The sequence below is a fragment of the Pseudophryne corroboree genome, chromosome 3 (assembly GCF_028390025.1).
Source record: "Pseudophryne corroboree isolate aPseCor3 chromosome 3, aPseCor3.hap2, whole genome shotgun sequence".
NCBI classification, from domain to species: Eukaryota; Metazoa; Chordata; class Amphibia; order Anura; family Myobatrachidae; genus Pseudophryne; species Pseudophryne corroboree.
In genome coordinates this window covers 138813719-138885807 of record NC_086446.1, presented here as the reverse complement: position 1 = coordinate 138885807, position 72089 = coordinate 138813719, and positions in this window count along the sequence as shown.

Genomic DNA, 72089 nt, shown 5'->3' with positions numbered 1-72089 from the left:
TAATGATGGGATAAAAAAGTAGGTAAAAAATTTTTTTTTTGATATGCAGTAAAAAAAAAAAGATTTTAAAAACATAAACAGGTAAAAATAGAGTATATAATTTAGCTAGAATCCAAAATCATGTAAAATCAGTAAAAACAATTTCATACTGATAAAAAATATTTCAGGATGATAAAAATAAGAATTTACTTACCGATAATTCTATTTCTCGTAGTCCGTAGTGGATGCTGGGGACTCCGTCAGGACCATGGGGGATTAGCGGCTCCGCAGGAGACAGGGCACAAAAGTAAAAGCTTTAGGACTAGGTGGTGTGCACTGGCTCCTCCCCCATGACCCTCCTCCAAGCCTCAGTTAGGATACTGTGCCCGGACGAGCGTACACAATAAGGAAGGATTTTGAATCCCGGGTAAGACTCATACCAGCCACACCAATCACACTGTACAACTTGTGATCTGAACCCAATTAACAGCATGATAACAGAGGAGCCTCTGAAAAGATGGCTCACAACAATAATAACCCGATTTTTGTAACAATAACTATGTACAAGTATTGCAGACAATCCGCACTTGGGATGGGCGCCCAGCATCCACTACGGACTACGAGAAATAGAATTATCGGTAAGTAAATTCTTATTTTCTCTGACGTCCTAAGTGGATGCTGGGGACTCCGTCAGGACCATGGGGATTATACCAAAGCTCCCAAACGGGCGGGAGAGTGCGGATGACTCTGCAGCACCGAATGAGAGAACTCCAGGTCCTCCTCAGCCAGGGTATCAAATTTGTAGAATTTTGCAAACGTGTTTGCCCCTGACCAAGTAGCAGCTCGGCAAAGTTGTAAAGCCGAGACCCCTCGGGCAGCCGCCCAAGATGAGCCCACCTTCCTTGTGGAATGGGCATTTACAGATTTTGGCTGTGGCAGGCCTGCCACAGAATGTGCAAGCTGAATTTTACTACAAATCCAACGAGCAATCGTCTGCTTAGAAGCAGGAGCACCCAGCTTGTTGGGTGCATACAGGCTAAACAGCGAGTCAGTTTTACTGACTCCAGCCGTCCTGGAAATATATATTTTCAGGGCCCTGACAACGTCTAGCAACTTGGAGTCCTCCAAGTCCCTAGTAGCCGCAGGCACCACAATAGGTTGGTTCAGGTGAAACGCTGACACCACCTTAGGGAGAAACTGGGGACGAGTCCGCAGTTCTGCCCTGTCCGAATGGAAAATCAGATATGGGCTTTTGTGAGACAAAGCCGCCAATTCTGACACTCGCCTGGCCGAGGCCAGGGCCAACAGCATGGTCACTTTCCATGTGAGATATTTCAAATCCACAGATTTGAGCGGTTCAAACCAATGTGATTTGAGGAATCCCAGAACTACGTTGAGATCCCACGGTGCCACTGGAGGCACAAAAGGGGGTTGTATATGCAGTACTCCCTTGACGAATGTCTGGACTTCAGGAACTGAAGCCAATTCTTTCTGGAAGAAAATCGACAGGGCCGAAATTTGAACCTTAATGGACCCCAATTTGAGGCCCATAGACACTCCTGTTTGCAGGAAATGCAGGAATCGACCGAGTTGAAATTCCTCCGTGGGGGCCTTCCTGGCCTCACACCACGCAACATATTTTCGCCAAATGCGGTGATAATGTTGTGCGGTCACCTCCTTCCTGGCTTTGACCAGGGTAGGTATGACCTCTTCCGGAATGCCTTTTTCCCTTAGGATCCGGCGTTCAACCGCCATGCCGTCAAACGCAGCCGCGGTAAGTCTTGGAACAGACAGGGTCCTTGCTGAAGCAAGTCCCTTCTTAACGGCAGAGGCCATGGGTCCTCTGTGAGCATCTCTTGAAGTTCCGGGTACCAAGTCCTCCTTGGCCAATCCGGAGCCACGAGTATAGTTCTTACTCCTCTCCGTCTTAAAATTCTCAGTACCTTGGGTATGAGAGGAAGAGGAGGGAACACATACACTGACTGGTACACCCACGGTGTTACCAGAGCGTCCACAGCTATTGCCTGAGGGTCCCTTGACCTGGCGCAATACCTGTCCAGTTTTTTGTTGAGGCGGGACGCCATCATGTCCACCTTTTGGTTTTTCCCAATGGTTCACAATCATGTGGAAGACTTCCGTGTGAAGTCCCCACTCTCCCGGGTGGAGGTCGTGCCTGCTGAGGAAGTCTGCTTCCCAGTTGTCCACTCCCGGAATGAACACTGCTGACAGTGCTATCACATGATTTTCCGCCCAGCGAAGAATCCTTGCAGCTTCTGCCATTGCCCTCCTGCTTCTTGTGCCGCCCTGTCTGTTTACGTGGGCGACTGCCGTGATGTTGTCCGACTGGATCAGCACCGGCTGACCTTGAAGCAGAGGTCTTGCTAGGCATAGAGCATTGTAAATTGCCCTTAGCTCCAGTATATTTATGTGGAGAGAAGTCTCTAGACTTGACCACGTTCCCTGGAAATTTCTTCCCTGTGTGACTGCTCCCCAGCCTCTCAGGCTGGCATCCGTGGTCACCAGGATCCAATCCTGAATGCCGAATCTGCGGCCCACTAGTAGATGAGCACTCTGCAGCCACCACAGAAGAGACACCCTTGTCCTCGGAGACAGGGTTATCCGCTGATGCATCTGAAGATGCGATCCGGACCATTTGTCCAGCAGATCCCACTGAAAAGTTCTTGCGTGAAATCTGCCGAATGGAATCGCTTCGTAAGAAGCCACCATTTTTCCCAGGACCCTTGTGCAATGATGCACTGACACTTTTCCTGGTTTTAGGAGGTTCCTGACTAGGTCGGATAACTCCCTGGCTTTCTCCTCTGGGAGAAACACCTTTTTCTGGACTGTGTCCAGAATCATCCCTAGGAACAGCAGACGTGTCGTCGGGATCAGCTGCGATTTTGGAATATTTAGAATCCACCCGTGCTGTTGTAGCAGTACCCGAGATAGTGCTACTCTGACCTCCAACTGTTCCCTGGACTTTGCCCTTATCAGGAGATCGTCCAAGTAAGGGATAATTAAGACGCCTTTTCTTCGAAGAAGAATCATCATTTCGGCCATTACCTTGGTAAAGACCCGGGGTGCCGTGGACAATCCAAACGGCAGCGTCTGAAACTGATAATGACAGTTCTGTACTACGAACCTGAGGTACCCTTGGTGAGAAGGGCAATTTGGGACATGAAGGTAAGCATCCTTGATGTCCAGGGACACCATATAGTCCCCTTCTTCCAGGTTCGCTATCACTGCTCTGAGTGACTCCATCTTGAATTTGAACCTTTGTATGTAAGTGTTCAAAGATTTCAGATTTAGAATAGGTCTCACCGAGCCGTCTGGCTTCGGTACCACAAATAGTGTGGAATAATACCCCTTTCCCTGTTGTAGGAGGGGTACTTTGATTATCACCTGCTGGGAATACAGCTTGTGAATTGCTTCCAATACTGCCTCCCTGTCGGAGGGAGACGTTGGTAAAGCAGACTTCAGGAACCTGCGAGGGGGAGACGTCTCGAATTCCAATCTGTACCCCTGGGATACTACCTGTAGGATCCAGGGGTCCACTTGCGAGTGAGCCCACTGCGCGCTGAAACTCTTGAGACGACCCCCCACCGCACCTGAGTCCGCTTGTAAGGCCCCAGCGTCATGCTGAGGACTTGGCAGAAGCGGTGGAGGGCTTCTGTTCCTGGGAAGAGGCTGTCTGCTGCAGTCTTTTTCCCTTTCCTCTACCCCGGGGCAGATATGACTGGCCTTTTGCCCGCTTGCCCTTATGGGGACGAAAGGACTGAGGCTGAAAAGACGGTGTCTTTTTCTGCTGAGAGGTGAGTTGGGGTAAAAAGGTGGATTTTCCAGCTGTTGCCGTGGCCACCAGGTCCGAAAGACCGACCCCAAATAACTCCTCCCCTTTATACGGCAATACTTCCATATGCCGTTTGGAATCCGCATCACCTGACCACTGTCGTGTCCATAAACATCTTCTGGTAGAAATGGACATCGCACTTACTCTTGATGCCAGGGTGCAAATATCCCTCTGTGCATCACGCATATATAGAAACGCATCTTTTAAACGCTCTATAGTCAATAAAATACTGTCCCTGTCCAGGGTATCAATATTTTCAGTCAGGGACTCCGACCACGCCACCCCAGCGCTGCACATCCAGGCTGAGGCAATTGCTGGTCGCAGTATAACACCAGTATGTGTGTATATACTTTTTAGGACATTTTCCAGCTTCCTATCAACTGGCTCCTTGAGGGCGGCCGTATCAGGAGACGGTAACGCCACTTGTTTTGATAAGCGTGTGAGTGCCTTATCCACCCTAGGGGGTGTTTCCCAACGCGCCCTAACTTCTGGCGGGAAAGGGTATAATGCCAATAATTTCTTAGATATCAGCAATTTTTTATCGGGGGAGACCCACGCATCATCACACACTTCATTTAATTCTTCTGATTCAGGAAAAACTACGGGTAGTTTTTTCACACCCCACATAATACCCTTTTTTGTGGTACTTGTAGTATCAGAAATATGCAAAGCCTCCTTCATTGCCGTGATCATGTAACGTGTGGCCCTACTGGAAAATACGTTTGTTTCTTCACCGTCGACACTGGAGTCAGTGTCCGTGTCTGTGTCGACCGACTGAGGTAATGGGCGCTTTAGAGCCCCTGACGGTGTTTGAGACGCCTGGACAGGCACTAACTGACTTGCCGGCTGTCTCATGTCGTCAACAGTTTTTTGTAAAGTGCTGACACTATCACGTAATTCCTTAAATAAGACCATCCAGTCAGGTGTCTACTCCCTAGGGGGTGACATCACTACTACAGGCAATTGCTCCGCCTCCACACCATTTTCCTCCTCATACATGTCGACACACGCGTACCGACACACAGGACACACACAGGGAATGCTCTGATAGAGGACAGGACCCCACTAGCCCTTTGGGGAGACAGAGGGAGAGTTTGCCAGCACACACCAGAGCGCTATATATGTATAGGGACAACCTTATAAATAAGTGTCTCTCCCTTATAGCTGCTATATATGTTTTTATATGCCAAATTAGTGCCCCCCCCCCCTCTCTTTTTTACCCTGTTTCTGTAGTGCAGGACTGCAGGGGAGAGTCAGGGAGACGTCCTTCCAGCGGAGCTGTGAGGGAAAATGGCGCTTGTGTGCTGAGGAGATAGGCTCCGCCCCCTTCACGGCGGCCTTTCTCCCGCTTTTTATGAGGTAAAATGGCAGGGGTTAAATACATCCATATAGCCCAGGAGCTATATGTGATGAATTTTTTACCATAAATAGTGTTTTCATTGCGTCTCAGGGCGCCCCCCCCCCCAGCGCCCTGCACCCTCAGTGACCGGAGTGTGAAGTGTGCTGAGAGCAATGGCGCACAGCTGCAGTGCTGTGCGCTACCTTTCTTGAAGACAAGATGCCTTCTGCCGCCGATTTCTGGACCTCTTCACTCTTCTGGCTCTGTAAGGGGGCCGGCGGCGCGGCTCCGGGACCCATCCATGGCTGGGCCTGTGATCGTCCCTCTGGAGCTAATGTTCAGTAGCCAAGAAGCCCAATCCACTCTGCACGCAGGTGAGTTCGCTTCTTCTCCCCTTAGTCCCTCGATGCAGTGAGCCTGTTGCCAGCAGGACTCACTGAAAATAAAAAAACCTAAGTCTATACTTTTATTCTAAGCAGCTCAGGAGAGCTACCTAGATTGCACCCTTCTCGGCCGGGCACAAAAACCTAACTGAGGCTTGGAGGAGGGTCATAGGGGGAGGAGCCAGTGCACACCACCTAGTCCTAAAGCTTTTACTTTTGTGCCCTGTCTCCTGCGGAGCCGCTAATCCCCCATGGTCCTGACGGAGTCCCCAGCATCCACTTAGGACGTCAGAGAAAATGATGCTTATCTTTTTGAAGATGGAGAGTCAGTGGAGGTACAGCCAACGCGTTTCGTCCTTAGACTTCATCACCCCTTGATGAAGTCTAAGGACGAAACGCGTTGGGTGTACCTCCACTGACTCTCCATCTTCAAAAAGATAAGCATCATTTTTATCATCCTGAAATATTTTTTATCAGTATGAAATTGTTTTTACTGATTTTACATGATTTTGGATTCTAGCTAAATTATATACTCTATTTTTACCTGTTTATGTTTTTAAAATCTTTTTTTTTTTACTGCATATCAAAAAAAAATTTTTTACCTACTTTTTTATCCCATCATTATGTTATAAATTGCATAAATAAATATATTGTTACCCTTTTTCTAAAACCGTATCCTGCTATATTCTTCATAGTTACTTTAATTTGATAGACACTGTAAGTCGCTGGTACCCCTATTCCCCTTTTTTTCATATATATATATATATATATATATATATATATATATATATATATATATATGCACACACACTCATGTATATACATGCATATACATGTATACACAAATACACGTATGTACATGTTTATGTATGTATAATACACTGATAGAGTACATTATATTTATGAATTAATTGCTTCCCGATTCTGCAGCATCATCATCAGCACCACCAGTGTTACTCACAGTCACTTCACACTGACTGCTGCACAACACATCACTTAATTTCCGGGCCGCCCGCCACCTGGTGAAGAGACATGGGAGATGAAGGACCAGCAGTGCCACGTTGAGCGGAAGTATTGTGAATTAGTTACCCACACACTCCTTGTGACACCTGCTCCCCGTCTGCCCTCCCACCCGCCGCCTGCCGTCCGGAACCCGCACTGACAAGTAAGTCTCAGCAGAATGTGTCTGCCAGCAGCTCCCAGTCCCTCCTAGAGGAACACTGCCAGTGGTGTGGCGGCCGCGGCACACTAGGACTGAGAGACCGCAGCAGGAGGAAAGCACAGGTGGGCGGGAGGAGAGCATGGGCGGACATCACCACGTCACATTGCAAGGTGACGCCAGTCCCCCCAGTGAGGCCGCCGACGAATGCACTCAGCATAGTATTAGCAGCAGGCAGAGGGGGGGCGGGTGCAGCGGTGGTGGGAGGTACGGAAATGAGCTGCAGGCTAGGCTCCACCGATCACACACTCAGCGATCACTGTGCTACAGCAAGCGTGGCGTGCAGCGGTGCTGGACATTAGGGAGTGCCTGTGCGCACCAGGCACCCCCTGTACGCACGCCTATGCGCTACCACCCCCCATATGCCACACTACATCACTATGCTACAGCCCTCCCATATGCTGCACTTCATAATTACACTATACCCCCCATACAACATACTACATCACCACACTACACTACTCACAATAAAATTAAAACATCCCAGTTCCTAATTCTTAATGAGCTCACGTGAGTTCTCTCCCCAACGGAGCTCCAGACCAAGTAACAATGAAGACACCAGCAGCGTGTAGGGGGCAGGCCTGGTCCACTTGTCAGGAGAGAGCAGTCACAGGAGGGTAAGAAGGGGGCGGGGCCTAGTCCTACAGACGGGAGAGAGCACAGACAGGAGAGAGCAAGGGACAGGGGTAGAAGGGGACGGCTGATGTGAAGAAGGGGGCGGGGCCTATTCTTACAGGCTTTCAAAATTCGACTTTAAAATTCGACATTTGACAAATTCGACTTTTCTGCAATGGTACAAATGCGGCAATTCGACAAAAGTATATTCAATTGAAGTTTGTAAATTCGACAACAGTGCTTTTAAACAGTAAATTCGTCATTTTCAATCCGCAACACTTTGCTGGCGGAATCTAATTAAAAAAATTTAAAAACATGTTTTTTTTTGCTGTTTTTTTTTTTTTGGTAATAGCATATCTATTTATATTAGAAGGGATTAGGTACTTGGTTTGTCTTTTTTGGAGGCACAAGTATTATTTATATATTTTTTAAAATATTATTTATTTTTTAAATGGAATGTGAAAAATCCAGAAAAAAAATTGCGTGGGTCCCCCCTCCAAAGCATAACCAGCCTCGGGCTCTTCGAGCCGGTCCTGGTTCTAAAAATCCGGGGGGAAAACGGACAGGGGATCCCCCGTATTTTTAAAACCAGCACCGGGCTCTGCGCCTGGTGCTGGTGCAAAAAATACGGGGGACAAAAAGAGTAGGGATCCCCCGTATTTTTTACACCAGCATCGGGCTCCACTAGCTGGACAGATAATGCCACAGCCGGGGGTCACTTTTATACAGTGCCCTGCGGCCGTGGCATTAAATATCCAACTAGTCACCCCTGGCCGGGGTACCCTGGGGGAGTGGGGACCCCTTCAATCAAGGGGTCCCCCCCCAGCCACCCAAGGGCCAGGGGTGAAGCCCGAGGCTGTCCCCCCCCATCCAAGGGCTGCGGATGGGAGGCTGATAGCCTTGAGAAAATTTAAAGAATATTGTTTTTTCTAGTAGTACTACAAGTCCCAGCAAGCCTCCCCCGCAAGCTGGTACTTGGAGAACCACAAGTACCAGCATGCAGGAGAAAAACGGGCCCGCTGGTACCTGTAGTTCTACTGGGGAAAAAAATAAGAATTTACTTACCGATAATTCTATTTCTCGTAGTCCGTAGTGGATGCTGGGGACTCCGTCAGGACCATGGGGTTTAGCGGCTCCGCAGGAGACAGGGCACAATAATAAAAGCTTTAGGATCAGGTGGTGTGCACTGGCTGCTCCCCCTATGACCCTCCTCAAAGCCTCAGTTAGGATACTGTGCCCGGACGAGCGTGCATAATAAGGAAGGATATTGAATCCCGGGTAAGACTCATACCAGCCACACCAATCACACCGTACAACCTGTGATCTGAACCCAGTTAACAGTATGATAACAACGAAGGAGCCTCTGAAAAGATGGCTCACAACAAGAATAACCCGATTTTTGTAACAATAACTATGTACAAGTATTGCAGACAATCCGCACTTGGGATGGGCGCCCAGCATCCACTACGGACTACGAGAAATAGAATTATCGGTAAGTAAATTCTTATTTTCTCTAACGTCCTAAGTGGATGCTGGGGACTCCGTCAGGACCATGGGGATTATACCAAAGCTCCCAAACGGGCGGGAGAGTGCGGATGACTCTGCAGCACCGAATGAGAGAACTCCAGGTCCTCCTCAGTCAGGGTGTGCCCCTGACCAAGTAGCAGCTCGGCAAAGTTGTAAAGCCGAGACCCCTCGGGCAGCCGCCCAAGATGAGCCCACTTCCTTGTGGAATGGGCTTTTACTGATTTTGGCTGTGGCAAGCCTGCCACAGAATGTGCAAGCTGAATTGTACTACAAATCCAGCGAGCAATCGTCTGCTTAGAAGCAGGAACACCCATCTTGTTGGGTGCACACAGGCTAAACAGCGAGTCAGATTTTCTGACTCCAGTCGTCCTGGAAACATATATTTTCAGGGCCCTGACAACGTCAAGTAACTTGGAGTCCTCCAAGTCCCTAGTAGCCGCAGGTACCACAATAGGTTGGTTCATGTGAAAAACAGAAAACACCTTAAGGAGAAATTGAGGACGAGTCCTCAATTCTGCCCTGTCAGAATGAAAAATTAAGTAAGGGCTTTTATATGATAAAGCCGCCCATTCTGACACACGCCTGGCTGAAGCCAGGGCTAATAGAATCTTCACCTTCCATGTGAAATATTTTAATTCCACAGTGGTGAGTGGATCAAACCAATGTGACTTTAGGAAACTCAAAACAACATTGAGATCCCAAGGTGCCACTGGGGGCACAAAAGGAGGCTGTATATGCAGTACCCCTTTTACAAACGTCTGAACTTCAGGCACTGAAGCCAGTTCTTTCTGGAAGAAATTCGACAGGGTCGAAATTTGAACCTTAATGGACCCTAATTTTAGGCCCATAGACAGTCCTGTTTTCAGGAAATGTAGGAAACGACCCAGTTGGAATTCCTCTGTAGGGACCTTCTTGGCCTCACACCACGCAACATATTTTCGCCAAATGCGGTGAAAATGTTTTGCGGTTACATCCTTCCTGGCTTCGACCAGGGTAGGGATGACTTCATCTGGAATGCCCTTTCAGGATCCGGCGTTCAACTGCCATGCCGTCAAACGCAGCCGCGGTAAGTCTTGGAACAGACAAGGCCCCTGCTGGAGCAGGTCCTCTCTTAAAGGTAGAGTCCACGGTTCTTCCGTGAGCATCTCTTGAAGTTCTGGGTACCAAGTCCTTCTTGACCCATCCGGAACCACTAGTATCGTTCTTACTCATCTCCTTCTTATGATTCTCAGTACTTTTGGTATGAGATGCATAGGAGGGAACACATACCCTGACTGGTACACCCACAGTGTTACCAGAGCGTCCACCGCTATTGCCTGAGGGTCCCTTGACCTGGCGCAATATCTGTCTAGTTTTTTGTTCAGGCGGGACGCCATCATGTCCACCTTTGGTTTTTCCCAACGGTTTACAATCATGTGGAAGACTTCCCGCTGAAGTCCCCACTCTCCCGGGTGGAGGTTATGCCTGCTGAGGAAGTCTGCTTCCCAGTTTTCCACTCCCGGAATTAACACTGCTGAGAGTGTTATCACATGATTTTTCGCCCAGCGAAGAATCCGTGCAGTTTCTGCCATTTCCCTCCTGCTTCATGTGCCGCCCTGTCTGTTTACGTGGGCGACTGCCGTGATGTTGTCCCACTGGATCAATACCGGCTGACCTTGAAGCAGAGGTCTTGCTAAGCTTAGAGCCTTGTAAATTGCCCTTAGCTCCAGTATATTTATGTGGAGAGAAGTCTCCAGACTTGATCACACTCCCTGGGAATTTTTTCCTTGTGTGACTGCTACCCAGCCACTCAGGCTGGCATCCGTGGTCACCAGGACCCAGTCCTGAATGTCGAATCTGCGGCCCTTTCATAGATGAGCACTCTGCAGCCACCGCAGAAGAAAACACCCTTGTCCTTGGAGACAGGGTTATCCGCTGATGCATCTGAAGATGCGATCCGGACTATTTTCCCAGCAGATTCCACTGAAAGGTTCTTGCTTGAAATCTACCGAATGGGATCGCTTTGTAAGAAACCACCATTTTTCACAGGACCCTTGTGCAATGATGCACTGATACTTTTCCTGGTTTTAGGAGGTTCCTGACTAGCTCGGATAACTCCCTGTCTTCTCCGGGAGAAAACATCCTTTTCTGGACTGTGTCCAGAATCATTCCTAGGAACATTAGACGTGTCGTCGGAAAAAGCTGCGATTTTGGAATATTTAGAATCCACTCGTGCTGTCGTAGAACTACTTGAGATAGTGCTACTCCGACCGCCAACTGTTCTCTGGACCTTGCCCTTATCAGGAAAGCGTCCATATTTCTTTTAGGAAGAATCATCATTTCGGCCATTACCATGGTAAAGACCCGGGGTGCCGTGGACAATCCAAACGGCAGCGTCTGAACTGATAGTAACAGTTCTGTACCACGAACCTGAGATACCCTTGGTGAGAAGGGCAAAATTTGGACATGTAGGTAAGCGTCCCTGATATCCAGTGACACCATATCGTCCTGGTTCGCTATCACTGCTCTGAGTGACTCCATCTTGATTTGAACCCTTGTATGTAATTGTTCAAATCTTTTAGATCTCACCGAGCCGTTTGGCTTCAGTACCACAATATAGTGTGGAATAATACCCCTTCCCTTGTTGTAGGAGGGGTACTTTGATTATCACCTGCTGGGAATACAGCCTGTGAATTTTTTCCCAATACTGCCTCCCTGTCGGAGGGAGACGTTGGTAAAGCAGACTTCAGGAACTTGTGAGGGGAAGACGTCTCGAATTTCCAATGTACACCTGGGATACTACGTGTAGGATCCAGGAGTCCACTTGCGAGTGAGCCCACTGCGTGCTGAAACTCTTGAGATGACCCCCCACCGCACCTGAGTCCGCTTGTATGGCCCCAGCGTCATGCTGCGGACTTGGCAGAAGCTGTGGAGGACTTCTGTTCCTGGGAATGGGCTGCCTGCTGCAGTCTTCTTCCCTTTCCTCTAACCCTGGGCAGATATGACTGGCCTTTTGCCCGCCTGCCTTTATGGGTACAAAAGGACTGAGACTGAAAAGACTGTGTCCTTTTCTGCTGAGATGTGACTTGGGGTAACAAAAGTGGATTTTCCAGCTGTTGCCATGGCCACCAGGTCCGATGGACCGCCCCTTTATACGGCAATACTTCCATGTGCCGTCTGGAATCTGCATCACCTGACCACTGTCGTGTCTATAAACATCGTCTGGCAGATATGGACATCACATCTACTCTTGATGTCAGAATGCAAATATCCCTCTGCGCATCTCGCATATATAGAAATGCATCCTTAAAATGCTCTATAGTCGATAAAATATTGTTCCTGTCAAGGGTATCAATATTTTCAGTCAGGAAATCCGACCAAGCCCCCCCAGCGCTGCACATCCAGGCTGAGGCGATTGCTGGTCGTAGTATAACACCAGTATGTGTGTATATACTTTTTAGGATATTTTTTAGCTTCCTATCAGCTGGCTCCTTGAGGGCGGCCGTATCTGGAGACGGTAACGCCACTTGTTTTTATAAGCGTGTGAGCGCCTTATCCACCCTAAGGTGTGTTTCCCAACTCGCCCTCACTTCTGGCGGGAAAGGGTATACCTCCAATAATTTTCTATCGGAGGAAACCCACGTATCATCACACCCTTTAATTTATCTGATTCAGGAAAAACTACAAGTAGATTATTCCCACCCTACATAATACCCTTATTTGTGGTACTTGTAGTATCAGAAATATGTAACACCTCCTTCATTGCCCTTAACATGTAACGTGTGGCCCTAAAGGAAAATACGTTTGTTTCTTCACCGTCGACACTGAAGTCAGTGTCCGTGTCTGTGTCGACCAACTGAGGTAAATGGGCGTTTTTACAAGCCCCTGACGGTGTCTGAGACGCCTGGACAGGTACTAATTTGTTTGCCGGCCGTCTCATGTCGTCAACCGACCTTGCATCGTGTTGACATTATCACGTAATTCCTAAATAAGCCATCCATTCCGGTGTCGACTCCCTAGAGAGTGACATCACCAATACAGGCAATTTGCTCCGCCTCCTCACCAACATCGTCCTTCTACATGTCGACACACACGTACCGACACACAGCACACACACAGGGAATGCTCTGATAGAGGACAGGACCCCACTAGCCCTTTGGGGAGACAGAGGGAGAGTTTGCCAGCACACACCAAAAAACGCTATAATTATACAGGGACAACCCCTTATACAAGTGTTTTCCCTTATAGCATTTTCACATATGTAATCATATCACCAAATAAGTGCCCCCCCTCTCTGTTTTAACCCTGTTTCTGTAGTGCAGTGCAGGGGAGAGCCTGGGAGCCTTCCTCACAGCAGAGCTGAGCAGGAAAATGGCGCCGTGTGCTGAGGAGAATAGGCCCCGCCCCCTAAAACGGCGGGCTCTTCTCCCGGAGTTTGTGAAATCTGGCAGGGGTTAAATACATCCATATAGCCTCAAGGGCTATATGTGATGTATTTTAGCCATAAAAAAGGTATAATACATTGCTGCCCAGGGCGCCCCCCCAGCGCCCTGCACCCTCAGTGACCGCTGGTATGAAGTGTGCTGACAACAATGGCGCACAGCTGCAGTGCTGTGCGCTACCTTATGAAGACTGAAAGTCTTCTGCCGCCTGTTTCTGGACCTCTGGACCTCTTCAACTTCGGCATCTGCAAGGGGGGTCGGCGGCACGGCTCCGGGACGAACCCCAGGGTGAGACCTGTGTTCCGACTCCCTCTGGAGCTAATGGTGTCCAGTAGCCTAAGAAGCAAATCCATCCTGCACGCAGGTGAGTTTACTTCTCTCCCCTTGTAACTTAAACTTTTATTCTAAGCAGCTCAGGAGAGCCACCTAGATTGCACCCTTCTCGGCCGGGCACAAAAATCTAACTGAGGCTTGGAGGAGGGTCATAGGGGGAGGAGCCAGTGCACACCACCTGATCCTAAAGCTTTTATTATTGTGCCCTGTCTCCTGCGGAGCCGCTAAACCCCATGGTCCTGACGGAGTCCCCAGCATCCACTTAGGACGTTAGAGAAATACCCAAATAAAAACAGGACACAGACACCGTGAAAGTATAACTTTATTTCACACCTGCCGACACACACATACTTACCTATGTTGACATGAAGCAGTCGGTCCTCTTCTCCAAGTAGAATCCACGGGTACCTGAAAATAAGATAATTATACTCACCTGATCCAGGTTCCAGATTAAATCCACGTACTTGGCAAAACAACAAACCGAACACCCGGACCAGACGGACTGAAAGGGGTCCCATGTTTACACATGGGACCCCTTTCCACGAATGCAGACATCCGAATCTCGCGAGAATCAGACAGCGGGATGATGACGTTCGTGCACGCTCGGGCTAGCCGAGCAAGGCGGGAAGGTTCGAACCTGCCTCGGACCCGTGTAAAATGGGTGAAATTCGGGGGGTTCGGATTCCGACGAACCGAACCCACTCATCACTAGTATGTACGTGTGTGTCAGGTGCCGTGCGCGTACGTACGTGTCAGTGCCGTGCGTGTACGTACGTGTGTGTCAGGTGTCGTGCGTGTACGTGTGTGTGTGTCAGGTGGCGCGTACCTACATGTGTGTATGTCAGGTGCTGTGCATGTGTGTACGTACACGCGTGTGTCAGGTGCCGCGCGTGTACGTGTGTGTGTGTGTGTGTGTGTGTGTGTGTGTGCCAGGAGCCGCGCGTGTACATGTGTGTGGGTGTCAGGAGCCGTGCGTATACGTACATACGTGTAGGTGTCAGGTGCCGAGCATATACGTACATACGTGTGTGTGTCAGGAGCCGCGCGTGTTCATACATGTGTGTGTCAGGAGCCACGCGTGCGTGTGTCAGGAGCCATGCGTGTGCATACGTGTGTGTGTCAGGTGCCACACGTGTACGTACGTGTGTGTCAGGTGCCACACGTGTATGTGTGTGTGTGTTAAATGCCGCGTGTGTATGTACGTATGTGTGTGCCTGGAGCCGCGCGTGTACATACATGTGTGTGTCAGGTGCTGTACGTGTATGTGTGTGTCTCAGGTGCTGCACGTGTATATGTGTGTATCTCAGGTGCTGCATTTGTATGCGTCAGCTGCCACGTGGGTGTCAGGTGTTGAGCGTGTATGTGTTTGTGTCGCATCTGTATGTGTGTGACTGTCAGGTGCTGCGCGTGTATGTGTGTGTCAGGTGCTGCATGTGTATATATGTATGAGTGGCAGGTGCTGCGTGTGTATACGAGTGTTTGTGAGGTGCTGCGAGTGTATGTGTGTGTTAGGTGCTCTGAGTGTATATGATTGTGTCAGGTGCTGTGCGTGTGTGCGTTAAATGCCACATGTATGTATGTGTGTCAGGTGCTGTGTGTGTGTGTGTGTGTGTGTCAGGTGCTGCATGTCTGTGTGTGTGGGTGTCTCAGGTGCTGCGTGTGTGTGTGTGTGTGTGTGTGTGTGTCTGTCAGGTGCTGCATGTGTGTGTCAGGTGCTGCATGTCTGCGTGTGTGTGTGTGTCAGGCGCTGCATGTCTGTGTGTCAGGTGCTGCGTGTGTGTGTCAGGTGCTGCGTATGTGTGTGTGTGTCAGGTGCTGCGTGTCTGTGTTAGGTGCTGCGTGTCTGCGTGTGTGTGTCAGGTGCTGCGTGTCTGCGTGTGTGTGTCAGGTGCTGCGTGTGTGTGTCAGGTGCTGCGTGTGTGTGTCTGGTGCTGCGTGTGTGTGTCAGGCACTGCATGTCTGTCAGGTGCTGCGTGTGTGTGTGTGTCAGGTGCTGTGTGTGTGTGTGTGTTTCAGGTGCTGCGTGTGTGTGTGTGTGTGTGTCAGGAGCTGCGTGTGTGTGTGTGTGTGTCAGGTGCTGCCTGTCTGCGTGTGTGTCAGGTGCTGTGTGTGTGTGTGTGTCAGGTGCTGCCTGTCTGCGTGTGTGTCAGGTGCTGTGTGTGTGTGTGTGTGTCAGGTGCTGCATGTCTGTGTGTCAGGTGCTGTGTGTGTCAGGTGCTGCATGTCTGTGTGTCAGGTGCTGCATGTGTGTGTGTGTGTGTGTGTCAGGTGCTGTGTGTGTGTGTCAGGTGCTGCGTGTGTGTGTGTGTGTGTGTCAGGTGCTGCGTGTGTGTCAGGTGCTGCGTGTCTGCGTGTGTCAGGTTCTGCGTGTGTGTGTGTCAGGTGCTGCGTGTCTTCGTGTGTGTGTCAGGTGCTGCATGTCTGCGTGTTTGTGTGTCAGGTGCTGTGTGTGTGTCAGGTGCTGCGTGTCTGTCAGATGCTGCGTGTCTGCGTGTGTGTCAGATGCTGCGTGTGAGTGCGTGTGTCAGGTGCATGAGTGTGAGTGTCAGGTGCGTGTGAGTGTGTGTCAGGTGCTGCGTGTGCGTGTGTGTCAGGTGCTGCGTGTGCGTGAGGTGCTGCGTGTGCGTGTGTGTCAGGTGCGTGAGTGTGCGTGTGTGTCAGGTGCGTGAGTGTGCGTGTGCGTCAGGTGCGTGAGTGTGTGTGTGTGTGTGTCAGGTGCGTGAGTGTGTGTGTGTCAGGTGCGTGAGTGTGTGTGTGTCAGGCGCTGCGTGTCTGTGTGTGTCAGGCGCTGCGTGTCTGTGTGTGTCAGGCGCTGCGTGTCTGTGTGTGTCAGGCGCTGCGTGTCTGTGTGTGTGTCAGGCGCTGCGTGTGAGTGTGTGCGTGTGTGTCAGGTCCGTGTGAGTGTCAGGTGCAGCGTCTGTGTGTGTGTCAGGTGCTGCGTGTGTGTCAGGTGCTGCGTGTGTGCGTGTGTGTCAGGCGCTGCATATGCGTGTGTCAGGCGCTGCATGTGCGTGTGTCAGGCGCTGCATGTCTGTGTGTGTCAGGCGCTGCGTGTCTGGGGAAGGTGGCCGGACACACAGCAGGGAGGGGGGTGGCCGGACACACAGCAGGGAGGGGGGGTGGCCGGACACACAGCGGGGGGGGGGGGTAGGGGTGGCGGCCGGACACACAGCAGGGGGGGAAGGGGGGGGGCGGACACACAGCAGGGAGGAGGAGGAGGAGGGGGGGTGGCTGGACACACAGCAGGGAGGGGGGGGGTGACCGGACACACGGCAGGGAGGGAAGGGGGTAGGGGGTGGCCGGACACAGCAAGAGGAGGGGGGGTGGCCGGACACACAGCAGGGGAGGGGAGGGTGGCCGGACACACAGCAAGGAGGGGGGGTGGCTGGACACACAGCAGGGAGGGGGGGGTGATGGGACACACGGCAGGGAGGGGAGGGGGTGGCCGGACACAGCAGGGAGGAGGGGGGGGTGGCCGGACACAGCAGGGAGGAGGGGGGGGGTGGCCGGACACACGGCAGGGGAAGGGAGGGTGGCTGGACACACGGCGGGGGGGGGGGGTGGCTGGACACACGGCGGGGGGGGGGGTGGCTGGACACACGGCGGGGGGGGGGGGGCTGGACACACGGCGGGGGTGGGGTGGCTGGACACACGGCGGGGGTGGGGGGGGAAACACGGTGGGGGGGGAAACACGGCGGGGGGGGGTGGCTGGACACACGGTGGGGGGGGGTGGCTGGACACACAGCAGGGAGGGGAGGGTGACCGGACACACGGAAGGGAGGAGGAGGGTGACCGGACACACGGAAGGGAGGAGGAGGTGTGGCCGGACACACAGCAGGGGGGGGCGGACACAGCGGGAGGAGGGGGGTTGGCCGAACACACAGCACGGGAGGGAAGGGTGGCTGGACACACAGCAGGGAGGGCGGGGGGACGGACACACAGCAGGGAGGGCGGCGGGGGAGGACACACAGCAGGGAGGGCGGCGGGGGGGGGAAACACAGCAGGGAGGGCGGCGGGGGGGGACACACAGCAGGGAGGGCAGGGGGTATGGAAGGACACACAGCAGGGCGGACAGGCACATAACAGGGAGGGCTGGGGGGGGGGCGGACGGACACACAGCAGGGAGGGGGGGACTAACGGACACACTGCAGGGCGGGGGGGGGGACGGACACACCCGACACACTGCGGGGGGGGACACACTGCAGGGAGGGCGAGGGGAGGGGAGTCGGACACACAGCAGGGAGGGCGAGGGGGTGGGGGACGACGGACACACAGCAGGGAGGGAGGGGAGGACTGGTGACCATAGAGACCTTGATAAATATCGCATACTGCAGGGAGGGAGGGCCGGACACAGCAGGAGGAGAAGGAGGGAGGAGTGGCCGGACACAGCTGCCCGAGACGGCTCCTACTGCCAGCCGCACCACAGACGCGGGGAGGAGACGCAGGCAGCAACCGGGGAAGGTCCGGCGGGCGGCCGGGCACACAGCGGGAGGGAGTGCGGACAAGCGGGGGAGAAGTGGAAGCTGGGTACACAGCGGTGGGCTGCCTGACAGAACTCACCCAGTGCTACGCAGCTCCGGCGAGCTCCTCCCGCTTCATGGACCTCAGTGAACTCACGCGCCGGGAACCGCTGGCTGTCCTCCTGCAGCTCCACGTGACTCCTTCCCACTCTGTCTCCTCGTGCCCAACTGCCAGAGCTACTCTCTGTACACCCCCTGCTGGCGGCCACTGCGCAGCCGCAACAAATTGAAAAGCCCTATCTTTATAATGGGGCATATTTTACTTATTTAAAAAAAAACTGTAACTTCCTGAAAAACCTTAACCCCAAAAGGCACTACACTGGGACATACTCTATCTAGTAAAACAAACCCCAAGTCTTAATTCGTCCTCTATCCTGAGTTATGCCTTCCCAAAAAAATCCTCATTCACTCTATGGGAATACGGTGTCAAAAAGCCACAGAGGGAGATGGGATCCGGTCCTGGAGCACTGAGCCAGCCTTAGGAGGCATCGGATGGGTAAGAAATGGCGTCCAGATACCCGGATCGTGACAAAAGTGATACGCTGTTCAGCAACTGCTCTCTTGATCTCGCTTTTATGAGATCGCCCAAGTACGGGATAATTGTGACACCTTGCTTGCACAGGAGCACCATCATTTCCGCCATTACCTTGGTGAAAATTCTCAGGGCCATGGAGAGACCAAACAGCAACGTCTGAAATTGGCAATGACAGTCCTGTACCGCAAATCTGAGGTACGCCTGATGAGGTGGATAAATGGGGACATGAAGGTATGCATCCTGTACACAAATGCGGACAACAGGTGTCAAGCCGTGTGTTGCCTTTGTCAAGCTGTAATAAGTAGGGATAAGGACGTTAACCACCGCGGAACATCCTCCCTTATACGACACCTGCAGCGCATTCATCATAAGTCAGTGACAAGTTCAAAAACTTTGGATGACAGCGGAAGCAGTCCACTGACCACTAAATCCCTTCCTCTTGTAACCAAGCTCCTGCAAACCACACCACCAACTCCCTCAGTGTCAATTTCCTCCTTAGACAGGAGAGCCAATAGTCCTGCAGGCCATGTCACTGGCAAGTCTGACGAGTCCTCTCCTGCCTGGGATTCCTCCGATGCATCCTTGAGTGTAACGCCTACTGCTGCTGGCGCTGCTGTTGTTGCTGCTGGGAGTCGATCGTCATCCCAGAGGGGAAGTCGGAAGACCACTTGTACTACTTCCAGTAAGCAATTGACTGTCCAACAGTCCTTTGCGAGGAAGATGAAATATCACAGCAGTCATCCTGCTGCAAAGCGGATAACTCAGGTCTTGTCAGCCTGGGTGGTGAGAAACATGGTTCCGGTATCCATCGTTAATTTACAGGCAACTAGAGACTTGATTGAGGTACTGTGTCCCCGGTACCAAATACCCTCTAGGTTCCATTTCTCTAAGCAGGCGATACCGAAAATGTACACAGACCTCAGAAAAAGAGTCACCAGTGTCCTAAAAAATGCAGTTGTACCCAATGTCCACTTGTCTGTGGTTAAGTGGAGCAGGGCAGACTCAGGACTATATGACTGTGACAGCCCACTGGGTAGATGTATTGCCCCCCGCAGCAAGAACAGCAGCGGCGGCACCAGTAGCAGCATCTCGCAATTGCCAACTCGTTCCTAGGCAGGCTACGCTTTGTATCACCGCTTTCCATAAGAGGCACACAGCTGACAACCTCTTACGGAAACTGAGGAACATCATCGCAGAATGGCTTACCCCAATTGGACTCTCCTGGGGATTTGTGACATCGGACAACGCCACCAATATTGTGCGTGCATTACATCTGGGCAAATTCCAGCACGTCCCATGTTTTGCACATACATTTAATTTGGTGGTGCAGAATTATTTAAAAAACAACAGGGGCGTGCAAGAGATGCTGTCGGTGGCCCGAAGAATTGCGGGCCACTTTCTGCCTTCAGCCACCGCATGTCGAAGACTGGAGCACCACCAAACATTCCTGAACCTGTCCTGCCATCATCTGAAGCAAGAGGTGGTAACGAGGTGGAATTCAACCCTCTATATGCTTCAGAGGATGGAGGAGCAGCAAAAGGCCATTCAAGCCTATACATCTGCCCACGAAATAGGCAAAGGAGGGGGAATGCACCTGACTCAAGCGCAGTGGAGAATGATTTCAACGTTGTGCAAGGTTCTGCAACCCTTTGAACTTGCCACACGTGAAGTCAGTTCAGACACTGCCAGCCTGAGTCAGGTCATTCCCCTCATCAGGCTTTTGCAGAAGAAGCTGGAGACATTGAAGGAGGAGCTAAAACAGAGCGATTCCACTAGGCATGTGGGACTTGTGGATGGAGCCCTTAATTCGCTTAACCAGGATTCAATCTGTTGAAATCAGAGCACTACATTTTGGCCACCGTGCTCGATCCTAGATTTAAAACCTACATTGTATCTCTCTTTCCGGCAGACACAAGTCTGCAGAGGTTCAAAGACCTGCTGGTGAGAAAATTGTCAAGTCAAGCGGAACGTGACCCGTCAACAGCTCCTCCTTCACATTCTCCCGCAACTGGGGGTGCGAGGAAAAGGCTAAGAATTCCGAGCCCACCCGCTGGCGGTGATGCAGGGCAGTCTGGAGTGAGTGCTGACATCTGGTCCGGACTGAAGGACCTGGCAACGATTACTGACATGTCGTCTACTGTCACTGCATATGATTCTGTCACCTTTGAAAGAATGGTGGAGAATTATATGAGTGACTGCATCCAGGTAGGCACGTCAGTATGTATACTGGCAGGAAAAAGAGGCAATTTGGAGGCCCTTGCACAAACTGGCTTTATTCTACCTAAGTTGCCCTCCCTCCAGTGTGTACTCCAAAAGAGTGTTTAGTGCAGCCGCTCACCTTGTCAGCAATCGGCGTACGAGGTTACTTCCAGAAAATGTGGAGAAGATGATGATCATCAAAATGAATTATAATCAATTCCTCCGTGGAGACATTCACCAGCAATTGCCTCCAGAAAGTACACAGGGATCTGAGATGGTGGATTCCAGTGGGGACGAATTAATAATCTGTGAGGAGGGGGATGTACACAGTGAAAGGGGTGAGGAATCGGAGGATGATGAGGTGGACATCTTGCCTCTGTAGAGCCAGTTTGTGCAAGGAGAGATTGATTGATTGATTGATTCTTTTTTGGTGGGGGCACAAACCAACCAGTCATTTCAGTCAGTCGTGTGGCAGACCCTGTCTCTGAAATGATGGGTTCATCAATGTTTTTCTTTTCAATCTAAGCCCCTGCAGTTTTCTGTAAGCATCTGCTTCGCTATGATGATCAACAAGTCACATGGGCAAACACTCAGGGCTGGAGGCGTAGATCTTAGGACCAGCTGCTACAAGCATGGCAGAGGTGTCACTATCACTGGTGACACCCAGAGAGGTGGCGAAGGAGATTGTAATGCGCAGCGCAGATAAGCAGCGCAATGGTAAAAAGGAGGCATGGTCTCATAGGTAGGGGCGTGGCCTGAATCACCATTTTGTTGCTCCGGGTATCCCGGGGGTTGGGGGCTGCACCCGGGGACCCTGTGTGTGAGTGGTGCTGGCTCCTGCACAGTGACAGAAACTGGGTGTTGCACGTAATGTCACAGTGAAACACCCATATTCTGTCACTGAAGAAGAGCCGGCACTTTGGTGTCACCCCCCTTGGCGGGTGACACTCGGGTGTGTGCCGCAACCCTGTTGTGATGCCACTGACCCATGGGAAGCTTTACGTGGCTTACCCATGTGTTAGTAGCCCCAAGCATCTTTTGTGTTAGTCCCTGAAGAAAAACTTCAAATATTGTTTACAATTTTGTAATCAATGGGCCTAATTCAGTAAGGATTGCAAATTCTGCTAAGTAACAGAATTTGCAATCCTTTGGTTCGCATGCTGGGGCCACCCATCACAGGGCATGGCCACCCAGCATGCCGCCTCCCTTCTTGACCACGCTGAAATTGCAGTCTCAGTGCAGTTCAGCGTGATCATAAAAAATGGGTTAGCCTCCTGTTGGTGCAGACTGTACGTGTGCGCAGGAAGCCGCCACCATTTTTGTGATCGCAGCGGCTGCATGTGATGTCACGCAGCCGCTCTGACCACGCCTCATGTTTCTCCGTTGCCGACCCCACTTTGTAGCCCTGCCCCTGCACCGCTCCATCTCCGACTTTGAAATGGATTGTTGCTGACCCCCCCCCCCCCCCCCCGCACCGATTGACAGTCAGAGGTGATCGCATTATCTGCGGGGTGCCACAGAAAATGCAGGCGCATGCGTATGCTCTTAGCAATTTTTGCAGTTGGATTGCTTATTGCGATTACAATCCAACCTGAATCAGGCTCTATTACCTATCACAAAGCACTGCAGGTAGTACAAAATGGGGTTAATATAGGAGAAAAACCCCCAGAGCTGTGCTCCTTAACTGTCCCTGGTGGCTAGTGGAGCGGCTGCCCAGTAATCAGTGTCCACGCCAGTGCGTACACGGCCCGCCCCCTACAGCCACGCTGGATCTCGGTATAGTGTGGGCACAGAAGCCCCTTACCTCCCTTTCATCAGCGGCCTCGTGATCCCGGAGGGCGGTGTGTGTGTGACTGACCTTAGGAAGAAACCAGAGCCTCCGCTGCAGTGACCCAGCAACCAGGGCACGGGAGTATACTGCGCCGCTGGGAGTGATGGAGCTGCAGTAAAGATGTCTATTAGACCTAGCCTGCTGCAGCCCTTGTAGATTCTTATAAAAAAAGTTCTTCTTTTCTTGTCAAAATTAATAGCTAAGAATAGGCTGCCTGAGGCAGCCCCCTGTTAAGTGGCCTGCTACTGAAGGCACCAACTACAAACTGAGCTCCCTGTTCATGGAAGCGAGGTTATAGAGCAGGGGGCGCTGAGCATCTTGGGAACAGTCAAAAGCTTTGAGCCTGTTGGTGCCTCAGATCAAGATCCTACTCTACACCCCAATGTGAATCCTTGTGGAGTCCAGTGTACCCCACAGAAGAAATGAATGTGTCACACCCATTGGCAGCAACATTAGAATAGCTGCTGATGGGCACAATTGAGAAAGGAAGGGGGGAAAACATTTGAATCCAGCACATATATGTAATTTGAATATGTAATTTGTACCTTCCTACTTTAAAATGTAATGGATGAACCTCACCCTGTGAGAACTATCTTTATGATCAAGAGATCTCATATGCAAGATAAGTATGTGTTGGCAGAGGCGCTCACTTTGCAGAGATGCTGATCGCATCTCTGGCATGTGCCGGTGCACTGCGGCACCAGCACACACACACACTTCAGACCTGATCTCCTGTTGTGTGAATATGCACAGCAGAGATCAGGTCTGAATTAGGCCCTATATACAGCTGTCAGTAAGGCAGGGATCTGCTGCTGCCAGTGAGGCAGGGATCTGCTGCTGCCAGTGAGGCAGGGATCTGCTGCTGCCAATGAGGCAGGGATCTGCTGCTGCCAGTGAGGCAGTGATCTGCTGCTGTCAGTGAGGCAGTGATCTGCTGCTGTCAGTAAGGCAGGGATGTGCTGCTATAAGTGAGGCAGGTATGTGCTGCTGTCAATGAGGCAGGGATGTGCTGCTGTCAGTGAAGCAGGGATGTGCTGCTGTCAGCAAGGCAGTGATCTGCTGCCCACTATCTCCCTATCACCCCTGCCTGAGTCACACACTTTCCCTGTCACCCCTGCCCCAGTTACCCACTATCTCCCAGTCACCGCTGCCTCAGTTAACCACTATACCTGCGACCCCTGCCTCAGTCACCCACTATACCAGTCACCACTGCTTTAGTCACCCACTATCTCTGTCACCCCTGCCTCAGTCAACCACTATCTCCATATCACCCCTGCCTCAGTCACCCACTATCCCTGTCACCCCTGCCTCAGTCACCCACTGTCACCCTATCACCCCTGCCTCAGTCACCCACTATCCCTGTCACTCCTGCCTCAGTCTCCTACTGTCCCTGTCACCCCTGCCACAGTCATCCACTATATCCCTATCACCCCTGCCTTAGTCACTGACTATCTCCCAGTCACCCCGGCCTCAGTCACCCACTATCTCCCACTCATACATGCTTCAGTCACCCACTATCTCCCAGTCATCCCTGCCTCAGTCACCTACTGACACCAGTGCAGACATTTCTGCTGCGGCCTCTCCACTCTCCAGCGTGAACGTCCTGACGACTGAGGAAATCCGCTTCCCAGTTGAGGACTCCGGGAATGAACACTGCCGATATTGCTGGCAGATGACGTTCTACCCAATTGAGGATTTTTGATACTTCCAGCTTTGCTATGCAATTTCGAGTGCCGCCTTGATGATTTGTGTACACTACCGTGGTGGCGTTGTCCGATTGTACTTGAACAGGCCTGTTCTGTACTAGAGGCAGGGCTAGAGTCAATGAATTGAACACTGCCTGCAATTCCAGAATGTTTATCGGGAGGAGAGATTCCTCCCTGGTCCACCGATGGTGAAGGGTCGTCATCACGGCCATGACCTTGGTGAATTTCCGAGGTGCCGTGGCCAAACCAGAAGGCAGGACCTGAAATCCAAAAACTAACTAGGCACAACACTGCTTAGCTTCCAACATCAGATGAGATTGGACATATCCAGTGTGATGCGGCTGATCGCATCTCTGGCATGTGCCGGTGCACTGCGGCACCTGCACACACGCACTTCAGACCTGATCTCCTGTTGTGTGAATATGCACAGCAGGGATCAGGTCTGAATTAGGCCCTATATACAGCTGTCAGTAAGGCAGGGATGTTCTGCTGCCAGTGAGGCAGGGATGTGCTGCTGGTAGTGAAGCAGTGATGTGCTGCTGTCAGCGAAGCAGTGCTGTGCTGCTGTCAGCGAGGCAGAAATGTGCTGCTGTCAGCGAGGCAGAAATGTGCTGCTGTCAGCGAGGCAGGGATGTGCTGCTGTCAGCGAGGCAGGGATGTGCTGCTGTCATTGAAGCAGGAATGTGCTGCTGCAGTGAGGCAGAGATATGCTGCCCACTATCTCCCTGTCACCCCTGCCTGAGTCACACACTTTCCCTGTCACCCCTGCCTCAGTTACCCACTATCTCCCAGTCACCGCTGCCTCAGTCAACCACAATACCTGCGATCCCTGCCTCAGTCACCCACTATACCAGTCACCCCTGCTTTAGTCACCCACTGTCACCCCTGCTTCAGTCACCCACTATCCCTATCAACCCTGCCTCAGTCACCCACTATCTCCCAGTCACCCCTGCCTCAGTCAGCCACTATCCCTGTCACCCCTGCCTCAGTCTCTTACTGTCCCTGTCACCCCTGCACAATCATCCACTATCTCCCTATCACCCCTGCCTTAGTCATTTATTATCCCATACTTACCCAACCCCTTCCTATCACCCCTCCCTCAGTAACCCACTATCTCCCAGTCACCCCGGCTTCAGTCACCCACTATCTCCCACTCATACATGCTTCAGTCACCCACTATCTCCCAATCATCCCTGCCTCAGTCACCTACTGACACCAGTGCAGACATTTCTGCTGCGGCCTCTCCACTCTCCAGCGTGAACGTCCTGACGACTGAGGAAATCCGCTTCCCAGTTGAGGACTCCGGGAATGAACACTGCCGATATTGCTGTCAGATGACATTCTACCCAATGGAGGATTTTTGATACTTCCAGCTTTGCCATGCAGTTTCGAGTGCCGCCAAGTTTCGAGTGCCGCCTTGATGATTTGTGTACACTACCGTGGTGGCGTTGTCAGATTGTACTTGAACAGGCCTGTTCTGTACTAGAGGCAGGGCCAGTGTCAATTAATTGAACACTGCCTGCAATTCCAGAATGTATATCAGGAGGAGAGATTCCTCCCTGGTTCACCGACCCTGGAGAAAGTGTTGCTCCAACACCGTGGCCCAGCCCAAAAGACTGGCATCCATTGTCAGGAGGACACAGCTGGAGATCCAGAAGGGATGGCTCCTGCTCAACTGTTGGTCCCTAGCCACCAGCTCAGTGTCAGACGAACCTCCGGAGTCAAGGAGATCATTTGAGACATTATCCGATGAGGCAGGCCGTCCCACTTGGAGAGGATTAACCTCTGCAGAGGGCGGTAATGAAATTGAGCGTACTCTACCATATCGAAAGCCGACACCATGAGGTCTAGTACTTGCATCGCCGTGTGTATCAACACTCTTGGGCGAGAGAGAAAGATACTGTCCTGAATTTTCAGGACTTTCTCTGGAGACAGAAACAATTGTTGGCTGTGTGTGTCCAGCAGTGCCCCTAGGTGCACCATGTTCCGAGCAGGGACCAGCGAGGACTTTTTTCAGTTGATGAGCCACCCGTGGACTTGTAGGAATTGGACCGCCAGTTCCAGATAACTGTGGAGAACCTCTTGGGAGTTCACCAGGATCAGCAAGTCGTCCAGATTTGGCAGGATCCTGATTCTCTGATGGTGAAGGGTCGTCATCACGGCCATGACCTTGGTAAATATCCGAGGTGCCATGGCCAAACCAGAAGGCAGGACTTGAAATCCAAAAACAAACCAGGCACAACACTGCTTAGCTTCCATCATCAGATGAGATTGGACATATCCAGTGTGATGCGGCTGTAGATGATTTTTGCTGTTTCTAACTTCAACATCAATGAATAAGTTTCAAAATAGTATGCATCAAGAGAACGGTGTTGGTAGTATAAAACTACCTACAGCACCTGGTATTCCCAGGTGGTCTCACATCCAAGAACAAACCAGGCCTAAAATCAGGTGATATTGGGCATATACAGTGTGGTGTGGCTGTAGATGAGCTTAGTGGTTTCTGTTAGAGTTCTTCTACTTCTAACTACTCGTACATAAATTAATAAGCGGACGATTTATTAAACCTGGTGAAATGATAATTTGCATGGTGATAAAGTACCAGCCAATCAGCTCCTAATTGCCATGTCACAGGCTGGGTTTGAAAAATGACAGTTAGGAGCAGACTGACTTGTACTTTATCACCTTGCACTTTATCAGTTCACTGAACTAATCTCCTCTTGCGCTATAAATAGTATGATATGGCTCAAAGTTCAATAAAAACAAATAAATAATTTCATATATTCTATATTTTTTATTACATATAAATATATATATATATATATATATATATATATATATATATATATATATATATATATACATACTTTACAATAAACTATTAGACCGGTCAAATAAAATCACTAACAATATATTTGCATAGCTATAGGACGTGGATCTTAGATAAACTCTGTGCACAGAGAAATTTTCAAAAATAAAAATCAGTCCATATATTGGATTAAAAAATCAATTTACCAGCTGTAATTCGCACCCATGTAGTAGATAACATATTTATAAGTTGTTATATATTGGAATTCCTCAATATGCTGCCACTTGGCAAAGGAGATGATATTGTGCAAAATAACCGCTCCACACTGGAGCCTTACGTGTAGCTTGCACCAGTTGTTATAACACGGGAGAGTCATTGGACCCTTATACCAGCCTTATTTGCAGCCCCAAAATATACCATCATCTAGCGGTAATATCCGTGGACTAAACGGAGATCGGGAGAACACAACCGTGATTGTGGTGTCTGCATACGGCACTTGGAGGCGTGGACTCATAAAGCTTGGAAGTCGGGTAATTATTCAGCACAGCAGGCGCCAGTGAAGCGCCGTTCCCGCAGCCCGAGACCGTCTCTTCTGTCATTGGACTCTCCCGTGTTATAACAACTGGTGCAAGCTACACGTAAGGCTCCAGTGTGGAGCGGTTATTTTGCACAATATCATCTCCTTTGCCTAGTGGCAGCATATTGAGGAATTCCAATATATAACAACTTATAAATATGTTTTCTCTGACGTCCTAGTGGATGCTGGGACTCCATAAGGACCATGGGGAATAGCGGCTCCGCAGGAGACAGGGCACAAAATAAAAGCTTAAGGATCAGGTGGTGTGCACTGGCTCCTCCCCCTATGACCCTCCTCCAAGCCTCAGTTAGATTTTTGTGCCCGGCCGAGAAGGGTGCAATCTAGGTGGCTCTCCTGAGCTGCTTAGAATAAAAGTTTAGTTAGGTTTTTTTTTTTATTTTCAGTGAGTCCTGCTGGCAACAGGCTCACTGCATCGTGGGACTAAGGGGAGAAGAAACGGACTCACCTGAGTGCAGAGTGGATCGGGTTTCTTAGGCTACTGGACACTAGCTCCAGAGGGACGATCACAGGTTCAGCCTGGATGGGTCACCGGAGCCGCGCCGCCGTCCCCCTTACAGAGCCAGAAGAGACGAAGAGGTCCGGTGAAATCGGCGGCAGAAGACATCCTGTCTTCAGACTAAGGTAGCGCACAGCACCGCAGCTGTGCGCCATTGCTCTCAGCACACTTCACACTCCGGTCACTGAGGGTGCAGGGCGCTGGGGGGGAGCGCCCTGAGACGCAATATAACAGAATACCTTAGGTGGCAAAACAGAATACATCACATATAGCTCCTGGGCTATATGGATGTATTTTAATCCCCTGCCATTTTACACAAAAAAGCGGGAGATAAGGACGTCGTGAAGGGGCGGAGCCTATCTCCTCAGCACACAAGCGCCATTTTCCCTCACAGCTCCGCTGGAAGGACGGCTCCCTGACTCTCCCCTGCAGTCCTGCTTCAGAATCAGGGTAAAAAAGAGAAGGGGGGGCATTTTTGGCAGCAAATAACAATAATTAACAGCAGCTATAAGGGAATAACACTTATATAAGGTTATCCCTGTATATATATATAGCGCTGGGTGTGTGCTGGCAGACTCTCCCTCTGTCTCTCCAAAGGGCTAAGTGGGGTCCTGTCCTCTATCAGAGCATTCCCGGTGTGTGTGTGCTGTGTGTCGGTACGCGTGTGTCGACATGTATGAGGAGGAAAATTATGTGGTGGCGGAGCAGTTGCCTGCGTTGGTGATGTCACCCCCTAGGGAGTCGACACCTGACTGGATGATTGTATTTAAACAATTAAGTGATAATGTCAGCAATTTGCAAAAAACTGTTGACGACATGAGACAGCCGGCAAATCAGTTAGTGCCTGTCCAGGCGTCTCAGACACCGTCAGGGGCGCTGAAACGCCCGTTACCTCAGTGGGTCGACACAGACCCTGACACAGATACTGAGTCTAGTGTCGACGGTGACGAGACAAACGTAATGTCCAGTAGGGCCACACGTTACATGATCACGGCAATGAAAGAGGCATTGAACCTTTCTGACACTACAAGTACCACAAAGAAGGGTATTATGTGGGGTGAGAAAAAACTACCAATATTTTTTCCTGAGTCAGAGGAAATAAATGAGGTGTGTGAAAAAGCGTGGGTTTCTCCCGATAAAAAACAGCTAATTTCTAAAAAATTATTAGCATTATATCCTTTCCCGCCAGAGGTTAGGGCGCGTTGGGAAACACCCCCTAGGGTAGATAAGGCGCTCACACGTTTATCTAAACAAGTAGCGTTACCGTCTCCTGATACGGCTACCCTCAAAGAACCAGCTGATAGAAGGCTGGAAAATATCCTAAAAAGTATATACACACATACTGGTGTTATACTGCGACCAGCAATCGCCTCAGCCTGGATGTGCAGTGCTGGAGTCGCATGGTCGGATTCCCTGACTGAGAATATTGATACCCTGGATAGGGACAATATTTTGTTAACTATAGAACATTTAAAGGATGCATTACTATATATGCGTGATGCACAGAGGGATATTTGCACCCTGGCATCAAGAGTAAGTGCTATGTCCATCTCTGCCAGAAGAGCGTTGTGGACGCGACAGTGGTCAGGGGATGCGGATTCCAAACGGCACATGGAAGTATTGCCGTATAAAGGGGAGGAGTTATTTGGGGCTGGTCTATCGGACCTGGTGGCCACGGCAACGGCTGGAAAATCCACCTTTTTACCCCAGGTCACTCCACATCAGCAGAAAAAGACACCGTCTTTTCAATCTCAGTCCTTTCGTTCCCATAAGTACAAGCGAGCAAAAGGCCACTCCTTTCTGCCCCGGGGCAGAGGAAGAGGAAAAAGACTGCACCATGCAGCCGCTTCCCAAGAGCAGAAGCCCTCCCCTGCTTCTGCCAAGTCTTCAGCATGACGCTGGGGCTTTACAAGCAGACTCAGATATGGTGGGGGCCCGTCTCAAAAATTTCAACGCGCAGTGGGCTCACTCGCAAGTGGATCCCTGGATTCTACAGGTAGTATCGCAGGGGTACAAACTGGAATTCGAGGCGTTTCCCCCTCATCGTTTCCTGAAGTCTGCTTTACCAAAGTCTCCCTCCGACAGGGAGGCAGTTCTAGAAGCCATTCACAAGCTGTATTCCCAGCAGGTGATAATCAAGGTACCCCTCCTGCAACAAGGAAAGGGGTTTTATTCCACGCTGTTTGTGGTACCGAAGCCGGACGGCTCGGTGAGACCAATTTTAAATCTGAAATCCTTGAACACTTACATAAAAAGGTTCAAATTCAAGATGGAGTCACTCAGAGCAGTGATAGCGAACCTGGAAGAAGGGGACTATATGGTGTCTCTGGACATCAAAGATGCTTATCTCCACGTCCCGATATACCCTTCTCACCAAGGGTACCTCAGGTTTGTAGTACAAAACTGTCATTATCAGTTTCAGACGCTGCCGTTTGGATTGTCCACGGCACCTCGGGTCTTTACCAAGGTAATGGCCGAAATGATGATTCTTCTACGAAGAAAAGGCATTTCAATTATCCCTTACTTGGACGATCTCCTGATAAGGGCAAGATCCAGGGAACAGTTAGAAGTCGGAGTAGCACTATCTCAGGTAGTGTTACGTCAGCACGGGTGGATTCTAAATATTCCAAAATCGCAGCTGATTCCAACGACACGTCTACTGTTCCTAGGAATGATTCTGGACACAGTCCAGAAGAAGGTGTTTCTCCCGGAGGAGAAGGCCAGGGAGTTATCCGAGCTAGTCAGGAACCTCCTAAAACCAGGACAGGTCTCAGTGCATCAGTGCACGAGGGTCCTGGGGAAAATGGTGGCTTCTTACGAAGCGATTCCATTCGGAAGATTCCATGCAAGAACATTTCAGTGGGATCTACTGGACAAATGGTCCGGATCGCATCTGCAGATGCATCAGCGGATAACCCTGTCGCCAAGGACAAGGGTGTCTCTCCTGTGGTGGCTGCAGAGTGCTCATCTACTAGAGGGCCGCAGATTTGGCATTCAGGATTGGATCCTGGTAACCACGGATGCCAGCCTGAGAGGCTGGGGAGCAGTCACACAGGGAAGGAATTTCCAGGGCCTGTGGTCAAGCATGGAAACATCTCTTCATATAAACATTCTGGAACTAAGGGCCATTTACAATGCCCTAAGTCAAGCAAAACCTCTGCTTCAGGGTCAGGCGGTGTTGATCCAATCGGACAACATCACGTCAGTCGCCCACGTAAACAGACAGGGCGGCACGAGAAGCAGGAGGGCAATGGCAGAAGCTGCAAGGATTCTTCGCTGGGCGGAAAATCATGTGATAGCACTGTCAGCAGTATTCATTCCGGGAGTGGACAACTGGGAAGCAGACTTCCTCAGCAGACACGACCTTCACCCGGGAGAGTGGGGACTTCACCCAGAAGTCTTCCACCTGATTGTAAACCGTTGGGAAAAACCAAAGGTGGACATGATGGCATCACGTCTAAACAAGAAACTGGACAGATATTGCGCCAGGTCAAGGGACCCTCAGGCAATAGCAGTGGACGCTCTGGTAACGCCGTGGGTGTACCAGTCAGTGTATGTGTTCCCTCCTCTGCCTCTCATACCAAAAGTACTGAGAATCATAAGAAGGAGAGGAGTAAGAACTATACTCGTGGTTCCGGATTGGCCAAGACGGACTTGGTACCCGGAACTTCAAGAGATGCTCACGGACGAACCGTGGCCTCTACCTCTAAGAAAGGACCTGCTACTGCAGGGGCCTTGTCTGTTCCAAGACTTACCGCAGCTGCGTTTGACGGCATGGCGGTTGAACGCCGGATCCTGAGGGAAAAAGGCATTCCAGAAGAAGTCATCCCTACTCTGGTCAAAGCCAGGAAGGACGTAACCGCAAAACATTATCACCGCATTTGGCGTAAATATGTTGCGTGGTGTGAGGCCAAGAAGGCCCCTACAGAGGAATTTCAACTGGGTCGTTTCCTTCATTTCCTGCAAACAGGACTGTCTATGGGCCTAAAATTAGGGTCCATTAAGGTTCAAATTTCGGCCCTGTCGATTTTCTTCCAGAAAGAACTGGCTTCAGTACCTGAAGTTCAGACATTTGTAAAAGGGGTGCTGCACATACAGCCTCCTTTTGTGCCTCCAGTGGCACCTTGGGATCTCAATGTGGTGTTGAGTTTTCTAAAGTCACATTGGTTTGAACCACTTTCCACTGTGGACTTAAAATATCTCACATGGAAGGTGTCGATGCTGTTAGCCTTGGCTTCAGCCAGGCGTGTGTCAGAATTGGCGGTTTTATCATATAAAAGCCCTTACTTAATTTTTCATTCTGACAGGGCGGAATTGAGGACTCGTCCTCAATTTCTACCTAAGGTGGTTTCTGCTTTTCACATGAACCAACCTATTGTGGTACCTGCGGCTACCAGGGACTTAGAGGACTCTAAGTTGCTTGACGTTGTCAGGGCCTTGAAAATATATGTTTCCAGGACGGCTGGAGTCAGAAAATCTGACTCGCTGTTTATTCTGTATGCACCCAACAAGCTGGGTGCTCCTGCTTCTAAGCAGACGATTGCTCGTTGGATTTGTAGTACAATTCAGCTTGCACATTCTGTGGCAGGATTGCCACAGCCAAAATCTGTAAAAGCCCATTCCACAAGGAAGGTGGGCTCATCTTGGGCGGCTGCCCGAGGGGTCTCGGCTTTACAACTTTGCCGAGCAGCTACTTGGTCAGGGGCAAACACGTTTGCTAAATTCTACAAATTTGATACCCTGGCTGAGGAGGACCTGGAGTTCTCTCATTCGGTGCTGCAGAGTCATCCGCACTCTCCCGCCCGTTTGGGAGCTTTGGTATAATCCCCATGGTCCTTACGGAGTCCCAGCATGCACTAGGACGTCAGAGAAAATAAGATTTTACTTACCGATAAATCTATTTCTCGTAGTCCGTAGTGGATGCTGGGCGCCCATCCCTTGTGCGGATTGTCTGCAATACTTGTATATAGTTATTGTTACAAAAAATTCGGGTTATTATTGTTGTGAGCCATCTTTTCAGAGGCTCCTTTACGTTTATCATACTGTTAACTGGGTTCAGATCACAAGTTGTACGGTGTGATTGGTGTGGCTGGTATGAGTCTTACCCGGGATTCAATATCCTTCCCTATTATGTACGCTCGTCCGGGCACAGTATCCTAACTGAGGCTTGGAGGAGGGTCATAGGGGGAGGAGCCAGTGCACACCACCTGATCCTTAAGCTTTTATTTTGTGCCCTGTCTCCTGCGGAGCCGCTATTCCCCATGGTCCTTACGGAGTCCCAGCATCCACTACGGACTACGAGAAATAGATTTATCGGTAAGTAAAATCTTATTATCTACTACATGGGTGCGAATTACAGCTGGTAAATTGATTTTTTAATCCAATATATGGACTGATTTTTATTTTTGAAAATTTCTCTGTGCACAGAGTTTATCTAAGATCCACCTCCTATAGCTATGCAAATATATTGTTAGTGATTTTATTTGACCGGTCTAATAGTTTATTGTAAAGTATATATATGTATATATATATATATATATATATATATATATATATATATATATTTATATGTAATAAAAAATATAGAATATATGAAATTATTTATTTGTTTTTATTGAACTTTGAGCCATATCATACTATTTATAGCGCAAGAGGAGATTAGTTCAGTGTTCCAGTGTTACCGGAGACTTTAAAGTGCCGGTTCTTTTTTACTTGATTTACCCCAAGTCAAGCTCTCTCCTGCAGCTTAAGTATACATTAATTGCAGTATTATTTGTACATAATTTTTAATACCAGTAATTTGATCACCAGAATATGGTGATGATGTATTAGCGCCTGGTTATATTCTTTTGTATTTTTTTACTTTATCAGTTCACCAGGCTTAATAGATCTGTGCCCCAATGTTTCAAAATGGAATGCATCAAGAGAACGGTGTTGGTATTGTAAAAATACACACAGCTCCTGGTATTTCCTGGTGGTCTCCCATCCAAGTACTAAAACCAGGACCAACACTGCTCGGCTTCCATGATCAGGAGAGATTGGGCAAATCCAGTGTGCTGTGGCTGTAGATGAGCTTGTGGTTTCTGTTAGAGCTCTTCTACTTCTAACTTCTGGTACATAAAAGAATATGTGTAAAAATTAAATGTACAGTACCAAGAAAAGGGTGTTGGTAGTTTAAAAACACCTAAATAATCTGATAATACATGGATGGGAGACTGCTTGGTATTAACAAAGTCCAATACTGCTTTGCTTCAAAGATCAAATGAGATTGGGCATATCCAGTGTGGTGTGGCTTTAGATAAGCTTTGTGGTTTCTGTTAGAGCTCTTCTACTTCTAACTACTGGTACATTAATGAATATGTATAAGGTTATAGTTTATCCAATATCCCTTTACTACCTTACCTCCCCCCCCCCCCTCCCCTCCCCTCCCCTCCTTATAGCTTCCTTTGTTCTCTCCTCCTCGTGTGTGCGTTATTTGTTTTCTCATACGTCCTAGAGGATGCTGGGATCACATTAAGAACCATGGGGTATAGACGGGATCCGCAGGAGACATGGGCACTTTAAGACTTTCAAAGGGTGTGAACTGTCTCCTCCCTCTATGCCCCTCCTCAGGGCCGAAACTAGGACTACCGGCACAAGACAGAAATTTTGCGCCCCCCCAAAAAATAAATAAATAAATATATATATATATATATATATATATATAATAAAATAGAAAAATAAAAAAAATAAGAAACAAACAAATTCAACACAGATATCCCTCAGACCAGCAGACACCAGTAATACACACATGATAGATATATATACATACATACATACACACACACACACACACACACACACACACACACACACACACACGCGTGTATATATGTACACAGCCACATACATATATTATATATCTATATCTATATATATATATATATTTATTATAAGGGCACGGTCGTGCCCTTATATTAAGGCTGAATCGAACAAACTGAATTCTCCCATAGGGAACTTCTGAGATGGGGGCATGGTGTTTGAGGGGCTACTCCTCAAAACTGATTGGACGTACTGAGCTGAAATTTGGCATGGGAGCGTAGAATCGTCACCCGGTGCTGCATGCCAAATTTCAGGGCAAAATAATAAAAAATGAGGAATTGGGAGTAACCTAAAGTTCCAACTGTCAGTTTTTTTTCTGCCACTCCCTCTGTGGCTTTTTGACACCGTATTCCCATAGAGTGAATGAGGATTTTTTTGGGAAGGCATAACTCAGGATAGAGGACGAATTAAGACTTGGGGTTTGTTTTACTAGATAGAGTATGTCCCAGTGTAGTGCCTTTTGGGGTTAAGGTTTTTCAGGAAGTTACAGTTTTTTTTTTAATTAAGTAAAATATGCCCCATTATAAAGATAGGGCTTTTCAATTTGTTGCGGCTGCGCAGTGGCCGCCAGCAGGGGGTGTACAGAGTAGCTCTGGCAGTTGGGCACGAGGAGACAGAGTGGGAAGGAGTCACGTGGAGCTGCAGGAGGACAGCCAGCGGTTCCCGGCGCGTGAGTTCACTGAGGTCCATGAAGCGGGAGGAGCTCGCCGGAGCTGCGTAGCACTGGGTGAGTTCTGTCAGGCAGCCCACCGCTGTGTACCCAGCTTCCACTTCTCCCCCGCTTGTCCGCCCTCCCTCCCGCTGTGTGCCCGGCCGCCCGCCGGACCTTCCCCGGTTGCTGCCTGCGTCTCCTCCCCGCGTCTGTGGTGCGGCTGGCAGTAGGAGCCGTCTCGGGCAGCTGTGTCCGGCCACTCCTCCCTCCTTCTCCTCCTGCTGTGTCCGGCCCTCCCTCCCTGCAGTATGCGATATTTATCAAGGTCTCTATGGTCACCAGTCCTCCCCTCCCTCCCTGCTGTGTGTCCGTCGTCCCCCACCCCCTCGCCCTCCCTGCTGTGTGTCCGTCTCCCCTCCCCTCGCCGTCCCTGCAGTGTGTCCCCCCCAGCAGTGTGTAGGGTGTGTCCGTCCCCCCCCCCGCCCTGCAGTGTGTCCGAAGGTCCCCCCCTCCCTGCTGTGTGTCCGTCCGCCCCCCCCAGCCCTCCCTGCTATGTGCCTGTCCGCCCTGCTGTGTGTCCTTCCATATCCCCCGCCCTCCCTGCTGTGTGTCCCCCCCCGCCGCCCTCCCTGCTGTGTGTCCCCCCCCGCCGCCCTCCCTGCTGTGTCCAGCCACCCTCCCCTCCCGTGCTGTGTGTTCGGCCAAACCCCCTCCTCCCGCTATGTCCGGCCACCCCCTCCCCTCCCTGCTTTGTGTCCGCCCCCCCCCCCTGCTGTGTGTCCGGCCACACCTCCTCCTCCCTTCCGTGTGTCCGGTCACCCTCCCCTCCCTGCTGTGTGTCCAGCCACCCCCCCCCCGCCGTGTGTCCAGCCACCCCCCCCCCGCCGTGTTTCCCCCCCACCCCCGCCATGTGTCCAGCCACCCCACCCCCGCCGTGTGTCCAGCCCCCCCCCCGCCGTGTGTCCAGCCACCCCCCCCCGCCGTGTGTCCAGCCACCCCCCCCCGCTGTGTCCAGTTACCCTCCCCTCCCCTGCTGTGTGTCCGGCCACCCCCCCCCTCCTCCCTGCTGTGTCCGGCCACCCCCTCCCCTCCCTGCCGTGTGTCCCGTCACCCCCACCTCCCTGCTGTGTGTCCAGCCACCCCCCCTCCTTGCTGTGTGTCCGGCCACCCTCCCCTCCCCTGCTGTGTGTCCGGCCACCCCCCCTCCTCTTGCTGTGTCCGGCCACCCCCTACCCCCTTCCCTCCCTGCCGTGTGTCCGGTCACCCTCCCCTCCCTGCTGTGTGTCCAGCCAACCCCCCCTCCTCCTCCTCCTCCTCCTCCTCCCTGCTGTGTGTCCGCCCCCCCCCCTTCCCCCCCTGCTGTGTGTCCGGCCGCCACCCCCACCCCACCCCCGCTGTGTGTCCGGCCACCCCCCCTCCCTGCTGTGTGTCCGGCCACCCCCCTCCCTGCTGTGTGTCCGGCCACCTTCCCCAGACACGCAGCGCCTGACACACACAGACATGCAGCGCCTGACACACGCACATGCAGCGCCTGACACACGCACATGCAGCGCCTGACACACACGCACACACGCAGCACCTGACACACACGCAGCACCTGACACACACACAGACGCAGCACCTGACACTCACACGGACCTGACACACATGCACACACTCACACGCAGCACCTGACACACACACAGACACGCAGCACCTGACACACACACAGACACGCAGCGCCTGACACACACAGACACGCAGCGCCTGACACACACAGACACGCAGCGCCTGACACACACAGACATGCAGCGCCTGACACACACACACTCACGCACCTGACACACACACTCACGCACCTGACACACACACACACACTCACGCACCTGACACACACACACACACTCATGCACCTGACGCACACGCACACTCACGCACCTGACACACACGCACACTCACGCACCTGACACACACGCACACGCAGCACCTCACGCACACGCAGCACCTGACACACACGCACACGCAGCACCTGACACACACTCACACGCACCTGACACTCACACTCATGCACCTGACACACGCACTCACACGCAGCATCTGACACACACGCAGACACGCAGCACCTGACACACACACGAAGACACGCAGCACCTGACACACACACACGCAGAACCTGACACACGCAGACACGCAGCACCTGACACACACGCAGCACCTGACACACACACACACACACACGCAGCACCTGACACACACACACACACACAGCACCTGACACACACACACACACACACACACAGACATGCAGCACCTGACACACAGACATGCAGCACCTGACACACACACACACACAGCACCTGACACACAGACATGCAGCACCTGACACACACACACACGCAGCACCTGACACACACGCAGACAGGCAGCACCTGACACACACACACACACGCAGCTCCTGACACACACACACGCAGACACGCAGCACCTGACACACACACACACGCAGCACCCGACACACACACACACGCAGCACCTGAAACACACACACACACACACACACAGCACCTGACACACACACACACACGCAGCACCTGACAGACATGCAGTGCCTGACACACACACACGCAGCACCTGACACACACACGCAGACACGCAGCACCTGACACACACACGTAGCACCTGACACACACACGCAGACACGCAGCACCTGACACACACACGCAGACACGCAGCACCTAACACAGACACGCAGCACCTGACACACACACACATACGCAGCACCTGACACACACACGCAGCACCTGACACAGACATGCAGCGCCTGACACACACACGCAGACATGCAGCACCTGACACACACACGCAGCACCTGACAGACACAGACACACACACGCAGCACCTGAGACACCCACACACACAGACATGCAGCACCTGACACACACACACACACACACAGCACCTGACACACATACATACATGTGGCATTTAACGCACACACGCACAGCACCTGACACACAATCATATACACTCAGAGCACCTAACACACACATACACTCGCAGCACCTCACAAACACTCGTATACACACGCAGCACCTGCCACTCACACATATATACACATGCAGCACCTGACACACACATACACGCGCAGCACCTGACAGTCACACACATACAGATGCGACACAAACACATACACGCTCAACACCTGACACCCACGTGGCAGCTGACGCATACAAATGCAGCACCTGAGATACACACATATACACGTGCAGCACCTGAGACACACACATACACGTACAGCACCTGAAACACACACATGTATGTACACGCGCGGCTCCAGGCACACACATACATACGTACATACACACGCGGCATTTAACACACACACACACACGTACGTACACGTGTGGCACCTGACACACACACGTATGCACACGCATGGCTCCTGACACACACACACGCACGCGTGGCTCCTGACACACACACACATGTATGAACACGCGCGGCTCCTGACACACACACGTATGTACGTATATGCTCGGCACCTGACACCTACACGTATGTACGTATACGCACGGCTCCTGACACCCACACACATGTACACGCGCGGCTCCTGGCACACACACACGTACACGCGCGGCACCTGACACACGCGTGTACGTACACACATGCACAGCACCTGACATACACACATGTAGGTACGCGCCACCTGACACACACACACACACGTACACGCACGACACCTGACACACACGTACGTACACGCACGGCACTGACACGTACGTACGCGCACGGCACCTGACACACACGTACATACTAGTGATGAGTGGGTTCGGTTCGTCGGAATCCGAACCCCCCGAACTTCACCCATTTTACACGGGTCCGAGGCAGGTTCGAACCTTCCCGCCTTGCTCGGCTAGCCCGAGCGCGCACGAACGTCATCATCCCGCTGTCTGATTCTCGCGAGATTCGGATGTCTGCATTCGTGGAAAGGGGTCCCATGTGTAAACATGGGACCCCTTTCAGTCCGTCTGGTCCGGGTGTTCGGTTTGTTGTTTTGCCAAGTACGTGGATTTAATCTGGAACCTGGATCAGGTGAGTATAATTATCTTATTTTCAGGTACCCGTGGATTCTACTTGGAGAAGAGGACCGACTGCTTCATGTCAACATAGGTAAGTATGTGTGTGTCGGCAGGTGTGAAATAAAGTTATACTTTCACGGTGTCTGTGTCCTGTTTTTATTTGGGTATTTCTCTAACGTCCTAAGTGGATGCTGGGGACTCCGTCAGGACCATGGGGTTTAGCGGCTCCGCAGGAGACAGGGCACAATAATAAAAGCTTTAGGATCAGGTGGTGTGCACTGGCTCCTCCCCCTATGACCCTCCTCCAAGCCTCAGTTAGATTTTTGTGCCCGGCCGAGAAGGGTGCAATCTAGGTGGCTCTCCTGAGCTGCTTAGAATAAAAGTTTAAGTTACAAGGGGAGAGAAGTAAACTCACCTGCGTGCAGGATGGATTTGCTTCTTAGGCTACTGGACACCATTAGCTCCAGAGGGAGTCGGAACACAGGTCTCACCCTGGGGTTCGTCCCGGAGCCGTGCCGCCGATCCCCCTTGCAGATGCCGAAGTTGAAGAGGTCCAGAGGTCCAGAAACAGGCGGCAGAAGACTTTCAGTCTTCATAAGGTAGCGCACAGCACTGCAGCTGTGCGCCATTGTTGTCAGCACACTTCATACCAGCGGTCACTGAGGGTGCAGGGCGCTGGGGGGGGCGCCCTGGGCAGCAATGTATTATACCTTTTTTATGGCTAAAATACATCACATATAGCCCTTGAGGCTATATGGATGTATTTAACCCCTGTCAGATCTCACAAACTCCGGGAGAAGAGCCCGCCGTTTTAGGGGGCGGGGCCTATTCTCCTCAGCACACGGCGCCATTTTCCTGCTCAGCTCTGCTGTGAGGAAGGCTCCCAGGCTCTCCCCTGCACTGCACTACAGAAACAGGGTTAAAACAGAGAGGGGGGGCACTTATTTGGCGATATGATTACATATGTGAAAATGCTATAAGGGAAAACACTTGTATAAGGGGTTGTCCCTGTATAATTATAGCGTTTTTTGGTGTGTGCTGGCAAACTCTCCCTCTGTCTCCCCAAAGGGCTAGTGGGGTCCTGTCCTCTATCAGAGCATTCCCTGTGTGTGTGCTGTGTGTCGGTACGTGTGTGTCGACATGTAGAAGGACGATGTTGGTGAGGAGGCGGAGCAAATTGCCTGTATTGGTGATGTCACTCTCTAGGGAGTCGACACCGGAATGGATGGCTTATTTAGGAATTACGTGATAATGTCAACACGATGCAAGGCCGGTTGACGACATGAGACGGCCGGCAAACAAATTAGTACCTGTCCAGGCGTCTCAGACACCGTCAGGGGCTTGTAAAAACGCCCATTTACCTCAGTTGGTCGACACAGACACGGACACTGACTTCAGTGTCGACGGTGAAGAAACAAACGTATTTTCCTTTAGGGCCACACGTTACATGTTAAGGGCAATGAAGGAGGTGTTACATATTTCTGATACTACAAGTACCACAAATAAGGGTATTATGTAGGGTGGGAATAATCTACTTGTAGTTTTTCCTGAATCAGATAAATTAAAGGGTGTGATGATACGTGGGTTTCCTCCGATAGAAAATTATTGGAGGTATACCCTTTCCCGCCAGAAGTGAGGGCGAGTTGGGAAACACACCTTAGGGTGGATAAGGCGCTCACACGCTTATAAAAACAAGTGGCGTTACCGTCTCCAGATACGGCCGCCCTCAAGGAGCCAGCTGATAGGAAGCTAAAAAATATCCTAAAAAGTATATACACACATACTGGTGTTATACTACGACCAGCAATCGCCTCAGCCTGGATGTGCAGCGCTGGGGGGGCTTGGTCGGATTTCCTGACTGAAAATATTGATACCCTTGACAGGAACAATATTTTATTGACTATAGAGCATTTTAAGGATGCATTTCTATATATGCGAGATGCGCAGAGGGATATTTGCATTCTGACATCAAGAGTAGATGTGATGTCCATATCTGCCAGACGATGTTTATAGACACGACAGTGGTCAGGTGATGCAGATTCCAGACGGCACATGGAAGTATTGCCGTATAAAGGGGCGGTCCATCGGACCTGGTGGCCATGGCAACAGCTGGAAAATCCACTTTTGTTACCCCAAGTCACATCTCAGCAGAAAAGGACACAGTCTTTTCAGTCTCAGTCCTTTCGTACCCATAAAGGCAGGCGGGCAAAAGGCCAGTCATATCTGCCCAGGGTTAGAGGAAAGGGAAGAAGACTGCAGCAGGCAGCCCATTCCCAGGAACAGAAGTCCTCCACAGCTTCTGCCAAGTCCGCAGCATGACGCTGGGGCCATACAAGCGGACTCAGGTGCGGTGGGGGGTCATCTCAAGAGTTTCAGCACGCAGTGGGCTCACTCGCAAGTGGACTCCTGGATCCTACACGTAGTATCCCAGGTGTACATTGGAAATTCGAGACGTCTTCCCCTCACAAGTTCCTGAAGTCTGCTTTACCAACGTCTCCCTCCGACAGGGAGGCAGTATTGGGAAAAAATTCACAGGCTGTATTCCCAGCAGGTGATAATCAAAGTACCCCTCCTACAACAAGGGAAGGGGTATTATTCCACACTATATTGTGGTACTGAAGCCAAACGGCTCGGTGAGATCTAAAAGATTTGAACAATTACATACAAGGGTTCAAATCAAGATGGAGTCACTCAGAGCAGTGATAGCGAACCAGGACGATATGGTGTCACTGGATATCAGGGACGCTTACCTACATGTCCAAATTTTGCCCTTCTCACCAAGGGTATCTCAGGTTCGTGGTACAGAACTGTTACTATCAGTTCAGACGCTGCCGTTTGGATTGTCCACGGCACCCCGGGTCTTTACCATGGTAATGGCCGAAATGATGATTCTTCCTAAAAGAAATATGGACGCTTTCCTGATAAGGGCAAGGTCCAGAGAACAGTTGGCGGTCGGAGTAGCACTATCTCAAGTAGTTCTACGACAGCACGAGTGGATTCTAAATATTCCAAAATCGCAGCTTTTTCCGACGACACGTCTAATGTTCCTAGGAATGATTCTGGACACAGTCCAGAAAAGGATGTTTTCTCCCGGAGAAGACAGGGAGTTATCCGAGCTAGTCAGGAACCTCCTAAAACCAGGAAAAGTATCAGTGCATCATTGCACAAGGGTCCTGTGAAAAATGGTGGTTTCTTACAAAGCGATCCCATTCGGTAGATTTCAAGCAAGAACCTTTCAGTGGAATCTGCTGGGAAAATGGTCCGGATCGCATCTTCAGATGCATCAGCGGATAACCCTGTCTCCAAGGACAAGGGTGTTTTCTTCTGCGGTGGCTGCAGAGTGCTCATCTATGAAAGGGCCGCAGATTCGACATTCAGGACTGGGTCCTGGTGACCACGGATGCCAGCCTGAGTGGCTGGGGAGCAGTCACACAAGGAAAAAATTTCCAGGGAGTGTGATCAAGTCTGGAGACTTCTCTCCACATAAATATACTGGAGCTAAGGGCAATTTACAAGGCTCTAAGCTTAGCAAGACCTCTGCTTCAAGGTCAGCCGGTATTGATCCAGTGGGACAACATCACGGCAGTCGCCCACGTAAACAGACAGGGCGGCACATGAAGCAGGAGGGAAATGGCAGAAACTGCACGGATTCTTCGCTAGGCGAAAAATCATGCGATAACACTCTCAGCAGTGTTAATTCCGGGAGTGGAAAACTGGGAAGCAGACTTCCTCAGCAGGCATAACCTCCACCCGGGAGAGTGGGGACTTCAGCGGGAAGTCTTCCACATGATTGTAAACCGTTGGGAAAAACCAAAGGTGGACATGATGGCGTCCCGCCTGAACAAAAAACTAGACCGATATTGCGCCAGGTCAAGGGACCCTCAGGCAATAGCGGTGGACGCTCTGGTAACACTGTGGGTGTACCAGTCAGGGTATGTGTTCCCTCCTATGCATCTCATACCAAAAGTACTGAGAATCATAAGAAGGAGATGAGTAAGAACGATACTCGTGGTTCCGGATGGGTCAAGAAGGACTTGGTACCCAGAACTTCAAGAGATGCTCACGGAAGAAACGTGGACTCTACCTTTAAGAGAGGACCTGCTCCAGCAGGGGCCTTGTCTGTTCCAAGACTTACCGCGGCTGCGTTTGACGGCATGGCAGTTGAACGCCGGATCCTGAAAGGGCATTCCAGATGAAGTCATCCCTACCCTGGTCGAAGCCAGGAAGGATGTAACCGCAAAACATTTTCACCGCATTTGGCGAAAATATGTTGCGTGGTGTGAGGCCAAGAAGGTCCCTACAGAGGAATTCCAACTGGGTCGTTTCCTACATTTCCTGAAAACAGGACTGTCTATGGGCCTAAAATTAGGGTCCATTAAGGTTCAAATTTCGACCCTGTCGAATTTCTTCCAGAAAGAACTGGCTTCAGTGCCTGAAGTTCAGACGTTTGTAAAAGGGGTACTGCATATACAGCCTCCTTTTGTGCCCCCAGTGGCACCTTGGGATCTCAATGTTGTTTTGAGTTTCCTAAAGTCACATTGGTTTGATCCACTCACCACTGTGGAATTAAAATATTTCACATGGAAGGTGAAGATTCTATTAGCCCTGGCTTCAGCCAGGCGTGTGTCAGAATGGGCGGCTTTATCATATAAAAGCCCTTACTTAATTTTTCATTCTGACAGGGCAGAATTGAGGACTCGTCCTCAATTTCTCCTTAAGGTGTTTTCTGTTTTTCACATGAACCAACCTATTGTGGTACCTGCGGCTACTAGGGACTTGGAGGACTCCAAGTTACTTGACGTTGTCAGGGCCCTGAAAATATATGTTTCCAGGACGACTGGAGTCAGAAAATCTGACTCGCTGTTTAGCCTGTATGCACCCAACAAGATGGGTGTTCCTGCTTCTAAGCAGACGATTGCTCGCTGGATTTGTAGTACAATTCAGCTTGCACATTCTGTGGCAGGCTTGCCACAGCCAAAATCAGTAAAAGCCCATTCCACAAGGAAGTGGGCTCATCTTGGGCGGCTGCCCGAGGGGTCTCGGCTTTACAACTTTGCCGAGCTGCTACTTGGTCAGGGGCACACCCTGACTGAGGAGGACCTGGAGTTCTCTCATTCGGTGCTGCAGAGTCATCTGCACTCTCCCGCCCGTTTGGGAGCTTTGGTATAATCCCCATGGTCCTGACGGAGTCCCCAGCATCCACTTAGGACGTTAGAGAAAATAAGAATTTACTTACCGATAATTCTATTTCTCGTAGTCCGTAGTGGATGCTGGGCGCCCATCCCAAGTGCGGATTGTCTGCAATACTTGTACATAGTTATTGTTACAAAAATCGGGTTATTCTTGTTGTGAGCCATCTTTTCAGAGGCTCCTTCGTTGTTATCATACTGTTAACTGGGTTCAGATCACAGGTTGTACGGTGTGATTGGTGTGGCTGGTATGAGTCTTACCCGGGATTCAATATCCTTCCTTATTATGCACGCTCGTCCGGGCACAGTATCCTAACTGAGGCTTGGAGGAGGGTCATAGGGGGAGGAGCCAGTGCACACCACCTGATCCTAAAGCTTTTATTATTGTGCCCTGTCTCCTGCGGAGCCGCTAAACCCCATGGTCCTGACGGAGTCCCCAGCATCCACTACAGACTACGAGAAATAGAATTATCGGTAAGTAAATTCTTATTTTTTTTCCCAGTAGAACTACAGGTACCAGCGGGCCCGTTTTTCTCCTGCATGCTGGTACTTGTGGTTCTCCAAGTACCAGCTTGCGGGGGAGGCTTGCTGGGACTTGTAGTACTACTAGAAAAAACAATATTCTTTAAATTTTCTCAAGGCTATCAGCCTCCCATCCGCAGCCCTTGGATGGGGGGGACAGCCTCGGGCTTCACCCCTGGCCCTTGGGTGGCTGGGGGGGGGACCCCTTGATTGAAGGGGTCCCCACTCCCCCAGGGTACCCCGGCCAGGGGTGACTAGTTGGATATTTAATGCCACGGCCGCAGGGCACTGTATAAAAGTGACCCCCGGCTGTGGCATTATCTGTCCAGCTAGTGGAGCCCGATGCTGGTGTAAAAAATACGGGGGATCCCTACTCTTTTTGTCCCCCGTATTTTTTGCACCAGCACCAGGCGCAGAGCCCGGTGCTGGTTTTAAAAATACGGGGGATCCCCTGTCCGTTTTCCCCCCGGATTTTTAGAACCAGGACCGGCTCGAAGAGCCCGAGGCTGGTTATGCTTTGGAGGGGGGACCCACGCAATTTTTTTTCTGGATTTTTCACATTCCATTTAAAAAATAAATAATATTTTAAAAAATATATAAATAATACTTGTGCCTCCAAAAAAGACAAACCAAGTACCTAATCCCTTCTAATATAAATAGATATGCTATTACCAAAAAAAAAAAAACAGCAAAAAAAAACATGTTTTTAAAAAAATTTTAATTAGATTCCGCCAGCAAAGTGTTGCGGATTGAAAATGACGAATTTACTGTTTAAAAGCACTGTTGTCGAATTTACAAACTTCAATTGAATATACTTTTGTCGAATTGCCGCATTTGTACCATTGCAGAAAAGTCGAATTTGTCAAATGTCGAATTTTAAAGTCGAATTTTGAAAGCCTGTTAGAATAGGCCCCGCCCCCTTCTTCACATCAGCCGTCCCCTTCTACCCCTGTACCTTGCTCTCTCCTGTCTGTGCTCTCTCCCGTCTGTAGGACTAGGCCCCGCCCCCTTCTTACCCTCCTGTGACTGCTCTCTCCTGACAAGTGGACCAGGCCTGCCCCCTACACGCTGCTGGTGTCTTCATTGTTACTTGGTCTGGAGCTCCGTTGGGGAGAGAACTCACGTGAGCTCATTAAGAATTAGGAACTGGGATGTTTTAATTTTATTGTGAGTAGTGTAGTGTGGTGATGTAGTATGTTGTATGGGGGGTATAGTGTAATTATGAAGTGCAGCATATGGGAGGGCTGTAGCATAGTGATGTAGTGTGGCATATGGGGGGTGGTAGCGCATAGGCGTGCGTACAGGGGGTGCCTGGTGCGCACAGGCACTCCCTAATGTCCAGCACCGCTGCACGCCACGCTTGCTGTAGCACAGTGATCGCTGAGTGTGTGATCGGTGGAGCCTAGCCTGCAGCTCATTTCCGTACCTCCCACCACCGCTGCACCCGCCCCCCCTCTGCCTGCTGCTAATACTATGCTGAGTGCATTCATCGGCGGCCTCACTGGGGGGACTGGCGTCACCTTGCAATGTGACGTGGTGATGTCCGCCCATGCTCTCCTCCCGCCCACCTGTGCTTTCCTCCTGCTGCGGTCTCTCAGTCCTAGTGTGCCGCGGCCGCCACACCACTGGCAGTGTTCCTCTAGGAGGGACTGGGAGCTGCTGGCAGACACATTCTGCTGAGACTTACTTGTCAGTGCGGGTTCCGGACGGCAGGCGGCGGGTGGGAGGGCAGACGGGGAGCAGGTGTCACAAGGAGTGTGTGGGTAACTAATTCACAATACTTCCGCTCAACGTGGCACTGCTGGTCCTTCATCTCCCATGTCTCTTCACCAGGTGGCGGGCGGCCCGGAAATTAAGTGATGTGTTGTGCAGCAGTCAGTGTGAAGTGACTGTGAGTAACACTGGTGGTGCTGATGATGATGCTGCAGAATCGGGAAGCAATTAATTCATAAATATAATGTACTCTATCAGTGTATTATACATACATAAACATGTACATACGTGTATTTGTGTATACATGTATATGCATGTATATACATGAGTGTGTGTGCATATATATATATATATATATATATATATATATATATATATATATATATATATATATATATATATATATATATATATATATATAGGGGAATAGGGGTACCAGCGACTTACAGTGTCTATCAAATTAAAGTAACTATGAAGAATATAGCAGGATACGGTTTTAGAAAAAGGGTAACAATATATTTATTTATGCAATTTATAACATAATGATGGGATAAAAAAGTAGGTAAAAATTTTTTTTTTGATATGCAGTAAAAAAAAAAAGATTTTAAAAACATAAACAGGTAAAAATAGAGTATATAATTTAGCTAGAATCCAAAATCATGTAAAATCAGTAAAAACAATTTCATACTGATAAAAAATATTTCAGGATGATAAAAATGATGCTTATCTTTTTGAAGATGGAGAGTCAGTGGAGGTACATCCAACGCGTTTCGTCCTTAGACTTCATCAAGGGGTGATGAAGTCTAAGGACGAAACGCGTTGGCTGTACCTCCACTGACTCTCCATCTTCAAAAAGATAAGCATCATTTTTATCATCCTGAAATATTTTTTATCTTTTTGAAGATGGAGAGTCAGTGGAGGTACACCCAACGCGTTTCGTCCTTAGACTTCATCAAGGGGTGATGAAGTCTAAGGACGAAACGCGTTGGCTGTACCTCCACTGACTCTCCATCTTCAAAAAGATAAGCATCATTTTCTCTGACGTCCTAAGTGGATGCTGGGGACTCCGTCAGGACCATGGGGGATTAGCGGCTCCGCAGGAGACAGGGCACAAAAGTAAAAGCTTTAGGACTAGGTGGTGTGCACTGGCTCCTCCCCCTATGACCCTCCTCCAAGCCTCAGTTAGGTTTTTGTGCCCGGCCGAGAAGGGTGCAATCTAGGTAGCTCTCCTGAGCTGCTTAGAATAAAAGTATAGACTTAGGTTTTTTTATTTTCAGTGAGTCCTGCTGGCAACAGGCTCACTGCATCGAGGGACTAAGGGGAGAAGAAGCGAACTCACCTGCGTGCAGAGTGGATTGGGCTTCTTGGCTACTGGACATTAGCTCCAGAGGGACGATCACAGGCCCAGCCATGGATGGGTCCCGGAGCCGCGCCGCCGGCCCCCTTACAGAGTGTCAGATTGTGTTCGGTCTGTGTCCCCGGAGGGGGCGCTAGTGGGTCAGTGGAGGTAGGAGGAAAGAGACGAGGAGGTTGTATCACGTTCTTGCGCATGAGCGCAATGGTATTTTATTCAGCAGATAAGTTTAAACAGAAATGCAGCAGAAATAATATATCAGATGAGAAAACACTTGGAATGATAACAAATAGTCTATGGCAATGGATGATAGGTGACTTGAGAAATCATATCCGGAAATAAAACAACAGAATGAATGTCAATGAAATGATTCTGGTTTGGAAACCAGAGCAGGGTTATAAAACAGAGAACTAAGGCAGTAGATGGATATTGCAAACCTGAGCATAAGCAGGAGACCAACTCACAGTGCAGGTGATGAGGCACTGGCAGCAGCAAGCTGTGTCACAGGTGGAGGAATGAACACACCTGGAGTTTAGTCTTCAACTGCAGGCTGAAGCACACAAGGTGGTGATGAGTGTGAAGCCCAATGCAGGTTGCTGGTATTGCTGAGCCTTGAAGTTCCACGGGAGCAAGCAGAATCACCAGGAGTATAAGTTCTTAGCAGAGAACCAGGAACTCAGGAGAAACAGGAGCCGATCCTTTCATGCCGGTTGTCAGAATGACACAAAGTCCAGGATGCCTGTGAGGTGAAACTGTAGCCTCCTATATACCCCATGGTGTGCAGGGATTGGATGGAGGAAAGGACAGTGGGTGCGGCCACGCACCGGATTGGCCGCAGTACACTAGCTGTTTGGAAACTGTCATGGCGGCGCCCACGCCGCGGCCCAGCGGGGACGCGGCGCGCACACGCCCGCTGGCTCAGGAGTGTTCCCAGGACCTTGATGATGTCCCATGGCAGGGGCATAGGCGACAGGTGACCGCAGGGAACCAGGACGGAGTCCGCAGCGGCGGACGGATGCCAGTCTGGTAAGTCGATTCCTGACAGTACCCCCTCCTTTAGGGGTGGACACCGAACACCCACGTGGTTTGGAGGGATGAGTGCTGTGGAAGACACGGACCAACCTAGGAGCATGGACATCAGATGAATTCACCCAGCTTCTCTCCTCTGGGCCATAACCGAACCAATCGACCAGGTACTGGAGACGTCCATACCGGCAACGAGAGTCCAGAATCTTGTTGATCTCAAATTCCACGCCCCGCTGAGTTCGAACCTTGGGACCTACTGGAAGAGTATTCTGAAAGCGGTTTAGGATTAGAGGTCTGAGGAGAGAAATGTGAAAGGCATTAGAAATACGAAGTGAAGGTGGTAATTTCAACTTGTAAGCCACTGGGTTGATGACACTCTCAATAGGGTAAGGACCAATGAAGCGTGGTGCAAACTTCATGGATGGGACCCTGAGACGAAGGTTGCGGGTTGATAACCAAACCCTGTCCCCCGGTTTCAAATGGGGAACCGCACGTCTCTTGCGGTCGGCGTAGATCTTGTATCGACTGGAGGCTTTTTTGAGGGAAACATGAATTCTTTTCCAAATGGAGGAAAACTGAGTCAGAGCAGTAGTGGCAGCAGGAACATCCAAGTGAGGGAGTTCTTGGAATTCAGGTACTCGGGGATGTTGCCCGTAGACTGCAAAGAATGGTGTCGTGTCTGTAGCAGTGTGGTAACGAAAGTTATGGGCAAACTCGGCCCATGGGAGCAGATTGAACCAATCATCCTGGGAGGATGTCACATATAACCTTAGAAAAGTCTCAAGTTCTTGATTGACTCTCTCTGTCTGCCCATTCGTCTGAGGATGGTATGATGACGAGAATTTCAATTTTATCTGCATGGCAGAACAGAGGGCCCTCCAAAACCTCGCTACAAACTGTACCCCCCGATCAGATATTATTTCGGAGGGTAAACCGTGTAAACGGAAGATCTCCTGTAGGAAGATCTGGGCAAGTTTCGGGGCAGAAGGGAGACCCTGGAGAGGAACGAAATGAGCCATTTTGGAAAATCTGTCCACTACAACCCAAATAGTGTTATGTCCCTGAGAAGGTGGAAGATCAGTGATAAAATCCATTGATAGGTGAGACCAAGGACGATTAGGGACAGATAAGGGTTGTAACTGACCTGCTGGAGACTGACGAGGAGTCTTGTGCTGCACACATTTCGGACAGGATGCCACGAAATCCTGGATGTCCACTTTCATCTTCGGCCACCAATATGACGCAGAAAGGAACTTGAATGTCTTCAGGACACCAGGATGACCAGTGAACTTGGATTGGTGGGCCCAAGCTAGCAACTTGGGACGGAGTTCTGGGGAAACAAAAGTCTTACCCGGAGGTGGAGCTGGAGAGACTTGAGAGGCAGCGAAAACCACGGGACTCAAGATGGAATGTGGCACAGAGTCAGATGTTCCCTCTTCTGATTCCATGGACCGGGATAATGCGTCGGCTTTCACATTCTGTGAACCTGGGCGGAAATGAAGCCTAAAATTAAAACGTGAGAAAAACATAGCCCACCTGGACTGGCGAGGGTTAAGGCACTGAGCTGCTTTTAGGTATAGCAGGTTTTTATGATCCGTGAAGATGTTAAACGGATGTTTAGCCCCTTCTAGGAGATATCTCCATTCCTCGAGAGCCAGTTTGATTGCCAGTAACTCTTGATCTCCCACGGAGTAGTTAGCTTCTGCGGGAAGAAACTTGCGAGAAAAGAATCCACAAGGGTGAACTTTCCCATCAGATCCCTTCTGGGAGAGAACAGCTCCAACCCCAACTGTAGAGGCATCTACCTCCAACTCGAACGGCCTGTTGACATCTGGCTGTGACAGCACTGGAGCAGACATAAAGGCTAGCTTGATCTTCCGGAAGGCTGCCAAGGCTTCTTCTGACCAGTTGGAATGATCTGCCCCTTTCCGAGTCAGGTTGGTAATAGGAGCGATGAGAGTGGAGAATCCTCGAATAAATTTTCTATAATAGTTGGCAAAACCCAGGAACCGCTGGATAGATTTGAGGGAGTTTGGAATGGACCAATTGGCAATGGCTTCTAATTTTGCCGGGTCCATCTGAAGATCCGATCCGGAAATTATATACCCCAGGAAGGGTATAGAGGGAACTTCGAAGGTACATTTAGATAATTTCCCGTAGAGACGGTTCTCACGAAGACGTCGGAGAACTTCACAGACTTGTAGGCGATGAGATGGAAGGTCTTGAGAAAAAATAAGAATATCATCTAAGTAAACAACAAGGTACTTATACAGGACATCACGAAAGATCTCGTTCACGAAGTGTTGGAATACTGCTGGAGCATTACTTAACCCAAATGGCATTACCAGGTATTCATAATGGCCATCTCGAGTGTTGAAGGCTGTCTTCCACTCGTCACCACTCCGGATTCTGATGAGATTATAGGCACCGCGGAGATCTAACTTGGTGAAGATGCGAGCCCCCTTAACTCTATCAAAAAGTTCGGTAATAAGTGGTAGAGGATAACTATTCTTGATGGTAATGTCATTGAGACCCCGATAGTCAATGCATGGACGTAATCCACCATCCTTCTTTTTGACGAAGAAGAAACCTGCACCAGCGGGTGATGATGACGGACGGATGAATCCTTTCTGAAGATTCTCTTTGATGTAATTACTCATCGCCTCTGTTTCAGGAACAGACAAAGGGTAGGTGCGCCCCCTGGGTGGCTTCTTGCCAGGAAGGAGATCGATGGGACAATCCCATTCCCTATGGGGCGGCAGGATATCAGCAGCCTTTTCACAGAAGACGTCTGCGAAGTCTTGATAAGCTGCTGGGAGTGTTAGCTGTGACTTTACTTCGGTAGACTTGATGGGACACACTTGGGCTAAGCAGGAATGATGACAGTGTGAACTCCATGAAGTAAGCTGCAACGTTGTCCAGTCGAACTGTGGGTTATGTAGTTGAAGCCAAGGCATGCCCAAGACAATCTCCTGGGTGGCTTGAGGGATGACCAGGAACTTGATCACTTCTGAATGGAGAAATCCAACTCCCAGAACCACTGGGGTAGTTTGATGTGAAATGTTCCCTTTAGAGATTCTACTACCATCCACAGCAGTAATGTATACAGGATAAGAGAGTTCACAGGTAGACAAGCAAAATTTGTTTACCGCAGCTTGGGTGATAAAATTTCCTGCAGCACCGCAGTCCACTAATGCTGACGCAGACTGGAGCCCAACGGAAGTTTCTAACGTCACTGGAAGAATGAGATCTTGTTGAGAAGGAGCTTGACTGAATGATCCTAACTTGACTCCTCCCTTACAAGTCAGGATCTGGCGTTTCCCGAACGCATCGTGCAGGAGTTAATTTGATGACCCGCAGCAGCACAGTATAGGCAAAGCCTCTCTCGTATTCTTCTTGCCCGCTCCTCAGGGGTTAGGCGGGACCTATTTACCTGCATAGGCTCGTCAGAAGAAGGAGGCTGGAACTGTACAGAAGGTATGAACCTTACTCTGCGAGGCTCACTCCGAGCGCGTTCATTATTGCGTTCGCGGATGCGAGAGTCCAGCTTTATACACAGGGAGATCAAGTCAGACAGTTGAACAGGAATGTCACGGGTTGCCAGTTCGTCCTTGATCCGATCCGAAAGTCCGTGCCAGAAGGTTGCTACCAGAGCTTGGTTGTTCCATTGGACTTCTGCAGCCAACGTCTGGAACTGGATGACATATTGTCCCATGCTTCGGTTACCTTGACGAAGTTGGATCAGATCTGCCGAAGCTGATGTTGCACGACCAGGCTCGTCAAAGATCCGTCTAAAGGTTGACACGAAGTCTGAGTAGTTATTGATCAGAGGGTCAGCACGTTCCCACAGAGGAGACACCCAATTCAGAGCAGATCCAGAGAGTAAGGAAATGATGTAGGCAACCTTGGACCTTGGTGTAGGAAAGTTATGTGGCAATAACTCAAACTGTATTTCGCACTGATTAAGAAACCCGCGACATAATTTAGGACTGCCATCATATTTGCTCGGCACGGGCAGATGCAGACGTGACACTGGAGCTGATGCAGCCGACATAGAAGAACTTACAGCACTGGCAGGTGCTGGGGTAACAGTAGGTGAGAGTACACTTGGCAGGGACTGCTGCAGTGTATCCAATCGGGAGGACATCCCTTGCAGAAAGTGAAGCATCTGCTGCTGCGCAACCTCTTGACCATCCAGACGGGAGACCAGATTTTGCAAGGCCTCTGACCCCACACTCCGTCCACCATCCGAGTCCATTGATCCTGGACTTACTGTCAGATTGTGTTCGGTCTGTGTCCCCGGAGGGGGCGCTAGTGGGTCAGTGGAGGTAGGAGGAAAGAGACGAGGAGGTTGTATCACGTTCTTGCGCATGAGCGCAATGGTATTTTATTCAGCAGATAAGTTTAAACAGAAATGCAGCAGAAATAATATATCAGATGAGAAAACACTTGGAATGATAACAAATAGTCTATGGCAATGGATGATAGGTGACTTGAGAAATCATATCCGGAAATAAAACAACAGAATGAATGTCAATGAAATGATTCTGGTTTGGAAACCAGAGCAGGGTTATAAAACAGAGAACTAAGGCAGTAGATGGATATTGCAAACCTGAGCATAAGCAGGAGACCAACTCACAGTGCAGGTGATGAGGCACTGGCAGCAGCAAGCTGTGTCACAGGTGGAGGAATGAACACACCTGGAGTTTAGTCTTCAACTGCAGGCTGAAGCACACAAGGTGGTGATGAGTGTGAAGCCCAATGCAGGTTGCTGGTATTGCTGAGCCTTGAAGTTCCACGGGAGCAAGCAGAATCACCAGGAGTATAAGTTCTTAGCAGAGAACCAGGAACTCAGGAGAAACAGGAGCCGATCCTTTCATGCCGGTTGTCAGAATGACACAAAGTCCAGGATGCCTGTGAGGTGAAACTGTAGCCTCCTATATACCCCATGGTGTGCAGGGATTGGATGGAGGAAAGGACAGTGGGTGCGGCCACGCACCGGATTGGCCGCAGTACACTAGCTGTTTGGAAACTGTCATGGCGGCGCCCACGCCGCGGCCCAGCGGGGACGCGGCGCGCACACGCCCGCTGGCTCAGGAGTGTTCCCAGGACCTTGATGATGTCCCATGGCAGGGGCATAGGCGACAGGTGACCGCAGGGAACCAGGACGGAGTCCGCAGCGGCGGACGGATGCCAGTCTGGTAAGTCGATTCCTGACACAGAGCCAGAAGAGTGAAGAGGTCCAGAAATCGGCGGCAGAAGGCATCTTGTCTTCAAGAAAGGTAGCGCACAGCACTGCAGCTGTGCGCCATTGCTCTCAGCACACTTCACACTCCGGTCACTGAGGGTGCAGGGCGCTGGGGGGGGCGCCCTGAGACGCAATGAAAACACTATTTATGGTAAAAAATACATCACATATAGCTCCTGGGCTATATGGATGTATTTAACCCCTGCCATTTTACCTCATAAAAAGCGGGAGAAAGGCCGCCGTGAAGGGGGCGGAGCCTATCTCCTCAGCACACAAGCGCCATTTTCCCTCACAGCTCCGCTGGAAGGACGTCTCCCTGACTCTCCCCTGCAGTCCTGCACTACAGAAACAGGGTAAAAAAGAGAGGGGGGGGGGGCACTAATTTGGCATATAAAAACATATATAGCAGCTATAAGGGAGAAACACTTATTTATAAGGTTGTCCCTATACATATATAGCGCTCTGGTGTGTGCTGGCAAACTCTCCCTCTGTCTCCCCAAAGGGCTAGTGGGGTCCTGTCCTCTATCAGAGCATTCCCTGTGTGTGTCCTGTGTGTCGGTACGCGTGTGTCGACATGTATGAGGAGGAAAATGGTGTGGAGGCGGAGCAATTGTCTGTAGTAGTGATGTCACCCCCTAGGGAGTAGACACCTGACTGGATGGTCTTATTTAAGGAATTACGTGATAGTGTCAGCACTTTACAAAAAACTGTTGACGACATGAGACAGCCGGCAAGTCAGTTAGTGCCTGTCCAGGCGTCTCAAACACCGTCAGGGGCTCTAAAGCGCCCATTACCTCAGTCGGTCGACACAGACACGGACACTGACTCCAGTGTCGACGGTGAAGAAACAAACGTATTTTCCAGTAGGGCCACACGTTACATGATCACGGCAATGAAGGAGGCTTTGCATATTTCTGATACTACAAGTACCACAAAAAAGGGTATTATGTGGGGTGTGAAAAAACTACCCGTAGTTTTTCCTGAATCAGAAGAATTAAATGAAGTGTGTGATGATGCGTGGGTCTCCCCCGATAAAAAATTGCTGATATCTAAGAAATTATTGGCATTATACCCTTTCCCGCCAGAAGTTAGGGCGCGTTGGGAAACACCCCCTAGGGTGGATAAGGCACTCACACGCTTATCAAAACAAGTGGCGTTACCGTCTCCTGATACGGCCGCCCTCAAGGAGCCAGTTGATAGGAAGCTGGAAAATGTCCTAAAAAGTATATACACACATACTGGTGTTATACTGCGACCAGCAATTGCCTCAGCCTGGATGTGCAGCGCTGGGGTGGCGTGGTCGGAGTCCCTGACTGAAAATATTGATACCCTGGACAGGGACAGTATTTTATTGACTATAGAGCGTTTAAAAGATGCGTTTCTATATATGCGTGATGCACAGAGGGATATTTGCACCCTGGCATCAAGAGTAAGTGCGATGTCCATTTCTACCAGAAGATGTTTATGGACACGACAGTGGTCAGGTGATGCGGATTCCAAACGGCATATGGAAGTATTGCCGTATAAAGGGGAGGAGTTATTTGGGGTCGGTCTTTCGGACCTGGTGGCCACGGCAACAGCTGGAAAATCCACCTTTTTACCCCAACTCACCTCTCAGCAGAAAAAGACACCGTCTTTTCAGCCTCAGTCCTTTCGTCCCCATAAGGGCAAGCGGGCAAAAGGCCAGTCATATCTGCCCCGGGGTAGAGGAAAGGGAAAAAGACTGCAGCAGACAGCCTCTTCCCAGGAACAGAAGCCCTCCACCGCTTCTGCCAAGTCCTCAGCATGACGCTGGGGCCTTACAAGCGGACTCAGGTGCGGTGGGGGGTCGTCTCAAGAGTTTCAGCGCGCAGTGGGCTCACTCGCAAGTGGACCCCTGGATCCTACAGGTAGTATCCCAGGGGTACCGATTGGAATTCGAGACGTCTCCCCCTCGCAGGTTCCTGAAGTCTGGTTTACCAACGTCTCCCTCCGACAGGGAGGCAGTATTGGAAGCAATTCACAAGCTGTATTCCCAGCAGGTGATAATCAAAGTACCCCTCCTACAACAGGGAAAGGGGTATTATTCCACACTATTTGTGGTACCGAAGCCAGACGGCTCGGTGAGACCTATTCTAAATCTGAAATCTTTGAACACTTACATACAAAGGTTCAAATTCAAGATGGAGTCACTCAGAGCAGTGATAGCGAACCTGGAAGAAGGGGACTATATGGTGTCCCTGGACATCAAGGATGCTTACCTTCATGTCCCAAATTGCCCTTCTCACCAAGGGTACCTCAGGTTCGTAGTACAGAACTGTCATTATCAGTTTCAGACGCTGCCGTTTGGATTGTCCACGGCACCCCGGGTCTTTACCAAGGTAATGGCCGAAATGATGATTCTTCTTCGAAGAAAAGGCGTCTTAATTATCCCTTACTTGGACGATCTCCTGATAAGGGCAAAGTCCAGGGAACAGTTGGAGGTCAGAGTAGCACTATCTCGGGTACTGCTACAACAGCACGGGTGGATTCTAAATATTCCAAAATCGCAGCTGATCCCGACGACACGTCTGCTGTTCCTAGGGATGATTCTGGACACAGTCCAGAAAAAGGTGTTTCTCCCGGAGGAGAAAGCCAGGGAGTTATCCGAGCTAGTCAGGAACCTCCTAAAACCAGGAAAAGTGTCAGTGCATCATTGCACAAGGGTCCTGGGAAAAATGGTGGCTTCTTACGAAGCGATTCCATTCGGCAGATTTCACGCAAGAACTTTTCAGTGGGATCTGCTGGACAAATGGTCCGGATCGCATCTTCAGATGCATCAGCGGATAACCCTGTCTCCGAGGACAAGGGTGTCTCTTCTGTGGTGGCTGCAGAGTGCTCATCTACTAGTGGGCCGCAGATTCGGCATTCAGGATTGGATCCTGGTGACCACGGATGCCAGCCTGAGAGGCTGGGGAGCAGTCACACAGGGAAGAAATTTCCAGGGAACGTGGTCAAGTCTAGAGACTTCTCTCCACATAAATATACTGGAGCTAAGGGCAATTTACAATGCTCTATGCCTAGCAAGACCTCTGCTTCAAGGTCAGCCGGTGCTGATCCAGTCGGACAACATCACGGCAGTCGTCCACGTAAACAGACAGGGTGGCACAAGAAGCAGGAGGGCAATGGCAGAAGCTGCAAGGATTCTTCGCTGGGCAGAAAATCATGTGATAGCACTGTCAGCAGTGTTCATTCCGGGAGTGGACAACTGGGAAGCAGACTTCCTCAGCAGGCACGACCTCCACCCGTGAGAGTGGGGACTTCACACGGAAGTCTTCCACATGATTGTGAACCATTGGGAAAAACCAAAGGTGGACATGATGGCGTCCCGCCTCAACAAAAAACTGGACAGGTATTGCGCCAGGTCAAGGGACCCTCAGGCAATAGCTGTGGACGCTCTGGTAACACCGTGGGTGTACCAGTCAGTGTATGTGTTCCCTCCTCTTCCTCTCATACCCAAGGTACTGAGAATTTTAAGACGGAGAGGAGTAAGAACTATACTCGTGGCTCCGGATTGGCCAAGGAGGACTTGGTACCCGGAACTTCAAGAGATGCTCACAGAGGACCCCATGGCCTCTGCCGTTAAGAAGGGACTTGCTTCAGCAAGGACCCTGTCTGTTCCAAGACTTACCGCGGCTGCGGTTGACGGCATGGCGGTTGAACGCCGGATCCTAAGGGAAAAAGGCATTCCGGAAGAGGTCATACCTACCCTGGTCAAAGCCAGGAAGGAGGTGACCGCACAACATTATCACCGCATTTGGCGAAAATATGTTGCGTGGTGTGAGGCCAGGAAGGCCCCCACGGAGGAATTTCAACTCGGTCGATTCCTGCATTTCCTGCAAACAGGAGTGTCTATGGGCCTCAAATTGGGGTCCATTAAGGTTCAAATTTCGGCCCTGTCGATTTTCTTCCAGAAAGAATTGGCTTCAGTTCCTGAAGTCCAGACATTCGTCAAGGGAGTACTGCATATACAACCCCCTTTTGTGCCTCCAGTGGCACCGTGGGATCTCAACGTAGTTCTGGGATTCCTCAAATCACATTGGTTTGAACCGCTCAAATCTGTGGATTTGAAATATCTCACATGGAAAGTGACCATGCTGTTGGCCCTGGCCTCGGCCAGGCGAGTGTCAGAATTGGCGGCTTTGTCTCACAAAAGCCCATATCTGATTTTCCATTCGGACAGGGCAGAACTGCGGACTCCTCCCCAGTTTCTCCCTAAGGTGGTGTCAGCGTTTCACCTGAACCAACCTATTGTGGTGCCTGCGGCTACTAGGGACTTGGAGGACTCCAAGTTGCTAGACGTTGTCAGGGCCTTGAAAATATATATTTCCAGGACGGCTGGAGTCAGTAAAACTGACTCGCTGTTTATCCTGTATGCACCCAACAAGCTGGGTGCTCCTGCTTCTAAGCAGACGATTGCTCGCTGGATTTGTAGTAAAATTCAGCTTGCACATTCTGTGGCAGGCCTGCCACAGCCAAAATCTGTAAATGCCCATTCCACAAGGAAGGTGGGCTCATCTTGGGCGGCTGCCCGAGGGGTCTCGGCTTTACAACTTTGCCGAGCTGCTACTTGGTCAGGGGCAAACACGTTTGCAAAATTCTACAAATTTGATACCCTGGCTGAGGAGGACCTGGAGTTCTCTCATTCGGTGCTGCAGAGTCATCCACACTCTCCCGCCCGTTTGGGAGCTTTGGTATAATCCCCATGGTCCTGACGGAGTCCCCAGCATCCACTTAGGACGTCAGAGAAAATAAGAATTTACTTACCGATAATTCTATTTCTCGTAGTCCGTAGTGGATGCTGGGCGCCCATCCCAAGTGCGGATTGTCTGCAATACTTGTACATAGTTATTGTTACAAAAATCGGGTTATTATTGTTGTGAGCCATCTTTTCAGAGGCTCCTCTGTTATCATGCTGTTAACTGGGTTCAGATCACAAGTTGTACAGTGTGATTGGTGTGGCTGGTATGAGTCTTACCCGGGATTCAAAATCCTTCCTTATTGTGTACGCTCGTCCGGGCACAGTATCCTAACTGAGGCTTGGAGGAGGGTCATAGGGGGAGGAGCCAGTGCACACCACCTAGTCCTAAAGCTTTTACTTTTGTGCCCTGTCTCCTGCGGAGCCGCTAATCCCCCATGGTCCTGACGGAGTCCCCAGCATCCACTACGGACTACGAGAAATAGAATTATCGGTAAGTAAATTCTTATTTTTATCATCCTGAAATATTTTTTATCAGTATGAAATTGTTTTTACTGATTTTACATGATTTTGGATTCTAGCTAAATTATATACTCTATTTTTACCTGTTTATGTTTTTAAAATCTTTTTTTTTTTTACTGCATATCAAAAAAAAAATTTTTTACCTACTTTTTTATCCCATCATTATGTTATAAATTGTATAAATAAATATATTGTTACCCTTTTTCTAAAACCGTATCCTGCTATATTCTTCATAGTTACTTTAATTTGATAGACACTGTAAGTCGCTGGTACCCCTATTCCCCCCTTTTTTTCACATTTTAAAGGCAGCTTATCACTGCTGATTACTTAGGGGATAGCAGACACCTTACATTTTTAAAAGGAGTGTCTATAAATAACATATATATTGTTTTAATAGTTATCTGCTCACACATACCTGTGGCGCCATACCCCCACTACCCAATATATATATATATATATATATATATATATATATATATATATATATATATATATGTATAAAAATAAGACTTGGGGTTTGTTTTATTAGATAGAGCATGTCCCAGTGAAGTGCCTTTTGGGGTTGTGGTTTTTCGGAAAGTTACAGGTTTTTTTTAATTAAGAGAAATATGCCCCATTATAGAGATAGGGCATTTCAATTTGTTGCGCCTGCGCAGTGGCCGCCAGCAGGGGGTGTACTAGAGGGCCTTCACTTGAGAGCCGCAATATGGCCGCCTTCTCCCCGGTTATTCTGTAAATAGGAAAATAACCTCACAGGTTCACATAGGGCAGAGTTGCCACTACTAGTGCAGGGCTGTAACGTACAGTACTAAGGAAAAGCCATATACTAAAGCGGCACGGTGACCTCACCCCTCTCAGAGACACCAGGGCGCAGCACACTGTACGGGGTACACTTAGTACACACACCTGTTAGCTCAGGGCAGCACTATATGACCCTCCTGTAATGCTGTGCTGGCGGCGTGTAGTGATCAGGGCACTGGGAGACTGGCTGGCTAGTCTCCGTCTCTGCTGCCTATAGAACTTCCACCTCTGTTATATATCAGGGCTGCTCTCCTGTGTGTTCTCTTCCTTTCCTACCTCACACTGGAACTGGCCGCCCAGAGAACGAGAGGGCAGCGGCTGACATCAGAGAGGGTGCAGCAATCTGTGTGGGCAGAGCCCCTCACAGCAAGGTGTCCTTATGCTGTGCCCCGTGTAATCACTGTGATCCATACAGACTCTCACCCTGGTATGCTCTCTATTTATTATTTATTTTTTTGCACTGCGGCATGCTCGAGGGAAGGGAGCAGGCACCCCCCACCCCACCGCCACTACTCCTCCGCCAGCATCACTGCCGAGCCGGTCAGTGTTCCGGCGGCAATGAGCAGTAGGCAGCCACCAGCAACAACAGTCAGGAAGCTGTTACTCCCGGCAGCAGTAGCGTCAAGCTGCAATTCAGCCAGCGGCACGATGATCCGGGAGACAGTGGCAGCACAGGGAAGCAGTACCCCCTCCAATCGCAGCACCAACCAGGAGACTGAGGCAGCAACCCGCCCCCAGCAGCAGCACCACCCTGATGATAGGTAAGATGCATTTTGGTGTCACAAGAAGGTGGCCGGAGTAGTGGCTGGCTGTGGTCACACCCCGGGGAAAAGTGATAGTGATTTCAGTGTTCCCTTGCGCGGGGATAGGATGTGTAGATGTATGTATAGATGTGAGTGGAAGTGGTTGGATGTATGAGAGCGATAGTGTACGGCTGTATGAGAGCGGCAGTGTGCGGATGTATGAGAGCGGCAGTGTGCGGATGTATGAGAGCGGCAGTGTGCGGATGTATGAGAGCGGCAGTGTGCGGATGTAGAGAGCGGCAGTGTGCGGATGTAGAGAGCGGCAGTGTGCGGATGTAGAGAGCGGCAGTGTGCGGATGTAGAGAGCGGCAGTGTGCGGATGTATGAGAGCGGCAATGTACGGCTGTATAACTGCGTCGGTGTGCGGCTGTATGAGTGCGATGATGTGCGGCTGTATGCGTGTGGTGGTGTGCGGCGGTGTGTGGATGTATGAGAGCGGCAGTGTGCGGCTGTAAGAGTGCGGCAGTGTGCGGATGTATGAAAGCGGCAGTGTACGGCTGTATAACTGCGTCGGTGTGCGGCTGTATGAGAGCAGCAGTGTGCGGATGTATGAGAGCGGGGTTGTACGGCTGTATGAGAGCGACAGTGTACGGCTGTATGAGAGCGGCAGTGTACGGCTGTATGAGAGCGGCAGTGTGCGGCTGTATGAGAGCGTCAGTGTGCGGCTGTATGAGTGCGGCTGTATGAGTGCGGCAGTGTGCGAATGTATGAGAGCGGCAGTGTACGGCTGTATGAGAGCGGCAGTGTACGGCTGTATAACTGCGTCGGTGTGTGGATGTATGAGTGCGGTGGTGTGTGGATGTATGAGTGCGGTGGTGTGTGGATGTATGAGGGCGGTAGTGTGTGGATGCATGAGTGCGGTGGTGTGTGGATGCATGAGTGCGGTGGTGTGTGGATGCATGAGTGCGGTGGTGTGTGGATGCATGAGTGCGGTGGTGTGTGGATGCATGAGTGCGGTGGTGTGTGGATGCATGAGTGCGGTGGTGTGTGGATGCATGAGTGCGGTGGTGTGTGGATGCATGAGTGCGGTGGTGTGTGGATGCATGAGTGCGGTGGTGTGTGGATGCATGAGTGCGGTGGTGTGCGGATGCATGAGTGCGGTGGTGTGCGGCTGTATGAGAGCGGCGGTGTGCGGCTGTATGAGAGCGGCGGTGTGCGGCTGTATGAGAGCGGCGGTGTGCGGCTGTATGAGAGCGGCAGTGTGCGGCTGTATGAGAGCGGCAGTGTGCGGCTGTATGAGAGCGGCAGTGTGCGGCTGTATGAGAGCGGCAGTGTGCGGCTGTATGAGAGCGGCAGTGTGCGGCTGTATGAGAGCGGCAGTGTGCGGCTGTAAGAGAGCGGCAGTGTGCGGCTGTATGAGAGCGGCAGTGTGCGGCTGTATGAGAGCGGCAGTGTGCGGATGTATGAGAGCGGGGTTGTACGGATGTATGAGAGCGGCAGTGTGCGGATGTATGAGAGCGGGGTTGTACGGATGTATGAGAGCGGGGTTGTACGGATGTATGAGCGGCAGTGTATGGATGTATGAGAGCTTCAGTGTACAGTTGTGTGAGAGCGGCAGTGTGCGGATGTATGAGAGCGGCAGTGTATGGATGGCAGCGTCATAGGGAGGGATGTCGGAATGCTGTTATAGGATTCCTAATACAAAATGGAATCCGGATAGTGGGCGGGGCTGGCACCATGGCACCACGTTGGGCTTGATGGGCAGGTAGTGCAGCAAGCACACCCAAATTGGCGTCTGACGTCGCCCGCAGTCCACACTGTTGTGAGGAGTCAGTTAATTTTGCTGTGTAGTGCACTCACAGAGGACCTACCGCCCGTCCCCTCCTCGCATCTGAGCAGCAGGTCAGGCTCTTATTTTCTTTTTAATCAGGAGAGGCCGAGTGAACTGTGAGCAGGGGGGCAGAGCTACATGGGACCCAGAGGGGCTGCTGTGCTGTCAGAGAGGGAGAGGAAGAGAGAGATGAAGCTACTGCAGATCCCCAGCTGATTGTGAGGTGCCGGGTTGAAGGGTGATGTTATCACCCTTCTCCCTCGCTGCTGCTGGGGACCGCATCTAGGCTTCCTCCATCGAGGGCATGCGGCGCAGCAGTGGGCAGCGTGTAATGAGTTTGTCTGACTCATTATACTGCTGCCTGTTGTGGACACCTCCGTCCGTACGGACTGGTGTACATGCCCAGCACAGAGGTGACAGTGTTGGTGGAAGTGCTGCCCAGCTCTGACCCTGCAGGCCTCCCTGATCTGGCTGCGGCCGCTGCTGCTGCGGCCCGAAACCCCTGCCGGTCCCCTCCATAGACTTCTGCCTGGCCAGCGCTGAGGTACTAGGGGTAGCCCAGCTGCAGGAAGGGTATGTCTCTGGCTTTCTCTCCGGCAGGGGAAGGTGACAGCGGCGGAGGAAGTGCTGCCCACCTCAGACACTGCAGGCCTCCCCAATTCAGCTGCGGCCACAGCTGATGCTGCCAGGACCCCCTGCTGGTCTCCTTTGTTGACTGCCGCATGGCCAGTGCTGAAGTACTGGGGGTAGGCCAGCTACGGGAAGAGTGTCTCTGCCTCGGGCTCTCTCTCTCTCTGGCAGGGGAAGGAAGGGCTGATTCTCTGGCACAACAGGGAGGGCTGGGCTGCAGGAACACAGCACTGGAAGAAACAGGAGGCCGAACTCATGACCAAAAAGTGAGCAGTGCAATGATCAGCCCCCTGGTCTTTCCCTCTCTCTGGGTGCAGAGCTGTATTCTACAGAGAGAGCTGGGATGGGAAGAAGGGGAACGGCACCTGACATACACATACACGCGCAACACCTGACACACACACATACACGTGCAGCACCTGACACACACACACACACACACACACACACACACGTAGCATCAGACACAATAAAATAAACATGCAGCACCTGACACACACATACACGCGCAACACCTGACACACACACATATACACATGCGGCACCTGACACACACACGTAGCATCAGACACAATAAAATAAACATGCAGCACCTGACACATGCATGTACACGCAGCACCTGACACATACATATACACGCAGCACCTGACACATACATATACACGCACACCATCAGACACTAATATACACATGCAGCACCTGACACACATACACACGCAGCACCTTACTCACACACAGACACGCGTAGCACCTGACGCACACACATGTACACGCGTAGCACCTGACGCACACTCATGTACACGCGCAGCACCTAATGCACACTCATGTACACACGCAGAACCTGACGCACACTCATGTACACGCGCAGCACCTGACGCACACTCATGTACACGCGCAGCACCTGACACAGACATACGTATTCATGCGCAGCACCAGACATACACTTGTACACACGCGGAGCACCTGATACTCACACACATATACACCCGCAACACCTGACACACACCCACGTGCGGCAGCTGACGCATACACACGCACCATCAGACACACTCATATATACACGCAGCACCTGACACACACACACACACACACACACACACAGGACCTGACACACATACACAGGCAGCACCTGACACACACACATATACACGCGCAGCACCTGACACCACGCACTCACACGTACAAGCAATGCATTTCACGCCTACCTCCAGCCTCAGTTACAGGCTGCTGCCGCCTACCCCCCTCCCTGCATCAGCTGCAAAGGCAGCAAAATATTTTGACCAAAGTCTAAAGCCCCATACACATTAAACGATGTCGCTCTGTGAGCGACATCGTCTAATGTTTCCCCCTCTCGGGCCGGCCGGCCGGCGGCCGACTGTACACACTGAGCGATATGACCGCTCATATCACTCAGTGACGTCACGCCCCCGCCAGCCCTGCATGAAGGTCGTGGACGACAGTCCACATCCTTCATGCATGCCCTACCGACAGCGATGATTGTTACCGACCCGCGGGGCAGCGCATCGTTCGTCGCTGGTGGCATATACACTTAACGATAAAACGAGCGACGTCGCTTAAGGAGGGGGAAAATGAGCGACGTCGCTCATCAAATCGTTAAGTGTGTACGGACCTTAAACAATTCGGTTTGGTAAATAAAATTATTTTGCACAGAACAGTGATGTTATACGAAAATTTTCATTAAACATTTAAAAAATCAAAATGTTTATTTTTACAGTGAAATTTTACATTTCTGAATAAAAAAAATAAATTTAAAAAAAGCAATGAAATTCCATAGACAAAAAACCTTACGGTTTCACATGTCCCATTAAGGCTTCTTAGACATGATCGAAATTTCAGAAACCTGTTGTAACTCTTCCACTCAAACTCCAAAAAGCAATGAAATTCCGATCATTAAGGCTGACGCCTTAATGGACGTGTTCCTTGCGCAATACAGATATGGTATGCCATCACAGCCTGTGGGTAAGTGCAGATTCAGCACTCTCACAGAGTGAGATTGCTGTCACTCACACAATGGTGGAGCTGCTAATTCACAGATTTGTGTGCTCATTGGAATACACACATGCAGTCTATGCAACTGAAGGTCTGAGCGGAAGACAAAGCTGCTCAGATGAGGTATGAGTGTTGTTGATTGAAGGGAGGAGAGCGGTGTGGATGGGGGAACAGAAGTGTGTGGATAGAGGGAACACTAAGCAGCACTGATGGGGGGGGGCAAAGAAACACGGGGTAATTCAGACCGCAGCAGCAGCGATCGCAGTCTGAATTAGTTTGAGGTGCGCACGTGCAATGGCTGCACTGCGCGTACGTACCCCAGGAGCCCAGTGAGATGCTATCAGCATCTCACTGGCTGCGATCACCCTGCCTGATTGATAGGCAGAGTGGGTTGCGGGGAAGGAGGGGGTGTGCAAACAGCGTTAGAATGCCATTGGCAGGGCATGGTCTGCACAACAGAGGCGTTTCCGGACCACTGGGGGGTGGGCTGTGGCGGTTATTTCCCTGCCAAGAGCGCAGGACCCACGAAATTTACCTTCAGGATGTCGGCTACATGAATGGGGTAAGAGTGGTGTGGATAGGGGGTAGATTAAGCACAAAGTATGGGAAGGGAGACAGAGCGGTGCAGATGGGGGAAATGGTGCAGATGGGTTGAAAACACTGGCTTGGATGGGTAGAAAACTGGTGCAGATGGGAGAGAAGACAGTGTGCCCTGTACTGGAGGAGACAGAGTGACGTTGAAGAGGGAAACACTGAGCAGTACAGAGAGAAGGAAACGGTGATACAGACAAGGCACAGGTGCGGAAAGACAGATGGTGCAGATAAGTTAGTACAGACTAGCACAGATGGGAGAACACAGCAGTAGGGATAGGGGAAGACAGCAGCATGGAGGTGTATAGGGGAAGCAAGTGTAGATGCATAGACAGTAGATGTGGTATTATAGTTTTAGCAATTAACCAAGATATTTTGAGGGAGCTAAATGTGTATACTAAGTGAGATGGATGTATGGAGTGAGAAGCTGTTGTAACACGGTGGGATTGTTGTGGTGACCGAATGGGATGGTTGTGGGCACTGTGTGGGATGGGAGCACCACAAAACTGCTCAGACCTTCAGTTGCATAGACTGCATGTGTGTATTCCAATGAGCACACAAATCTGTGAATTAGCAGCTCCACCATTGTGTGAGTGACAGCAATCTCACTCTGTGAGAGTGCTGAATCTGCACTTACCCACAGGCTGTGATGGCATACCATATCTGTATTGCGCAAGGAACACGTCCATTAAGGCGTCAGCCTTAATGATCGGAATTTCATTGCTTTTTGGAGTTTGAGTGGAAGAGTTACAACAGGTTTCTGAAATTTCGATCATGTCTAAGAAGCCTTAATGGGACATGTGAAACCGTAACGTTTTTTGTCTATGGAATATATATATATATATATCTGTATATATCTGTATATCTGTAGCTGTCACAGTGGTGAAAATGAGCAGTAGTTTGAATGAGCTGCAGGGGTTAACACCAGTCACAGTGAATATGTGTGTGTGTTTTACCTCCGTCTCTCGCTGTCCTGCTTCCATCCATCACTGTGCTGTTGGGCTGAATGCAATGCTGTGTGGGGCCAGAAAAAGGTCAGTAGCTGACCACATTCGTAGCTCGTGCGGGCGGGCAGTATACTTTTTTGGGCTTGCCGCCGCTGCTTAGGAAGGGAAACTAGACGTTACCCTGACTCCCTAGCTCCAGCAGCCGTGGCCAGCTTTCTGCAATGCCTCATGGGATTTGTAGTCTCTATGCTACTGCATAAAGTCTAAGCAGTAGCACACATGACTACAAATCCCATTTTTCTTCAATAGATTCTCTGCTGTTTCAGACCCAGCTGATCCCAGCGCCCTATCAAATCCCGTGCCCGGGTCACATGCCCCCCTAGCCCCTCCCTAGTTTCGGCTCTGCCCTCCTCCAGACTCCAGTTTTAGAATTGTGCCCAGTGAGACTGGATGCACTACAGGGGAGCTCTACTGAGTTTCTCTGAAAAGACTTATGTTAGTTTTTCTTATTTTCAGGGAGGCTGCTGGCAACAGTCTCCCTGCTTCGTGGAACTTAGGGGAGAGAAGTATGACCAAATTCTAGTGAGTTCAATGGCTCTGCTTCTGGCTGACAGGACACCATTAGCTCCTGAGGGTGCTGATCGCTAGGTACGCCTAGATGCCCACTCCCGTAGCCTGCCATCACCCCCTTACAGAGCCAGAAGTCAGAAGACAGGCGAGTAGCAGAAGAACAGAAGACTTCTTCTCCAGTGACGGCATTCTGAGGTACCACGCAGCGAGCGGAATGCTGTGCGCCATGCTCCCACACAAACACAGGCACTGCAGGGTGCAGGGCGTGTGGGTGGGGAAGGGGGGCACCCTGGGCAGCATAAATTCCTCACAAAAGGCTGGCAAAAGTGGACATTAGTGCCTGGGCACTGTACTTACCCCGCCAGCGTAATTAATTATTTGTTTCTGAGCGGGACAGAAGCGTGCCATTACAGCGGCGGGGCTTCTTCCTCACCTCACCAGCACATCTATAGAGCGTAACAAGTCTATCACTATAGAGTTTATTATTTCCCAGACTGTGTACTTTTGGCGCTGGATTGTGAGCTGAAAAATCCTCTCTGTCCCTCTGACAGATTTACTGTAGGTCTATCCCCCATAAGCCGATGTGTCTGTGGGTACTTGGTACATGTGTGTCAACATGTCGGTGGCTGAATGTTTTTCCCAAGAGGAAACTATATTAGGAATGCAGACATATGATGGTGGCCCTGTTGGCACCACCAATAACTGACTGGGTGAAAGTTTCAGTAATATCAGAGTGAGGTTGGATAAATCTGTGTCCCAGACACAGACGTAGAGAAAAGATGTGATGTTCATGGCTATGCTTCTTTTCACTCAGGCCCGCAAAAATGTTACTACACATCGATACTGACTCGGATACTGATTCCTATGTCGGCCATAATATTTCCTGATTAGATCCAATATTGGCAAGGAGCATTCAGTACATGATTGTGGATATTAAGGACATATTAACATCACTGAGGACCCTGCTGTTCCTGACAAAGGGGTATATATAGATATATAATGAAAGCTGATGTAACGTTCCTCCATCTCTGTTTGAGAAAGTCTGGGCCAGCTCGACAAGATGGTTTTAAATCCCCAAAAGGTTTCCGGTTGTTTATTCATTTCCTGCTGCGGACAGAATAAAGTGGGAGTCACCCCCTCTTCTGCACGGGGCCCTGTCACAAATCCAGCGGATCGTATGCAGGAAGCTACATTATTTCTAGTTATGTAACCACGGGTACATTACTTAGACCTGCCATTACATGCGCATGGGTGAGTAGTAGTATTCAAGAATTGGTCGAATACCTCGTCATCCGATATAGATATCTTGGAGAGATGGGATTACTCCTTACGTTGGATCATATCAAGGACACTGCAGCATACTTACGACTGCAAGGGATATAGGACTCTTGAGTTCACGGGCCAATTTCATGGCAGTCTCGGATAGGAGGGCATTGTGCATTCACCAAGGGAATGCTGATGCTGACTCCAAGAAGAAAGGGAGTCTCTTCCCTATGAAGGTGAAGCCTTGTTTGGTGACGGCCTAGTTAATTTGATCTCGGCAGCTCCCGCAGGTAAGTCAACCTTCTTGCCCTATGTTCCCTCTCAACGGATGAAGACGCATCATTGTCTAACGCAGTCATTTTGGCCCAATAGATATGCAAGAAGTTAAGATTCCCCTTTCTTTGCAGGTAGAGGAAGGAAAAGAGGGAAGAGGTCTGTAGCCTCTTCAAGATCGCAGGAGCAGAGATCGTCCTCTGCTTCTGCCAAATCCACTGCATGACGCTAGGGCTTTCTTGCAGGAGCCCGCACCAGTGGGGGCACGTCTAAAACACTTCAGTCAGTTCTGGATTAATTTAGACCTGGACTCGTGGGTTTTACAAATAGTGTCACAAGGGTACAAACTGGGGTTTCAAGACGTTCCCCCTCACCGATTGTTCAAATCGGCCTTAGTCAGCAGGGAGAAGGTTTTTATTCAAGCCTCTTCGTGGTCCCGATGCCGGACGGCTCAGTCAGACCAATCTTAAATCTGAAATCCCTCAATTTCTACCTAAAGAAATTCAATTTCAAGATGGAATCTCTCAGGGTAGGGATCTCCAGTCCGGAGGAAGGAGATTTCATGGTTTTGGTAGACATAAGGATGCCTAATTACATGTTCCCGTTTAGCCACTGCATAAAGCTACCTGAGGTTTGCTATTCAGGATTGTCATTACCAATTTCAGACGTTGCCGTTTGGTCTGTCCACGGCTCCGAGGATTTTCACCAGGGTGATGGCGGAAATGATGGTTCTCCTTCGCAAGCAAGGAGTCACAATTATCCAGTACTTGGATGATCTCCTGATAAAGGCGAGATCCAGGGACCAGTTGGTGCAAAACATCTACTCTCCCTGACAGTTCTTCAACAACATGGTTGGCTCCTAAACTTGCCAAAATCGCAGTTGGTCCCAATGACGCGGTTGTTGTTTTTGGGAGTCATACTGGACACAGAAGAGGCTTTCTTCCAGTGGAAAGGCTATGGAGATCCAGAGTCTGGTCAAACAAATTCTAAAACCAGCAAGAGTGTTAATCCATCAATGCATTCTGTTGCTGGGGAAGATGGTTGCGGCCTACGAGGCCATTCAGTTTGGCAGGTTCCATGCCAGAGTGTTCCAGTGGGACCTGTTGGACAAGTGGTCCGGATCCCACCTACACATGCACCGGAGGATAATCCTGTCTTCCAAGACCAGAATCTCACTCCATTGGTGGCTGCACAGTTCTCACCTCCTAGAGGGGCGATGGTTCGGGATCCAGGACTGGATCCTAGGGACCACGGATGCAACCCTCCGAGGCTGGGGAGCAGTCACACAGGGGGAAAACATCCAAGGAAGATGGTCAAGTCAGGAAAGTTATCTCCACATAAATATTCTGGAGTTAAGGGCCATTTAATAACTGCAGACACAGTACGCACTGGGACGGGTGCCCAGCATCCTCTACGGACTAAGAGAAAAGGATTTACCGGTAGGTATTAAAATCCTATTTTCTCTAACGTCCTAGAGGATGCTGGGGACTCCGTAAGGACCATGGGGATAGACAGGCTCCGCAGGAGACATGGGTACTTTAAGAAAGACTTTAGTTCTGGGTGTACACTGGCTCCTCCCTCTATGCCCCTCCTCCAGACCTCAGTTTGATACTGTGCCCAGTGGAGACTGGGTGCTTTTCAGGAGCTCTCCTGAGCTTTCTGACAGAAAGTATTTTGTAAGGTTTTTAATTTTCAGGGAGCACTGCTGGCAACAGACTCCCTCATCGAGGGACTGAGGGGAGAGAAGCAGCCCTACTCTCCGAGTTGCAAGGTCCTGCTTCTTAGGCTTATGGACACCATTAGCTCCAGAGGGATTGGTACGCAGGATCTCTCCATCGCCGTCCGTCCCAGAGCCGCGCCTCCGTCCCCCTTGCAGAGCCGGAAGATAGAAGCCGGGTGAGTATGAGAAGAAAAGAAGACTTCAGAGGTGGCAGAAGACTTAATGATCTTCACTGAAGTAACGCACAGCACTGCAGCTGTGCGCCATTGCTCCCATACACCTCACACACTCCAGTCACTGTAAGGGTGCAGGGCGCAGGGGGGGGGGGGCACCTGGGCAGCAATATAAACCTCTTTTTGGCAAAACTATAACACATATACAGCTGGGCACTGTATATATGTATGAGCCCCCACCAATTTTACAGTTTAAGCGGGACAGAAGCCCGCCGCCGAGGGTGCGGGGCTTCTCCCTCAGCACTCACCAGCGCC